The 72,089-nt window shown below is 44.3% G+C and overlaps 1 protein-coding gene across 1 annotated transcript; it reads left to right on the forward strand.

The window, feature by feature from the left end:
- Positions 1-17,303: 17,303 nt before the first annotated feature.
- On the forward strand, positions 17,304-59,060 carry LOC129693462 (uncharacterized). Its single transcript, XM_055630275.1, has 3 exons — positions 17,304-17,361; positions 20,260-20,384; positions 55,692-59,060. Exons 1-3 carry the CDS (start codon positions 17,340-17,342, stop codon positions 58,389-58,391), a joined length of 2,847 nt encoding a protein of 948 aa, XP_055486250.1. The 5' UTR covers positions 17,304-17,339; the 3' UTR covers positions 58,392-59,060.
- Positions 59,061-72,089: the final 13,029 nt, after the last annotated feature.

Consider the following 72,089-nt stretch of genomic DNA (forward strand, 5'->3'; position numbering starts at 1 on the left):
CAGTTACCTTAGATCAAGTGATCCAGTTTTCATTCTGATCTAATGTTGCCTATCTAGAGCCACATCCACCCTGTGATTTCTCGGAGCTCCAACTTCTTCCTACATAGACCATAAGACATAGGAGCAGAATTAGGCCATTCAACCCATCAAGTCTGCTCCACCATTTGATCATAGCTGATCTATTTTATAAAGCCTCAGCAAAACATTCTTGCTTTTATAATCTTGGCCTCCCCAAATGAATGTCTTGGACAAAAAATACTTTAATTCCCCTTCCCCTTCCCACACTGACCCATCTGGTTTTGGCCTCCCCCACTGTCAGAGTGAGGCCCAACGCAAATTGGAGGAACAGCACCTGATATTTCGCTTGGGCAGCTGACACCCCAGGGGTATGAACATTGATTTCTCTAACTTCAAGTAACCCTTGCATCCCCTCTCTCTCCGTCTCTCCTCCAGCCTGGTCATTATACTAGATTCAAAGCTGTCTAGTGGAGTCTTATCCACTGATACTGCTTTGTCTATTCTGTTTGGTACTTCCTCAAGGAATTACTACAGATCTGTCAGGCACGATCTCCCCTTAACAAAACCATGTTGACTTTGGCCTATTTTATCATGTGCTTCCTTGTACCCCAAAACCTCATGCTTAATAATGGAGTCTAAAATGTTACAAACCATTGAAGTCAGACTTACTGGCCTATAATTTCCTTTAATATCATTCAAAAGACATAGAGATTATTAGACTAATAATCTACTGTAAACAATAGACAATAGACAATAGGTGCAGGAGTAGGCCATTCGGCCCTTCGGGCCACCACCACCATTCAATGTGATCATGGCTGATCATCCCCAATCAGTACCTTGTTCCTGCCTTTTCCCCATATCCCCTGACTCCACTATTTTTAAGAGCCCTATCTAGCTCTCTCTTGACAGCATCCAGAGAACCTGCATTCACCGCCCTCTGAGGCAGAGAATTCCACAGACTCACCACTCTCTGTGAGAAAAAGTGTTTGCTCGTCTCCGTTCTAAATGGCTTACCCCTTATTGTTAAACTGTGACCCCTGGTTCTGGACTCCTCCAACATCGGGAACATGTTTCCTGCCTCTAGCGTGTCCAAACCCTTAACAATCTTATATGTTTCAATGAGATCTCCTCTCATCCTTCTAAACTCCAGAGTGTACAAGCCCAGCTGCTCCATTTTCTCAGCATATGACAGTCCCGCCATCCCGGGAATTAACCTTGTAAACCTACGCTGCACTCCCTCAATAGCAAGAATGTCCTTCCTCAAATTAGGGGATCAAAACTGCACACAATACTCCAGGTGTGGTCTCACTAGGGCCCTGTACAACTGCAGAAGGACCTCTTTGCTCCTATATTCGATCCCTCTTGTTATAAAGGCCAACATGCCATTCGCTTTCTTCGCTGCCTGCTGTACCTGCATGCTTACTTTCATAGACTGATGTACAAGGACCCCCAGATCCCATTGTACGTCCCCTTTTTCCAACTTGACACCATTTAGATAGTAATCTGCCTTCCTGTTTTTGCTACCAAAGTGGATTACCTCACATTTATCCACATTAAACTTCATCTGCCATGCATCTGCCCACTCCCCCAACCTGTCCAAGTCGCCCTGCATTCTCATAGCATCCTCCTCACAGTTCACACTGCCACCCAACTTTGTGTCATTTGCTAATGTTACTTTGAATCCCTTCATCCAAATCATTGATGTATATTGTAAATAGCTGCAGTCCCAGCACCAAGCCTTGCGGTACCCCACTAGTCACTGCCTGCCATTCTGAAAGGGACCCGTTAATCCCCACTCTTTGTTTCCTGTCTGCCAACCACTTCTCTATCCATGTCAGCACTCTACCCCAAATACCATGTGCCCTAATTTTGCCCACTAATCTCCTATGTGGGACCTTATCAAATGCTTTCTGAAAGTCCAGGTACACTACAGCCACTGGCTCTCCCTTGTCCATTTTCCTAGATACATCTTCAAAAAATTCCAGAAGATTAGTCAAGCATGATTTCCCCTTCGTAAATCCATGCTGACTCGGACCGATCCTGTTACTGCTATCCAAATGTTCGGCAATCTCATCTTTGCAGAGGGAATTGCACAGGGAATTGTAGGACGTGAAGGAGAGTTGATGGGAATGTGGGGAGAATAAAATAGGATTACTGTAGAATTAGTGTAAATGATTGATTGATCATCAGTACCTACTTGATTGGCCCAAGGGCCTGTTTCCATTTGGTATGATTCTATGACGTTATGATATTAAGAATTCTCAAGCAGATGGAAATGACAGATATACTTCCCTGGAGGACCTTAATGGACCACAGAGGTTTATATGTCAATCTGATTGTTTAATGAATATTATCACCATACAGTCGTACAGCACGGAAACTTAACCCAATTCATCCCTGGCTACCAAGATGTCCCAGCTAAGATAGTCCCATTTTTCAGCATTTGGCCCATATCCCTCTGTACTTGTCCTGTCCGTGTACCCGTCAAAAAGTTTCTTAAATGGTGTTATTGCACGCATCACCAAATTCATCTGGTAACTCGTTCCATATACCCACGACACTCTGGATGAAAAAAAAAAATGCCTTTTAAATATTTTCAGTTTGACCTTGAACCTCAGCCATCTAGTGCTTCTAACGGAGACAAGGCTCTGGCCATTCATTTTATCCATTCCCCTCCTTTTGCAAATGTTACTGACGTTACTGTTACTATCCATGATAAAAAAACAGAAAAGGTTGAAGTACTCAAGCCTCATTGGTGGGATACGAAACTGAGTTATTGTTTCATAAGATCCTTCATCAAAACTATAAAGGAAATAAAATAAGGTCATTTTGGAGTATTGCATGCAGTTCTTGTCACTTCATTAATGGTAAGATGAAGAAGCATTGCAGAGGGTGCAGAGGAAGTTTACGAGAATGCTGCCTGGATTTGAGGGCTTCAGCTACACAGAGCGTATGGAGAGGCTTGTATTGGTTTCTCTGGAATTTCAGGGGAGACGATAGAAGTATATAAAATTATGAGAGGCATAGATATGGTAGACAGTCTGAACCTTTTTGGAAATGTCCATCACTAGTGGGCATAGCTATAAGTGAGAGGGGGAAAGTTTAATGGACATGTGCGGGCCAAATGTTTTTACACAGAGGGTGATGGGGGCCTGGAATGCATTGCCAAGGGTGGTGGTGGAGAAGATACTATAAAGACATTTATAATACCATGAACGTTCAGGAAATAGAGGCTCATGGAAGTGTAGGGAATAGATGGATATGGATCTTGTGCAGGTAGATGAGATTAGTTCAGCCAGGCATCATGTGGGCCAAAGGGCCTGTTCCTGTGCTGTACTCTACTATGTTCTATTTTCTAATTAGCTGTAGCGGAGGGTGGGGAATGTGGAAGTAGTCAAATAGCATAAAACTAGTGTGAGGATGCAGAGGACACTAAAGCGGGTGGCGTAGTGTAGAGTGAAGATGATGATAAAATATTACAGCGGTCTGTTGATCAGTTGGGCAAGTGGACTATATCCCCTGTTGTGCAGGACGCTGAGGATTTGCTCTTACATAGAGTAGTTTAAAATCATGAGGGGATAGATAGCAGGGTAGGGAAATCAAAAACTACAGAATACAGTGCATTCAGAAAGTATTCAGACCTCTTCACTTTTTCCACATTTTGTTACTTTACCGCCTTATTTTAAACTGGATTAAATTTTTTTTTTTAAATTATCAATCTACACACAAAACCCCAGAATGAAGAAGCGAAAACAGGTGTTTAGAAATGTTTGCAAAGTAATTAAAAATAAATAAATGAAATATCACATTTACGTAAATTACGGAGACACTCAAAATTGAGCTTCGGTGCATCCTGTTTCCATTGATTATCCTTGAGACGTTTCTAGAACTTGATTGGAGTCCACCAGTGGTAAATTCAATTGATTTGGACATGATTTGGAAAGGCACACACCTGTCTATATAAGGTCCCACAGTTGACAGTGCATGTCAGGGCAAAAACCAAGCCATGAAGACGAAGGAATTGTCCGTAGACCTCCGAGACAGGATTGTGTCGAGACACAGATCTGTGGAAGAGTATAAAACAATTTCTGCAGCATTGCCGGTCCCGAAGAGCACAGTGGCCTCCGTCATTCATAAACGGAAGAACTTTGAAACCACCAGGACTCTTCATAGAGCTGGCTGCCCGGCCAAACTGAGCAATCGGGGGAGAAGGGCCTTGGTCAGGGAGGTGAACAAGAACCCGATGGTCACTTTCACAGAGCTCTAGAGTTTCTCTGTGGAGATGGGAGAATCTTCCAGAACGACAACTATGTCGGCTGCACTCCACCAATCAGGCCTTCATGGTAGAGGGGCCAGGCGGAAGCCACTACTCAGTAAAAGGCACATGAAAGCCCGCTTGCAGTTTGTCAAATCTTGCCTAAGCAAGATTCTTTGGTCTGATGAAACTAAGATTGATCTCTTTGGCCTGAATGCCAAGTGTCACGTCTGGAAGAAACCAGGCACCGCTTATCACCTGGCCAATACCATACCTACGGTGAAGCAGGGTGGTGGCAGCATCATGCTGTGGGGATGTTTTTCAGTGGCAAGAGTTGGGAGACAAGTCAGGACCGAGGGAAAGATGAATGGAGCAAAGTACAGAGAGATCCTTGATGAAAACCTGCTCCACAGCGTTCTGGACTTCAGACTGGGGCAGAGGTTCACCTCCCAACAGGACAATGACAATAAGCACACAGCCAAGACAATGCAGGAGTGGCTTTGTGACAAGACAAGTCTGTGAATGTCTTTGAGTGGCCCAGACAGAGCCTGGACTTGAACCCGATCGAATATCTCTGGAGGGACCTGAAAATAGCTGTGCATTGAGGCTCCCCATCCAACCTGACAGAGCTTGAGAGGATCTGCAGAGATGAATGGGAGAAATTCCCCAAATACAGGTGTGCCAAGCTTGTAGTGTTATACCCAAGATGACTTGAGGCTGTAATCGTTGCCAAAGGTGCCTCAACAAAGTACTGAGTTAAAGGGTCTGAATACTTATGCAAATGTGATATTTCAGTTTTTTCTTTCTCATTACTTTGCAAAAGTTTCTAAACACGTTTTTGCTTCTTCATTCTGGGGTATTGTGTGTAGATTGATGATTAAAAACATGAATTTAATCCATTCTAGAATAAGGTTGTAACGTAACAAAATGTGGAAAAAGTGAAGGGGTCTGAATACTTTCTGAATGCACTCTATGCACACAGAGCAAGATTTAATACAAACCAAGTGGGAACATTTGCCGTCAGAAGGTGGTGGGTGTATGGAATGAGCTGCCAGAAGAGGTAGTTGAGGGAGGTACCAGAACAGCATTTAAAAGACACTTGGACAAGTGCATGGATAGGAAAGGTTTAGAGGGATACAGGCCAAACATAGAAGGGACATTGTGGTCTGCATGGACCAAGAAAAAAAGGGGGGGAGGGGGCGAGAGTGTGGACGAAAAGGGGGGATTTGTAGGGAGGTGTAGTAGGAGGTTACCTAAATTAGAAAATTCAATGGTCATTCCATTGGTTCTAAGCTACCCAAGCAGAACATCAGGTGCTGTTACTCCAGTTTGCCTGTGACCTCACTCTGGCAGTGTCCCACAATGTGATTTATCTACCTTCATCGGTCTTAGGACATTCAGCACCTCCTCGAATATAACACAGACATTGCCATTTACTAGTTCCCTAGTCTTCATGCCTTTCTCCATGATAAACACATAGGAGAAATGTTAATTGGGGACCTTGGCCATCCCTTGCTGCACCGCACATGCCAGCCTTTTGTTCCTGCCTTTTAAAAGTTAAACTCATGTCCCTGCTTCCATAGTTCAGGCTTCTGAGTGCATGTTCAGTAACTTAAATACCACGCTGCTGTGGATATTAGATCTTGCAAAGGCTTGTTGCTTAGAAGCTCCAAGTTACCAATGATGACGTTGCAAGTATATATCATATTTACAAGCTCCAGTTCACAAGTCTAGATCTGAAAATTCTTCGGTGGATTTCATATCAATTATGTTAGAAAGTTGAATATATGAAATCACAAAAGTTACACGGCAATCTTTAAAAATGATAACATGATCGAAAGCCTGGGTTTCAGGAATGAAAACATAAATCTATTTTGAGACACAGCACAAGCGCTGACTTGGAATTCAATGACTTTTCTAAATTCAAGCTGCTGGTAGATGAATATAGGATACGTATATGAGTGTAAGATTAATTTCACACAGAATGCTAGCTGGTTTACAAGGACATTTGGGAATTGGGAAGGGTAAACCTTAGCAGCTGGAATTGTGAAATTATATTTCCTTGTTCTATTTTAACAGGCGGTGGGATTTGGTGTGGGGAGGGAAATCATATCCGAGCCACTCCACCCCAGATGTTGTTTCCATGACATCTAAGTGGCCGTGACTCCCAGACCCATATGCATGCTGTCTGTTAATCACCTACCAATGTGGAGCCGAAATGGGACCTGTCAGACAGGCAAGAGCAGCAGGTCAGATAGTAGAAGGCCACACCGAGGAAAATGACAGCTCGGAGCAAGTTTATATGAGTGGTTTAAGAAACATGATAGATAGAGTCATACAGCGTGGAAACAGGCCCTGTACCCCCAGCTGCCAACACCGGCCAACATGTCACATCTACACTATTCCCACCTGCCTGCGTTTGGCCCATATCCCTCTAAACCCGTCCCATCCATGTACCTGTCTAAATGTTTCTTAAACGTTGCGATAGTACCTTGTTCAACTACCTTCTCCGGCACCTCTTTCCAATACACCCGCCACGCATTGTGTGATAAATTTAAGGGCCTGTCCCACGACGATTTTTTTTGGCAACTGCCGGCATCATTTCCTGACCTATCAGGGTCGTTGTAAGATTTTGAACATTTCAAAATCCATCGGTAACAAAAAAATGTTGCGATACTTGAGGAAACGCCGGGTGTCAATATGTCATCACGCCGCTACTTTTTCAGTGACCTGGTACGTCAGTCAATGATGCCGGCTGTCACTGAAAAATCACCAAGTGGGACAGGCCCTTTACCGCTCAGGTTCCTATCAAATTTACCCCTTCCCCCTCACCTTACACCTATGTCCTCTGGGCAAGAGAATCTGTGAGTCTACCCGATCTATTCCTCTCATGATTTTATACACCTCTAAAGGAACCCCCTCATCCTCCTGCAATCCAAGGAACAGAGCCCTAGGCTGCTCAACCTCTCTCTGTAGCTCAGGCCCTAGAGTCCTGGCAACATTCTCATAAATCTTTGCCCAAAACTGAACACAATACTCTAAAAGCGGTCTCACCAACATCTTCTTACTGCAATGTGACCTCCCAACTTCTATATTCAATCCTCTAAATGATGGCCAATGTGTCAAAATACTTTTTCATCACCCTATCTACCCGTGATTGGCTCTTTCAATAAACTATGTACTTGCACTCACAGATCCCTTTGCTCTACAACACTCCACTGAGCCCTAACTTTCACTGCGTAGATTCTGCCCACATTAGTGCTCCCAAAATACAACACCTCACATCTTTCGGTATTAAATTTCATCAACCATTCCTCAGCTCACCTGCACAACTGATCAAGATCCTGCTGCAATTGTTGATAAACATCTTCACTATCTACAATACCACCCACTTTTCTGTCATCTGCCAACTGGTTAACCATGCCTTGTACATTCTCATTCAAATCATTGATATAGATGACAAACAACAGTGGTCCCCCTGCACCGAACCCTGAGGCCTCCAGTCCGATAAAAAACCTTCATCCTCTGCTTCCTTCCATGAAGCCAATTTTCCTTCTATTCAGCTATCTTACCTTGAATCCCATGGGATTTAACCTTCCACATCAACCTTTTGGTCGCATCCTTAAAAAACTCAATCAGATTCATGAGACATGATCTCCCATGGACAAATCTATGTTGACTATCCCCAATCAGCCCTTGTCCATCGAAATGCCGCAGAATACTCTCGAGTAACTGCAGTTCCCAGGCTTTTCCTTGCAGCCCTTCTAGAATAGAGGGCACAGCATTTGCCTCCCTCCAGTCTTCCCACACCTCACCTGTATTTAATGACAACTCATAAATCTCAGCCAGGGCTTCTACAAATTTCTCTCAAGCTTTCCATAGTGGCCTCACATATATCTGATCTGGCTAGGGAGCTTCATCTACCTTCATAAGATAAGTGAAGGGGGTTTGTGGCGGAAGGTCCTAACCTCCCCGTGTGGGATCCGATGGACACTTCTCCCCCTGTTCTAACAGAAGGGGAATGTGGGAAATTGGAACCGGAAATGCCAACTTCTTCTCACTCATATGGAATTCTAGGTAACAGGGAAGTCATGAAGGCTTCCATGTTCAGGCCCTATTGAAATGGCAGTCAGAAGCCCCTAAAGTTCATGGAAAAATGGTGCTAGAGTAACTCAGTGATGTCAGTGTTCCTGGAGAACATGGATGGGTGACATTTTGGGTCGGGACCATCCTTTAGACTGATTGTAGGAGCGGGGAATAAAGCTGTAAGATAGCAGAGGCTGGACAAAACTAACAGGTAATATGAAAACACAGGCAAAGGCTGGTTTTGATAGACTGATGGTCAGATAAAAGCCAGAGATGAATAAACTAAAAGGATTGAAGTGACATCCCCAAAGATCACCACCTCTCCTCCCTTCACTGCTTCCCCAGTCACTCTGAGGCTGGGACAACTGAAGCTGCTGCTGCTACACCTCTTCTACACATGGTCCCAGGCCCTGCCACTGCCACTGGATCCATTAACTTCACCGATCGCTGTCTCTCCCCACTGCCAGCGGGCTGCTCCATCGGCTCTTGTCTCTCCCGCTGACAGAGCAGGCTGGAAGCATTAGCTCACCTGGGTTCCAAGCCCAGTTCAGGATAAGAGCCTCCATGCTGCAGGTTCCAACAAAATCACGTGGACTGGCTTTCCTGCTGACGTTCCTGGTTCCACCGCTCCCCCTTCCAACAGGGAACCTCTGTAATGGCACCAGTGGGTCCTGCTGCTCTTCCCCCTATTCTAACCATGCTGCTTCTCCCACCCATTGCCCTTACACCCCCTCACCCACCCTCCCCTCTCAGCCCCCATCGTTCCCCCGCAATACCTCACCCAAGCCCCCCCTTCACCCCTCTCCCCACCGCTGACCCTAACCCCCACCCATGTCATGTTTTACTGACCTCCCTGACCTCCTTGACCTCTCTGCTTCAGATGCTCAACAGATAATAATAATAATAGACTTTATTGTCATTGTAAATACATACAACAACATTCCAGGCACACTGCCAGAGCAGAGCTCCAATGTATCAGATAAATAAATAATAACGACAATGGAAACAAGACAAATGGCAATAAACCGGCCTTGCCCACACCTCAACTAGTTCTGGGCTGGATTTTGTTGGTTACGTTGACCAATCCAATTGTACACTGGCACCACCACCCAACTGTTTCTCTGCTACAATGATGACCACATCAGGGCTGCATTCTGCACCCATGCAGAACTCACTTATTTCATTAACTTCACCACAAATTTCCACCCAGCCCACAAATTCACCTGGACTATCTCTGAAACCTCTCGCCTCTTCTTGATATCGCTGTCTCCCTCAGAGGGAACAGACTATTGATTGATGACAAACCTAGCCAACTATCCGTTCTCCAGGGATGCTGCCGGATCTGCTGAATTAATCCAGAGAAAGGAATGTAGGTGGATGGGGAGAGGATAAATAGGTATAAATCCAGGAGGGACACAGGGGAGAGTGGGGGGTGGGGGGAGAGAACTGGGAGGGGGAGGGGGGGGAGTTGTTAAAAGCTAACTACCTTCATACCGTTGGGTTGTTAGCTACCTCCAGTTTACGCGTGGTCTCACTCTGGCAATGGATGAGACACAGGACAGAAAGGTCAATATGGAAATGGGAACGGGAGTTAAAATGGTTATCAACCGGGAAATCCAGTGGGCTTTGCGGAACAGAGTGCAAGTGTTGGGTGAAATGGTAGCCGAGTCTACGCTAGTTCTCACCAATGTATAGATCACACCAGGAACACCAAATGCTGTCGATGAGGTTAGAGGATGTTTATGTGAATCGCTGTCTCACCTGCAAGGATTGCTGGGGTCCCTGGATGAAGGTGTGCAAAGATGGACACGTGTTACAGCTCCTGTGGTTGCAGGGGAAAGTACCCGGGGATGACATGGTTTGGGTGGGAAGAGATGATTGAAACAATGAGTTGCGGAGGGAGTGGTCTCTGCAGAAGGCAGAAAGGGGTGTAGATGCTAAGATGTGACTGGTGGTGGAGCTGGTGAGGTGAAAGATGAGGGGAATTCTATCCTTGTTTCATCTGGGGGTGGGGAGGAGGGCGAGAGCAGAATTCTATGTCACAGAGGAGTCACGGGTGAGGGATCCATCTGGGACACAAGGGGGAGCCATGTTTAGAGAGTTGTCAGAGATAGTCATGGTGAACATGAGGGCAGGGTGAAGTTAGTGGTGAAGTTAATGAAATCAACAGGTTCTGCACTGGTATAGGAGGAAGTCCTGAGGCAGTCTTCGATGAAGCAGAGAAAGAGTTGGAGGATGGTGCCAGTGTACAAAGACTGTTTAACGTAACCAGCAGGGTTAGCTGGTCCCATGTGAGAGCCCATGGCTACAACTTTAACTTGGAGATAGTGAGAGGAGTCAAAAGAGAAGATGAGGCCAAGTTCCGCCAGGCATAGGAAAGTGTTAGTAGAGAAAGCGTGATTGGGCAGTGTGTAATGAAGAACCAGAGAATCTGGAGACCTTTGAGGTGGGGGATAGAGGTGTAATGGGACTGGATGCTCATACTAAAGATGAGGTAATGGGGTCTAGAAATTGAAAGTTATTGAAGAGTTGAACGGCATGTAAAGAGCACATGTCGTGGGAAGGTGCTGGATAAGGGTGGAATCAGGTTATTTGTAGATGAGTAGGAGACGAGTTTAGTGGGGGCAGGAGCAGGCTGAAACAATGCATCTGCCAGGGCAGTCCTGGATGTGAATTTTGGGGAGGAGTTAAAAGCAGCCATTTTGCATTGGGGAAGAGTATAGTTGGAGAACAGAATAGGGAGATCGCCGGAGATGATGAGATCAGAACCAGTCAGGGAGATGATGGCCTAGTCTTTGTAGATGTTGGCCCAGGTAAAGGATTTTCACTGGTTTTAATTAGGCATCGTTGTCATTTGCTGAAAGCAGATTAAGCATAAAGTAGGTGAAGAATATCAGCACTTAAGGCAACCAAGTCATTTTACTGACTGCCCGAAGCAAAAACTATTGGTGCTGGAAATCTGAAACTATAGAAGAAAATACTGGAAACACACAGCAGGTCAAGCAGTATCAGATATGAGAGAAAGCAATAACGTTTCAGATCAATGCTGTGTTCCGATGATCAAATAAAAATGTTAACTCTTCTCTCTGCAATTATTCTGCCTGTCCTGTATTTTTGCATTTTTATACTGTTTGATTTCATCTTGACACAGTATTGAGATGTGCGCTTGGGTTGCAGGGGCATTAATATTGCAGAATTTTATATTTGTTTCCCTTTGGAGTTTGTATCCTTTCTGGGTGTTTTCTTGTTTCATTCAATTTTCAGGTGAGCCGAAGGATATCGTGCGTGAACTCAAACTTTAATCCAAAAATCAGGAATAAAAATCGTAGAATATAATTTTATAAAGTAAAATCTGACGTTATTCATGTATAAGGTGTGATTATCATTCAAGTTCATTCCTCAGTTTAATTTATTGAAGTTATGAGTAAAGAAAATGAGGGATCAAAATGAATTCAAAATCAGTTCATAGTTTTAGCGTGAGATGTTTACTGACTGATCTTGGTATCATGTTTGCCACATACACTTCGGGCTGAAGACTTGTTTAGAGATACAGTGTGGAACCCACGCAGATCACGGGGAGAACGTATAAACTCCGTACAGACAGCACCCGTAGTCAGGATCGAACCCGGGTCTCCGGTGCTGCATTCGCTGAAAGACAGCAACACTACCACTGCGCCACCGTGCTGCCCTGTTCTTGTACTGTACTGTTCTGTGTTCCATGTTCCATGATTAAAGAAAATCACCAAGCTTTTTAGACAAACGTTTAAAACAAGAAGATTGCAAGGGGGAAGGTTGGACTGCTCAAGGATAAAGGAGAGAGCTAAAGGACTAAGGGTAAGGTACTAAGCGAGTACTTAGCATCTGTGTTTATCGTGGAGAAGGATCTGGAAGACAGAGAGACAGTGTGGAGAATACAAATATGCTAGGGCAGTTCAAAATTGTGCTGCAGGTGGTGATGAGGCTCTTGAGTCGGCTTTCTCATGATAGCCAGCATAGCTTTGTACTCAGCAGGTTGTGTCTTTCTAACTTGAATTAGTTTTTGAGGTGACAAAGGAAATGAAAGTAGAGTGGAGAATGTGGCATAGATGGGTCTTAATAAGGCTTTTGATAAGGTCCCTCGTGTTAGGCTGATCCAGAAGATTAAGATGTAGGGGGTTCATGATGATTTTGAATTGTGGATTCAGTACTGGCTTATTCATAGCTGAAAGTCTATGACCAGTGGAGTTCCGCAGGGGTCTGTGCTGGGGTGTCTGTTGTTTGTGATATATATATAAATGACACTGGATGTAAATGTAGATGTTTGGTGAGTAAGTGTGGGGACGATGCCAGAATTGGAGAAGTTGCAGACTGTGAGGAATGCTGTAATGATGATACAGCGGGATGTAGACCACTAGCAGAAATAGCCAGAGAAATGGCAGATGGAGGTTAACCTGAACAAGTGTGATGTGTTGCCCTTTGGGAGGTTGAATATTAGGGGAAAGTATACTGTTAATGGCATTTTGATGTGCAGAGGGATGTTGGAGTCCAAGATCACAGCTTACTGAAGGTGGCAGCACACGTGGTAAAGAAGGTGTATAGTATACTTGTCTTCATTGCTAGGAGTATTGAATATAAGAGTCATGACACAATTCTTTTAGGACTTTGGTTAGTCGACATTTGGAGTATTGCATGCAGTTCTGGTTGTCCCGTTACAGGAATGATATGGAGGCTTTGGAGAGGGTGCAGAGGAAGTTTGCCAGAATGTTGCCCGGATGAAAGTGTTTCAGCTACAGGGAGATGAGATTGTTTTCTGGAACATCAGAGGTTGAGGGAAGACTTGACAGAAGTATATAAAATGATGAGAGGTATAGATAGGGAAACAATCGGAATCTTTTTCCCAGGATGGAAATGTCCAACACTAGAGGGCATATCTATTAGATAAGAGGGGAAAGGTTTAATGGAGATATGCAGGGCAAGTTTTTTACAAAGAGAATGGTGGGTGCCTGGAAGACACTGTCAGGGATGTTGGTGAAGGCTGTTAGGATAATGACGTAAAGGAGACTTTTAGATAGACACATGGAAGTGCAGGGAATGGAGGGATATGGATCATTTACCTGGCAGAAGAGATCATTAACTTGGCATCATGTTCGGCCCAAACATTGTGGGCCAAAGGGCCTGGTCCTGTGCTGTACTGTTCTACCATAAGGTGCAGTGAAATGAATTCACCATACAGCGTTACAATTAAAAAAGGACATAATATACATCATAATTCAACGCAACCATCCACCTCAGCATTCTTCATCGTGGTGGAAGGCAATACAGTTCAGACAGTCCTCCTCCTCCTCCCTTGTTCACCCCTGGTCGGGGTTCTGACCCTCCATAGTCGCCGCTACGGACGGCCCGAGGTTCAGGCCCTCTGGTCGGGATGATCGCAACGGTGACGTCGGGACAGGTCGAACACACCCCATGGCCCGGAGCTCCCAAATCGGCCACCTCCTTACCGGAGACCGCGGCTTCCAGATGCTGTAGGCCGGCGGTCGGAACTCTTCTCCGGTGACCCACGGCGAGGGATCGCCCGCTCCACAATGGAAGGTCCACTCCACGCTTGCCGCCAGAAATGCCACAGATCGAGACTCCAGGATATGGTAGGCCGCAGGTCAGAGCGCCACTCCAGCCACCCCATCAAGGGGGTCCGCGATATTAAAGTCCTCCCTGCACCACTGTCTGAGAAGCTTATCATGATGTTTGACTGCAATTAATTACTCCCAAGTAAAATATTCATCATGATTTAAAAGCACCATAATTGAACACCACTAATGCATTTTATTGTTCACATATGCAAAAATTACTACATCGGTTTCTATGCTGTGTCTCTAAACTAAGCCAAACATCTTATCATTCAAATGATCAGGCTATCCTTCGATCGCAAGATTATTCACATGTATATTCATTATTAACTTACGCATTTATTTTAATGATAATTCTAAAGGGAAAATATAAATCCATTCACTTGGCATTGTACTGGGTATATACTACAGTATATCACTGCTAAATAGAAGCAGCCTCTCAAAGATTCTAGCTAATATTGTGTCTCCCACATGATTTGGCTAATTGAAATTCTATTGTATTTTGACAAGCTGACTTTCAGCAAGCATTAAAGTTGTCTCATCTGGCAATTGGTTATGTAAATTTGAAGAGACAATTGAGATTTGAGCACAGGAAATAGTTTAACAGAAATTGAGAAAGTATGTGTAAGACAGTTCATTCACATGCTGTATATATTTCATATTTGTATCATCCACAACTGTTGCAAAGTCCTGCTTGGTATTCGTGAGAGATGCAAATAATTTGATATACAGTAATCACATTCGCCTCAAAGCTAATTTACCCTCTCTACCGTTACATTTGCATTGAGACTTACAAATAGGGTGTGTATTTATGGACCATTGTGAGCTGCATCTTTCCTTGATCATCGCTGCTGGCTTTGATTTGTCCTTTTGCATATCTTTCCATCATTTTCCCCATGTATCTTTTCATATTTCTCATTTTCCTCTCCCCGACACATTGAGAAGAAGGGTCTCAACCCAAAACATCAACTTCTTTTCTCCGGAGATGCTGCCTGACCCGCTGAGTTACGTCAGCTAGACATCATGTTTGACACAAACATTGTGAGCCTGTTCCTGTGCTGTACTCTGCTCTGTTCTATGTAAATGTTATTCTAGTTTCTGCTTCACCTACCTCCTCTGGCAGCTTATTCCATATACGCACCACCATTTGTGTGAAAAGTTGCCCCTCAGATTTCCATTAAATCTTTCCCCTCTCACCTTAACCCTATGTTAGGGTCTTGATTCCTCTACTCTGGACAAGAGACAGTGCATCTGCCCAATTATGCCCTCATGACCTCTATCGGATCACCCCTCATCCTCCTACATTTCAAAGAATACACCCCTAGCCTGCCCAGTCTCCCCCTACAGCTCAGGGGCACAAGTCCTGGCAACATCCTCGTAAATCTTCTCTGCACTCTTATAAGTTTAACAACATCAATGTATATTAATATGTTAATTAACAGTGTGAACGATGGTTGCCTCGCCAACGGTCTGTCTCATCATTTTCCTTCTTTGTTGTTTTTAGTCTGTTGTTAAATGTTTGTTTTAGTGTATCTTTACTTTTGCATTATGTGGGGGGGGGGGGGGGGGGGTGGGGGGGAACTTTCTTTTTTTTTTTTTTCCCGACGGAGATGTGACTTTTTTCCACATCGTATCTCCGTCTGCGCTGCAGCCTAACATCATGGAACTAGCGGCCGCTTGCTGGGGATCGACTTTGACAGCTCTAACCGCTGGAAACTGCAGACTTAACATTGCAGAGCTGGCGCTCCCTTTGCCAGGAATTAACATTGGGACCTGCAATCGCGGGAGCCTACGGACTTAACATCGTGGAGCTCGCGGTCCCTGGTTAGAAACCGACTTCAGGAGCTTCGACTGCCCCGATCGCGGGAGAAAAGGAGGAAAGAAGATAAGACTTGATTGCCTTCCATCACAGTGGGGAATGTGGTGGAGTCACTGTGGTGGATGTTTATGTTAATTTTTATGTAGTTGATGTCTTTTTGATTTTCTTGCTATGACTGTATGGTAAATCAAATTCTTTGTATGTTGCAAAACATACTTGGCTAATAAATCACACGAGTTACGACTTTATAGTGTATTAAATTTTAAAAGTTCTAAAAATATGTTTAAAGGTTTTTAAACTATGGATGCGATTTAGTTTTTTACTAGGGCTGTATCCAATTTTCTCCTTTTTACCATCATAACCCCAACTCTTTTTATTTGGCGAGAGATAATTTCACGTCAGACATTTGCAGGTGTTCTGAACCAAAACATACTTGGGTTCACCATTACTGTGGCAATTGAGGAGGAGCAGGGGTTGGAGAGGAAAGCTGCAAAATCAAAGCAAATCTTGAAGAAGAGCCCTGTGATACAAACTGCAGCCACTTTATAAATATTGCCAGAGAAAGAGTTTTACATTGGTACTGTAAGTACATGTTGATCCATTCAGAGAGAGTGGAGGCTTCTGCAAGTCTACCATTCTCCATCAACAGAATGTGGGGTTCTACTGCTGCGAATGTCAGCAAGAGGGCAGAATGGTGGAAAATGTATTGTGACCCTTGAGCATTTCCTTTGCTGACATTTCGCACGGATGGTCAGCCCACGTGCCATGAGTCGACTGGGGCCTGGGTCAGCACTACGGAGGCGTCTGGAGAGGACCCAGCAGTGTTAGTGTAGATGTCGGTCTGACAGACGAGGATGGACCATGTGGAAATGAGGACGCCGCTGCCGGGTGAAGGAACAAAGGAGGACCCAGGGGGGGGGGGACCACAGTGGGGGGGGGGGGGGGGGGGGGGGTGGGGTTTGAGGGGGGGATAACAAATAGGACGGCACGGATACTATGTATAATTTGTAATTTTGACTCCCCTTATCATTATCATAATCATAATCCTACTTTACTAGCCAAGTATGTTTTGCAACATACGAGGAATTTGCCACACAGTCATACCAATACCTTATGTTGTGACTCTTGCATTCCTTGGGTAAATAAGCAAAGAATTTCACTGTGACTTGTCACATGTGCCAATTAAGTATTCATTCAATCATACATACATTCATTCATTCATTCATACATTCATTTGTGTGCAGTGAGCAATGTTCCCAGAGGAGGACAGTTGAAAGGAAGTGGAAGACAGAGAGTGATGATGGGTGAGGTGGTTTGAGGGAGGAGAGGGCGTCATTCTCTGTGCAAATGAATGTTTGTCATGATATCAGGTCAATTTGCAAATCGAAATCGAGACCTCTGCACTTTATTTTAGGTACTATGATTAATATGAATCAGAAATTAAAGAATGATCTGGTTAAACTGTATTCAAGACACTTTATCTTATGTTAACCGTAACATCTTGCATTTCATTTAAAGCAAACGGGTCTTGGAAACCTCCTGTGATGATGGCCACATGAACCGACCAAGCAGTGAAGGTACAAATCGCTCCATTTATGCTGGAAAGGACACAAAGTGCTGGAGTAACTCAACAGGTCAGGCAGCATTTCTGGAGAACATGGATAGATGACGTATCAGGTCGAAACCCATAACATTATCTATACATGTTCCCAAGAACATGCGGGGACGCTGCATGATGGCTGTCTCTGCCTACAGTCTGTTTGTTTTTTAATCTTTTTTAAACTTTTTAGTTTGTTTGGAGTATGTTATGAAGGATTGTTTTGGTGTTTTATGTGGGGGAGGGGGGTAGAGTAAGGGGGAAACCGTTTTTCAGTCATTTCCTGGTGTGGATGCAACTATTCTCCGAGTCGTGCCCTCGCCCCCCTCCTCGCGGCCCTAACAACTGGATTGGCGCGGCCTTTCCTGCCGGGGACCGGACCAGAGCTTCAGGAGCGGGCGATGCCTCGCCTGGGATCGCCGTTTGATGTTGAGCCTGCCGGAGTGTTGAGCCAGCTGCATCAACATCACAGAGCTGTTGTTTGTAGAGTTCCCAGCGCGGGCGGCGCTGACCAACATCGTGGAGTACTGGGACCCTTTGCCGAGGGCCGCCATCATTGAATCTCAGCCCAGCTCGACTTGTGGACTTCGGGAGCAGCGGACTCCGGTAGGAAGTGGCCGATTCGGAGGGCCAAGCCGCTGAGGATAACGTCAACGAGGAGGTTGACTGAACTTTGGTGCCTTCCCTCACAGTGGGAAGCTTTGATACCGCTGTGGGGATGTTTATGTTATTGACTATCGTGTTCTGTGCTTTTATTTATTTTTTGTTCGTATGGCTGTATGTGAAAAAGCATGTTGTTGTCTCAGTACTTGTCCTAAGGACAATGACAATAAAGTTCAATGAAATTTGTTGTTCGGCACGGACTTGTAGGGCCGAGATGGCCTGTTTCTGTGCTGTAAATTGTTATATGGTTAAATGGTTAAATCCAATCAAATCAAATCAAGAGTTGCTGCCTGAGCTGCTGAGCTACTCCTGCACGTTGTATCCTTTTGTGTGTCAACCAGTATCTGCACTTCTTTGTTTCTGCATTCATGCTGTACATGCCAATCATAGTCATGAAGAGTCATCCAGTGTGGAAACACGCCCTTTGGCCCAACATGCCCACACCAGCATGTCCCAGCTATACCAGTCCCAGCAGCCTGCATTTGGTCCATATCCCTCCAAACCTGTCCTATCCATGTACCTGTCTCACTGTTTCTTAAATTTTGGGATAGCCACTTACTCATCTACCTCCTCTGACAGTTTATTCCATACACCCACCACCCTTTGTGTGAAAAAGTTACCCCTCAGATTCCTATTAAATCTTTTCCCCTTCACCTTAAACCTATGTCCTCTGGTCCTCGATTCACCTAGTCCAGGCAAGAGACTCTGTGCATCTACCCGATCTATTCCTCTCATGATTTTATACAGCTCTATACGATCACCCCTCATTCTCTTGCTCTCCAAGGAATAGAGTTCCAGCCTACTCAACCTCTTCCTATAGCTCACACCCTCTAGTCCTGGCAACATCCTCGCAAATAGTATCTGTACCCTTTCCAGCTCAACAACATATTTCTTATAACATGATGCCTGGAACAACTGACAATATTCTAAATGCTGCCTAACTAACATCTTATACAACTGCAACATGACCTCCCAACTTCAATACTCAATACTTTTGACCACTCAATCTACTGTACCTGTGACTCCACCTTCAAGGAACCATGCACCTGCACTCCTAGATCCCTCTGCTCTACAACACTTCCCAGAGGCCTACCATTCACTGTGTAGGCCCTGCCCATGTTAGACTTTCCAAAATGCAACACCCCACATTTCTCTGTATTAAATTCCATCAACCATTCCTTAGCCCACCTGGCCAATCAATCCAGATCCTGCTGTAATCTTTCACAACTATCTTCACCATCTGAAAAACCACCCACTTTTGTGTCATTGGCAAACTTGCTAATCTTGCCCTGTATGTCCTCCACCAAATGATTGATACTGATAACAAACAGTAAAGGGCCCAGAACTGAACCCTGAGGCACACCACTAGTACATGCCTCCAGATGAGAGCCTTCCACCATCACATTCGGTTTCCTTCCATGAAACCAATTTTCTATCCATTTAGCTGTTTCCTTGGATCCCATGCGATCTATCCTTCCAGAGCAGCCTACCACGCGGAACCTTGTTGAATGCTTTGCTGAAGTCCGTATTTACCAAATCGACAGCTCTGCCCTCCTCAACCTTTTTGGTCACGTCTCCAAAAAGTTCAGATCTGTGAGATACGGCATTACACATACAAAACCATGCTGACTATCCCTAATTAGCCCTTGCCCGTCCAAATGCCTGTATAACCGATCCCTCAGCATATTCTCTAATGACTTTCCAACTACAGATGTTAAGCTCACTGGCCTATAGTTCCCAGCATTTTCCCTGCAGCCCTTCTTGAATAGAGGCACAACATTTGCCACCCTCCAGTCTTCCAGCACCTCTCCCATATTTAATGACGTCTTGTAAATCTCAACCAGGGCTCCTGCAATTTCCTCTCTGGGTTCCCGCAATGTCCTCGGATATATCTGATCTGGCCCTGGTGATTTGTCTACATTCATACACAATAGTACCTTCAGCATCTCTTCGACGGTAACACTGACTGCTCTCAAGACACTTCAATTGACTGCCCCAAGTTCCTCTGTCCTACTGTCTTTCTCCACGGTAAATATAGATGAGAACCTTGCCCACCTCCTGTGGCTCCACAGAGTTAACCACTTTCATTCCTGAGGGGTGCCACGCTCTCTCTAGTTATCCTTTTCGCCCTTATGTATTTATAATATCTCTTGGGCGTGTCCTTGTGTCCTTCACTAACTTTTCTTCAAGTAATGTCCTGTACATTTAATTACAGCACAACAGGAAAGCAGAGAGATTATTTTGGAAATTAAGACAATACCACGGTGGAACACTGAAAGCCTTTTAAATCAAAGCATAGAACAAAAAGAAATAATGAGTAAGCAACAACGGGACACTCAGGTAACGATTTTTTATTTGTTGTTCTTAAGAATTTCTATAATTACATTTTGATGCTATTTCCCTCTTTTTCTCGTCTATCCCTTATTTTAGCTTAGTTTAGAGGCCCTATGAGAGGGGGGTGCAAGGGGTACATGCCCGATGTGCAAGGCGTACATCGTACCCGGGCACGGGATCCAAAAGTGGGTCCGAGAGCGAAAGGAGAGGGGCCGGGAAATTCCTGAAATCTCAGAAAATGTTTGCATATATTTTGTGAAGACTAGCGTTCACATTTTGTGTGAGTCTACATAGTTTTATATATCATAATTCGCAGAAATTATGATGCAGCGGCGACCAGAAAGATGCTACGATTCTTTGGGCAACTAAGGAGATTACACACGACCATACAGGCGACACTATGGTGACATGTCGCGGGGTGAAGTTTGTATGGTCGTGAGTAGTCGCCTAAAGAGTCGTACCTAATTCTGGTCGCTGCTGGATTTTCAACATGTTGAAATTTTTCTGCGACCTGCAACGAGCTATGACAGATGCCACAAGTTGCTGAAAAAGTTGTGTAAGTGGGACAGGCCCTTGAGTGTGTGTCTGCGTGTGTGTTTTAGTGGAAGGGTGAATTTTGTAAATGCGCAGTTGAAGCCATTCAATCTGTTGAACTTGTTAACAGAAGTACAGACTTGGTGACCTGTTCCCAAGTGTGTGTTAGCTCAAGAATACTATGAACAATTCCAGCCACAGTAGCTTCTGCAGAGAGGTCATTTAACAAACTCAAGCTGATTAAAAAATATTTAAGGTCTGCAATGTCTAAGGAACGTCTTGTGGATTTGGCCAAAAAGTATTGAATCAAACATTGCCAGAACAATACATTTTCATGCTGTGATTCCAAATTTTTCACAAAAAAGGCCAAGAAACCTCTTTATTTAAGTAAATACTAAGCCTAGCAACCTTCTTTTACTATTTTACTAATAATGATGTCTTCTAATGATATAAAATGATGTTTCAATGTGAATTCTTTCTCCTTATCTGTATTGTAGCATAAACAAAGATGTTCAAAACCAATGTGCTATCTTCCTTCTGATCCTTTTATTTTATTTATGTTTATCATGGACGGAGAATAGGAGCATAAGGCCTCAAATGCAGAAAATCAACAGAGCTCTCCATTCCACCCCTCTCTCATCTTCCAAGCCCCTCTTTTGGCCTTACAAGCTTCAGCTCATGGCATAAAACCATAGTGGTTAAAACAGGATGACTAATGGAGAAGGGAAGGAGGCCCGAAATAAACTTTGTACCCCTGATAAAATTCCTCTCAGAGGCCCTGCTTTGGCCCACTGAGTCCACACTGACCAGCGACCCCACACACTAACACTATCCTACACATACTAGGGATCATTTACATTTATACCAAGCCAATTAATCTACAAACCTGTACATCTTTGGGAGGAAACGGAAGATCTTGGAGAAAACCCACGCAGTTCATGGGGAGAACGTACAAACTCCATACAGACAAGCAGCCGTAGGAAGGATCAAACCCAGGTCTCTGGCGCTGTAAAGCAGTAGCTGTACCGCTACTCCACTGTGCCGCCCTAAATAGACAAAGGCCAAACAAAGGAATTATGACATATATTGCCACATACACCAATTGGTGCAGTGAAATCTGAGTTGCCATTGCAGCACACCAATAAAATAAACACAGCATTATGGAATTTAACAGTAAACATAAAAAACATCCTCCCACAGCGGGATCAACGTTTCCCACTGTGAGGAAAGGCAGCAAAGTTCAGTCCACTTGCTCCATGTTCACCCATGGTTGGGGCCTATTTGAGGCCTCCACAGTCGCTGCTACGGCAGCCCGATGTTTCAGGCCTTCCCGCCGATGATGGAACTCCGGCGTTGCAAGAACACTATCAGCGGCTTGGAGTTTCGAAACTGCCGCTTTCTACCAGAGACTGCGGCTCCTGAAGTCCCCAGGCCATGCTGGTCAGAGCTCCAACTCTGCCGATCTCGGCGAAAGATCCCAGGCTCCGCGGTGTTTAAAGTCAGCGCCGCCTGCAGCTGGACGCTCTGCAACCACAGCTCCGCGATGTTCGAGTCGGCGGTCTTAGCACTCCAGAGCTTACCACACGGCGATTCTCGGTAAGGCATCGCCCGCTCCGCTATGGTACTTCAGCGCTCCACCGCCGCCGAAGCTGAAGCTCTGGCCAGTCACCGGCAGGAAACTGTGAAACTCATATAGATAAATGTGACGTTATCCACTTTGGTGGCAAAAACAAGGGGGCAGATTATTATCTCAATGGGGTTAGGTTAGGTAAGGGGAGGTGCAGTGAGACCTAGGCATCCTTGTCCTTGAAAGTTGGCTTACAGGTACAGCAGGCAGTGAAGACAGCTAATGGAATGTTGGCCTTCATAACAAGAGGATAGAAACATAGAAACATAGAAATTAGGTGCAGGAGTAGGCCATTCGGCCCTTCGAGCCTGCACCGCCATTCAATATGATCATGGCTGATCATCCAACTCAGTAACCTGTACCTGCCTTCTCTCCATACCCTCTGATCCCCTTAGCCACAAGGGCCACAACTAACTCCCTCTTAAATATAGCCAATGAACTGGCCTCGACTACCCTCTGTGGCAGAGAGTTCCAGAGATTCACCGCTCTCTGTGTGAAAAAAGTTCTTCTCATCTCGGTTTTAAAGGATTTCCCCCTTATCCTTAAGCTGTGACCCCTTGTCCTGGACTTCCCAAACATCGGGAACAATCTTCCTGCATCTAGCTTGTCCAACCCCTTAAGAATTTTGTATGTTTCTACAAGATCCCTCTCAATCTCCTAAATTCTAGAGAGTATAAACCAAGTCTATCCAGTCTTTCTTCATAAGACAGTCCTGACATCCCAGGAATCAGTCTGGTGAACCTTCTCTGCACTCCCTCTATGGCAATATTGTCCTTCCTCAGATTTGGAGACCAAAACTGTACGGAAGGATATCAGTATAGGAGTAAAGAGGTTCTTCTGCAGTTGTACAGGGCTCTGGTGAGACCACATCTGGAGTATTGTGTACAGTTTTGGTCTCCTAATTTGAGGAAGGACATCCTTGTGATTGAGGCAGTGCAGTGTAGGTTCACGAGATTGATCCCTGGGTTGGCAGGACTGTCATATGAGGAAAGATTGAAAAGTCTAGGCTTGTATTCACTGGAATTTAGAAGGATGAGGGGGTATCTTATAGAAACATATAATATTATAAAAGGACTGGACAAGCTAGATGCAGGAAAAATGTCCCCAATGTTAAGCGAGTCCAGAACCAGGGGCCACAGTCTTAGAATAAAGGGGAAATCATTTAAGACTGAGGTGAGAAAAAACGTTTTCACCCAGAGAGTTGTGAATTTATGGAATTCCTTGCCAAAGAGGGCAGTGGAGGCCAAGTACTGGATGGATTTAAGAGAGAGTTCGATAAAGCTCTAGGGGCTAGTGGAGTCAAGGGATATGGGGATAAAGCAGGCACGGGTTATTGATAGGGGACGATCAGCCATGATCACAATGATTGGCGGTGCTGACTCAAAGGGCTGAATGGCCTCCTCCTGCACCTATTTTCTATGTTTCTACGAAACACCGCTCCAGTCCAGTTGATAGGCCGCGAGGAGGGGGCGAAGATGCGGCTTGGAGGAAAGATGCATCCCCCACAAACAGTTTCCTCCTTCCCCCTTCCCCCCACACCATAAAAAGACTAGAAGACCTCCAAAACAAAACTTTTGAACACAATAAAAATTAAAAAAATAAGGTGAAAGGACGAACAGCTGCAGGCGGGGCAGCCATACTCAATGGCGCTATCAACACATTCTTGCTACTTCAGCTGTGATTTAGTTTAGTTTAGTATAGTTTAGTATAGTTTAGTTTAGTTTAGTTTGAGATACAGTGTGGAAATAGGCCCTTTGGCTCACCGACCAGCGACACAAGCACTATCCTATACACTAAGGACAATTTACCATTTTTTACCAAAGCCAATTGACCTACAAACCTGTATGTCTGGAATGTGGGAGGAAACTGGAGCGCCTGGAGAAAACTCACACAGTCACAGAGAGAACATATAAACTCCAAACAGACAGCAGCCATAGTCAGGACTGAGCTCGTGTCTCTGACACTGTATGGCAGCAACTCTACCGTGTGCCGCCTTGTGTGCTTGTTGGGAAAGTATTGCAAATTCTAAATTATTCTAAAATTATTTTAGACCTGGGCTTTTGACAAACTGGTATGTTTCTCTGGCTATTTTGCTTGAATTCTGCATTTTTTTAAACTCTCTCTAAGCAAACGTCAATTGTGAAATGCAATTAAAATTTTTGAATTTTATGAATGACTTATGAAGCAAATATCTTAACTGCAGTTATTATTAGTTCTAGTCTCCTGTTTGCAGTTTGCCATTAAATTGTATGTGATATTCTTTGGAGCAGCCCAGTTAGATGAAGCAAAATCATCAATCTCCGTCAACTGTGCTGCTTCTAAGTAAAATGACTTCTCTCAGTTGTAGCCCAATTTCAAACACATATGAGTCCATTGTGGAAAATAGTCATGCATTAAGCAGACACTCAGACCAATTGTCTGAATGTATACTCCTACTGGGAGCACACATTTGGAAAATTGACCTTTTTTGATTCGAAATGAATTGGTTAATGTTAGAAATGAAAATGTCAGGCAGGCACAGCAGGCATATGCTTTTCACGCTGGTTTAGGATTTAATGCTGAAACAGAGCAGAGGGAATTATGCCTCATAGATAAACCCTGTCAAGGGAGTGCTTGGTGCTTACATTGTATGCAGCAAATTGAAAAAATCATATTCCTTAGCAACAGCCTCATTATTGTCAGCAGAGCAACTCACCAAAATATATAATAGTAATACAGTACGTCTAAGAGATTTGCATCTCTGCATATAGTCACTTTCATCATTTATAGCGATAACACTCTTACAAGTGTATGAAGACTATAAAATAATTATGATATCAATACACTGGAGTTTCTTTCACAGATTTGACTGGTAAAATTACAATTTCATGAACAATTTTATTAAAGATTCACAACAATAAATAATATAATAAAAAGTCTCTACTGTACATACTTCTGTATATGAAAATTGTCAAGCCTGTTTGTCCTGGTTACCGATATTAACTTGCAGCTTTAAGAAACTGTTTAGTCGTACAATATACATGGATTCAAACTCTTGAGAATCATAAGGAAGTAGCCCCATAAATAGTGGATATGAAAATTGTCAAGCCTGTTTGTCCTGGTTACCGATATTAACTTGCAGCTTTAAGAAACTGTTTAGTCGTACAATATACATGGATTCAAACTCTTGAGAATCATAAGGAAGTAGCCCCATAAATAGTGGATGCATTAGTGATAATTTTTCAAAACTCTTTAGATTCTGGAGTAGTTCCTGAGGATTGGAGGGTAGCTAATGTAACCCCACTTTTTAAAAAGGGATGGAGAGAGAAAACAGGGAATTACAGACGAGTTAGTCTAAGATCGGCAATGGGGAAAATGCTGGAGTCAGTTATTAAAGATGGGATAGCAGCACATTTGGAAAGTGGTTCAAAGTCGGCAGTCCCAGCATTCCGGAGCTCCAACACGGCGACCTCGGTAAGGCATTACTCGCTCCGCAGTGGAATCCAATGCTTCGCCGCCGCTGTTAAAACTGAGGTTCTGGCCAGTCTCCGACCAATCCAGGTGGTAGGCTGCGTGGAGAGGAGCGAAGGTACGGCTCAGAGAATAATCACATCCTCGACCAGGAAGTGACTAAGAAAACAGTTTCCCCCACCCGCACATAAAAGATCGCCAAAAACAAACTTTAAAACAGACTAAAAATAACAAAAAGAATGAAAGGACAGGACAGCTGCAGGCTAGGCAGCCACACCCAATGGCACCACCACTCCACACCCACCTTGCTGTGTGAAAAAGTTACCTCTCTGATCCCTATTAATTCTTTTCACCTTCACCTTGAACCTATGTCCTCTGGTCCTTGATTCCCCTACTCTGGGCAAAAGATTCTGTGCATCTACCCGATCTATTCCTCTCATGATTTTGTATACCTCTATAAGATCTTCTCTCATCCTACGCTCCATTGAATAGAGACCAAGTTTACTCAACCTCTCCCTATAGCTCACACCCTGTAGTCCTGGCAACATCCTCATAAATCTTTTCTGAACCCTTTCAAGCTTGACAATATCTTTCCTATCCATGGTGCTCAGAACTGAATACAATATTCTAAATGCGATCTCACCAATGTCTTATACAAGTGCAACATGACCTCCCAACTTCTATACTCAATACTCTGATTGATGAAGGCCAATGAGCCAAAAGCCTTTTTGACCACCTTATCTACCTGTGACTCGACTTTTGCTCTGCTCTACAACACTACACACAGGCTTACCATGTACTGTGTAGGTCCTGTCCTTGTTCGACTTCCCAAAATGCAACACCTCACACTTCTCTGTATTAAATTTGATCAACCATTCCTCTGCCCACCTGGCCAATCGATCAAGATCCTGCTGCAATCGTTCACAACCATCTTCACTATCTGCAAAACCACGAAGTTTTGTATCATCAGTGTTGTAGAGCAGAAGGATCTTGGAGTGAAGGTACATTGCTCATTGAAGGTGGCATCACAGGTAGATAGGGTGGTCAAAAAGCCTTTTGGCACATTGGTCTTCATCAGTCAGAGTATTGAATGTAGATGTAGGGAGGTCATGTTATAGTTATTCAAGATGTTGGTGAGGTCGCATTTAGAATGTTATGTTCAGTTCTGGGCACCATTTTATAGGGAAAATGTTGTTAAGTTGGAAAGGGTGCAGAGAAGATTTACAAAGATGTTGCCGAGACTCGAGGGTCTGAGTTATAGGGAGAGGTTGAGCAAGCTGGGACTTTATTCCTTGTAGCGCAGGAGGATGTGGGATGATCTTATAGAGGTTTATAAAATCATGAGAGGAATAGATTGGGTGAATGCACACTCAAGAATTTGAGGGGTAACTTGTTCATGCAAAAATAATGGATTGAACATACCAGAGAACCAGCGGGCATTGGTTTAAGTTGAAGGGGGAAAGATTTTATAGGAATCTGGGGGGTAACTTTTTCGTGCAAAGAGAATGCCAGAGAAGGTAGAAGGTACACAAAAATGCTGGAGAAACTCAGCAGGTGCAGCAGCATCCATGGAGCGAAGGAAATAGGCGACGTTTCGGGCCGAAACCCTTCTTCAGACTGATGGGGGGTGGGGGGGAGAAGGAAGGAAAAAGGGAGGAGGAGGAGCCTGAGGGTGGGGGATGGGAGGAGACAGCTCGAGGGTTAAGGAAGGGGAGGAGACAGCAAGGGCTAGCAAAACTGGGAGAATTCAACGTTCATGCCAACCGAACGCAAGCAACCCAGGCGGAATATGAGGTGTTGTTCCTCCAATTTCCGGTGTTGCTCACTCTGGCAATGGAGGAGACCCAGGACAGAGAGGTTGGATTGGGAATGGGAGGGGGAGTTGAAGTGCTGAGCCACCGGGAGTTCAGGTAGGTTATTGCGGACTGAGCGGAGATGTTCGGCGAAACGATCGCCCAACCTCCGCTTAGTCTCCCCGATGTAAATCAGCTGACATCTAGAGCAGCGGATGCAGTAGATGAGGTTGGAGGAGATACAGGTGAACCTTTGTCGCACCTGGAACGACTGCTTGGGTCCTTGAATGGAGTCGAGGGGGGAGGTGAAGGGGCAGGTGTTGCATTTCTTGCGGTTGCAACGGAAAGTGCCCTGGGAGGGGCTGGTACAGGAGGGAAGGGGAGAATTGACAAGGGAGTTGCGGAGGGAGCGGTCTTTGCGGAAGGTAGAAATGGGGGGGAGATGGGAAGATGTGGCGAGTGGTGGGGTCACGTTGGAGATGGCGGAAATGGAGGAGGATTATGTGTTGTGTTTGCCGGCTGGTGGGGTGAAAGGTGAGGACTAGGGGGACTCTGCCCTTGTTGCGAGTGTGGGGATGGGGAGAGAGAGCAGTGTTGCGGGGTATGGATGAGACCCTGGTGCGAGCCTCATCTATGGTGGCGGAGGGGAATCCCCGTTCCCTGAAGAACGAGGACATTTCCGATGCCCTGGTGGGGAACGTCTCATCCTGGGAACAGATGCGGCGTAGGCGGAGGAATTGGGAGTAGGGGATGGAGTCTTTACAGGGGGCGGGTGGGAAGACGTGTAGTTCAGATAGCCATGTGAGTCAGTTGGTTTGTAGTGTATGTCGGTCAGAAGTCTGTCCCCTGCGATGGAGATGGTGAGGTCAAAGAATGGTAGGGAAGTGTCAGAAATGGTCCAGGTTTATTGGAGTGCTGGATGGAAGTTGGTGGTGAAGTGGATGAAGTCAGTCAGTTGTGTGTGGGTGCAGGAGGTGGCCCCAAAGCAGTCATCAATGTAACGGAGGCAGAGGTCAGGGATGGGGCCCTGGTACGTATTGAACAAGGATTGTTTGACGTACCCGACAAAGAGGCAGGCATAGCTGGAGCCCATGCGTGTGCCCATAGCTATGCCTTGTGTTTGGAGGAAATGGGAGGAGTCAAACGTAAAGTTGTTGAGGGTGAGGACCAACTCCGCTAGGCGAAGGAGAGTGGCAGTGGCTGGGTATTGGTTGCTCCTCTGGTCAAGGAAGAACCGGAGGGCTTTGAGGCCATCTTAGTGGGGGATGGAGGTGTAGAGTGACTGGACATCCATGGTGAAGATGAGGGGGTGAGGGCCTAGAGAGTGGAATGCATGGAGGCGGCGGAGAGTGTCTGAGGTGTCTAGAACATAGGTGGGAAGGGATTTGACCAAGGGGGATAGTATTGAGTCAAGGTATGTGGAGATGAGTTTGGTGGGGCACGGACAGGCAGAGACAATGGGTCTGCCGGGAGAGCCGGGTTTGTGGATTTTGGGGAGAAGGTAAAAACGGGCCGTGTGGGGCTGGGGAACGATGAGGTTGGAAGCTTGGTCGGGCGGGGCGTGGGAATTGATGAAGTCGGTGATGGTGCTAGATATGGTTGCCTGGTGCTCGTCAGTGGGGTCATGGTCCAGGGGTAAGTAGGAGGAGGTGTCCGATAGTTGGCGCGTGGCCTCAGCTTTGTAGAGATCGACGTGCCAGACTACCACGGCACCTCCCTTGTCGGCTGGTTTGATAATCCAATCTGGGTTGATGCGGAGTGATTCAATGGCTGTACGTTCAGGGGGGAGAGATTGGAGTGAGACAGGGGAGTGGAGAAGTTGAGGCGGTTGACGTCACGGCGGCAGTTCTGGATAAAGAGTTCCAAAGCCGGGACGTTACGAGGGGGGTTCCACGAGGAGGGGGTGCATTGGAGACGGGAAAAAGGGTCATCATTGGGGGGCGAGGACTCCTTCCCATGGAAGTGCGCTGTGAGGCGGAGGCGACGGTAGAAGCGCTCCAAGTCGTGGTGGGCGCGGAACTCATTGAGATGGGGACGGAGGGGGACAAAGGTATAGCCTCTGCTGAGGACAGACCGTTCGGTGTGGGAGAGGGGGGAGGTCGGGGGGGATGGTGAACACTCGACAGGGATGGGGGTTGGGGCCAGAGGAAGGCAGGTGGGTGGACTGGGGACAGGGTGATGTGTAGGGGGGGGGGGGTTGTGGGTGTTGGAGGGGTGGTGGGTGGTCAAGTGGTGGGGGGGTGAGAGGGCTGTAATGTGGGTGGGGAAGAGCGGGGGTGACATGGTTGGAGGGGGATGGGGGAGAGTCAGTGGAACAGCCACTGAGGTTAGCAAGGCTGAGCGACGGGCACTAGGACCCAGTGGAGTTGAGCCCAGGAGAGTGGGAGTGAGCAGCATGGAGGCTCCAGTCCCAGTGCAGAGTCCAGGCTCCCGGTAAGGCGACGGCTGTGGGTTGCTGGAGGGGGGTGGAGTGGCGCAGTTGAGTCGGGGTCCGCGGGTGTTGGGTAGGTAGTTGAGGCAGGTGCTAGCTCAATGTTAAAGAAGCAAAGACTGGTGCATGGTTAGGGCAGGTTTAGAGGGATAAGGGCCAAACGCAGGCAAGTGTGACTAGTGTAGATGGGACAAGTGTGGCCAAAGAGCCTGTTTTCACACTGTATGACTATGATTCTACAACAGTGATTGACCCATTTAAAGCAGAGCAGCTAATCAGAGGCTGTGGGCAAGAAAGAGCAAAGGTGCTGCTGAAACAAATCAACTTATATAAGAAGGAAGCAAGTGCAAAAAAAAGCTGAGAAGTTTCTTACCAAAAACAAATGATATTTGTTTCAAAAAGGAGGCTAGCTTGTGTCAGTGCTGCTAAAAGTGTTGAGAATTGCAATGTTGTTAAGGTCTTGTCCCACTTACGCGATTTTTTCGGCGACTTGCCACCACCCGTCATAGTCGCAGCAGGTCACCCAGAAAAAGCTACGACTGTTTGGGCGATTACTCACGACCATACAGGCGTCACCTCGCAACATGTGAAAGCATGTGACAGAATTGTAATTAAATGCTTAGAAGTGCATCCTCCATTGGCACAATCAATGTGTTATTTATGATCAAGAAGGAACTGCAGATGCTGGAAAATAGAAGGTAGACAAAAATGCTTGAGAAACTGAGCGGGTGAGGCAGCATCTATGGAGCGAAGGAAATAGGCAACGTTTCAGGTTGAAACCCTTCTTCAGACTGCCATGTGCTATTTAATTCTCTGATATTTCATTTTATTGAAGTTAATAAAGATGAATAAATACCAAACTCTCCTTGTCCAATACTCCCTTAAAAATGACCACTGATTTAATTGTGCTTCAAATGATCAAACCCAAAGATGTAAAGTTCTCTTGTAAATTGATAGTTATGGAGCCATTTTTATATCTTGTACATCCCAGAGTCTTAAAAGAGTAGTTGTCGAGATCACAAATGCCTTAATAACCCTTTTACAAAGTGCTATACATCCTTGTTCCTGTGGATTGGAAGGTAGCAAATGTGACCCCTGCTATTTAATAAGAAAGATAACTGGGAACTACTGGCCGTTTAGCCCCATGTCAGTTGTATGGAAATTGCTGAAATCTGTTGCGAAGGATATGCTAAGTAGTCGGCCATTTAGGACAGGGATGAAGAGAAATGTCTTCATTGTGATAGAAGATATTATCTTGACGGATGGCAGAATAGGTTCAAAAGGTTGGACTTCAGCTCCTGTTCAGATCTCCTCATGACAGAAGTGATGTTATATTTAAACCCCAGTTCATTTCACAAAGTCTGATTAATAATTGCTCAGTGGAGCAGTGGTAGTGTTGGTGCCTTATAGCGGGTTCGATCCTGACTAAAGGTGCTTTCTGTACGGAGTTTGTACGTTCTCCCTGTGACTGCATGGGTTTTCTCCGGGTGCTCTGGTTTCCTCCCACATTCCATAGACATGCAGATTTGTAGGTTAATTGGCTTCCGTAAATGTATTCTGGTATGTGGAATGAAAAACTGGGATAACAGGTGATTGGTGGACTATATAGACTTGGTGGGCCGAAAGATGTGTTTCCACGCTGCAGAGTTAAACTAAACTAAACAGCAAAACCTTTCTATGATATTGTCAGGTGTTCTTGATAAATATCCATCAAGAAATGTCGATTACGGATGATCCAAGCTTCATCTTGCCATTGAGTTTGTACCCTTCTCAATGAATTCATTTCAAAATCATGTTTTATCATATTTATTTAATAATTTAATTTTTTCATCACAACCAAAAAATTAAACTGTGTATTTGCAAATTCATCTGTTTCATTTCCCTAGATTATGTTTTCCCACACTGTTTCCTCAGTTGCTCTACTTTAAGAACGATTGTATGTTCCAATGACAATTTATATTCATCGATCTTTTCAAATTGACTGCTGTAGCTTGATTGCAATTCACATGAACCATCCAAGTGTCCAACCTGTATTTTAGTTTATTGTCACATGTACCGAGGTACAGTGAAAATCTTTTGTTGCGTGCTAACCAGTCAGCGGAAATACTATACATGTTTACAATTGAGCCATTCACAGTGTACAGATACATGATAAAAGGAGTAACATTTCTTTCTTTTAAAATCTTTTTATTAGCTTTCTTTCCAAAAACAAAAACAAAACAAAAAGAATAATGATAAACATACCAATTATATTGATACATAGGGATCAGGATTACATTAATAACAGGTATAACCTAAACATGAGTCCAGTATCAAAATACACATTGAATATAGACCTCCTGGTCTCTATGTAAATGTTGTTAAATGTTTAAAAGAAATTTTATATATGTAAAAAAAAGAGAAAAAGAAAAAAAAGAAAAAAAGAGAAAAAAATGAGGAAAGAAAACCCCCTGTTTGTCGTCAAGTCCGTTCCACCTTATAAAGGTAAAATAATTTTTATACCGGTTGGAGAGGGAGCAATTTATGTTATATGAAAATGTTAAATAAATCTTCCCCAAGTCTTATCAAATTTAACCAAGGGTTCAACAATGTCACTCCTGTTTTTTTCTAAATTTAAACATGATATCGTTTCAGAGTACCAATGAAGTGTGGTCGGAGGATTAGAAACATAGAAACATAGAAAATAGGTGCAGGAGTAGGCCATTCGGCCCTTCGAGCCTGCACCGCCATTCAATCTGATCTTGGCTGATCATCCAACTCAGTACCCTGTACCTGCCTTGAAGGCTACTCTACCCTTTTAGAGTCTTTCCACTTAAATAAAATAGATCTTCTGGCAATTAATGTGGTAAAAGCAATCAGCCGATGGGCGGAGCGGGACAAATGAATAGAATCTAACATTGGTAGCCCAAAAATTGCAGTAATAGGATGAGGTTGTAAATCAATACCTAAAACTACGGAAATAGTATCATAGATTTCTTTCCATTATTTTCCAAAAGTGGGCTGGACCAAAACATATGGGTCAGTCAGGCCACTTCAGAGTTACATCTGGCATAGGTAGGATTTATATGACCATAAAATTGAGCTAACTTATCTTTTGACATATGAACTCTGTGAACCACCTTGAATTGTATCAGAGCGCGTCTTGCACACATTGAAGAGGTATTGACTAATTGAAGAATCCTCTCCTATTTCTCTATAGATAAAGACATTTGGAGTTCTCTTTCCCATTCTTAATTTTATCAAATATATCTATTTGTAATTTCAAAATCAACTCATAAATAGTCATTATTGATCCTTTCTGATAAGGGTTCAAATGTGACATTTTTTCCCAAGATTTCAGTTTGATGTGGCAACGGAAAAAAGGGTCGGGTAGCCTTCAAAAAATGCCTAATTTGTAAATATCTAAAAAAGTGTGAATAAGGTAAATTATATTTATTGGAGAGTTGTTCGAAAGACATAAAACAACCATCCAAAATCAAATCACAAAAAGTTACTAATCCTTTCCTCTTCCATAACAGAAAGGCTTGATCAGTACTAGAAGGTTGGAAGAGAAAATTAGATATAATAAGACTCGATAAGATAAAATCATTCAGTCCAAAAAACTTACGAAATTGAAACCATATTCAAAATGTATGTCTTATTATTGGGTTGGTCGAATATTTATTCAATCTCGTAATTGTAAAAGGTAACGAGGCCCCTAGAATAGAAGCTAATGATAACCCTTGTATAGAATCATGTTCAAGATTTATCCAACCTGGGCATTGGGTATCTTCTAAATCGTTTGTCCAAAACGTTAAATAACGAACATTAACTGCCCAATAGTAGAATCTAAGGTTCGGCAGTGCCAAACCACCGTCTTTTTTTGATTTATGGAAGTATTTTTTACTTAGTCTGGAATTTTTATTCTGCCATATATATGAAGAAATTTTGGTATCAATAATATCAAAGAAAGATTTGACAATAAAAATTGGTTTCATCTGAAATAAATACAAAACTTTGGGTAAGATAAACATTTTAATAGTATTGATTCGGACGATTAGAGATAAGGACATTGGTGACCATTTAGTAAACTGTTGTTTGATATGGTCAATTAAAGGTGTAAAATTCACTTTAAATAAATCCTTGTGTTTCTTAGTAATCTTAATTAGATCCTTTATTTGTCGTTACCTGCAGCCATACATACAATAATAAACAACAGAACAGACAGTAAACACAAATTAACATCCACCACAGTGAGTCCACCAAACACCTCCTCCTCACTGTGATGGAGGCAAAAATCTTAGGGCTGCTGTCTCTTCCCTCCTCTTCTCCCTCTGCGCTGAAGCGATACCCCACCGGGCGATGGTAAGTCAGTCCCGCGGCTCACCGAGCTCCGCGAACGGGCCGGTTCAAACTCCGCGGCCCGGGGGTGGTCGAAGCTGCCGCCCTCCAGTCCAGCGGACGTAGCTGTTGGCGATGTCGTCCACTGGCCCGCGGCCGAACCCCGGACTCAGGCCGCCGCCGCCAGAACGCCGTCTCAGCCACCGGAGCACCGTTCCAGCCCCGAGCCGGGTCGCCCTCACGTGAGCCCCGTTCCACCCTCGAGCCAGGCCGCCCTCACGGGAGCGTCTCAGCCCCGCGCCAGGCAGCCCTCACGGGAGCTCTGTTACCCTCGAGCTGGGCCACCCTCATGGGGGCGCCGTTACCCTCGAGCCGGGCCGCCCTCACGGGAGCGTCTCAGCCCCTCATGGGAGCGCCGTTCCAGCCCCGAGCCGGGCCGCCCTCATGGGAGCGAGCCCAGGGCAAGTCCTGACAGGCTCTGCCTCCGGAGCCTCGAGGTCGCCAGCTCCGCCATTAGGCCTCAGCGCAGACGGAGGCAGAGAAGGGGGATATGACAAGAAAGTCACATTCCCCCGAAGGGAGAGACAGAAAGCCCTGTTTCAACCCCCCCCCCCCCCCCCCCCCCCCCCACACATAACACAAACCTAAAAACCAAAAACTTAACTAAACAAGATGAAAAAAACAACACAAAAAAGTAAAAACAAACACAGCCGTTCACCAGCGCCGCCACTTCCGGAATAAGTAAATACCTAAATAAGTAAAACTCGGTAGTCAATCTAAGTGGAAACTGTCCATAAATCGAAACTAATTTGTTTAATGGAAAATGCTCACTCTTACTAAGATTTAGTTTATAACCAGAGAAACTACTAAATTGATTAAGTAATGCTACTATTGCTGGAATAGATTTCTCAAGGTTAGAAATGAATAATAACAGATCATCTGCATAAAGAGATAGCTGATGTGTCTTATTCCTGCGGACAATACCAACAATATAAGGGGATTCCCTAATAGCAGTGGTTAAAGGTTCCAAAGCAATATCAAGCAGTAAAGGACTTAAAGGACAGCCCTGTCTAGTATCTCGAAATAGCCTGAAAAAAGGGGATCTCTGATTATTGGTAAGTACAGAAGCCTGAGGTATACGATATATCAGCTTGATCCAAGAAATAAATTTTGGACCAATCTTACATTTTTGAAGTGTATTAAATAAGTATTCCAATCCTACTCTATCAAACGCCTTCTCGGCATCGTGAAATGACACATTCTGGGGTTTTATTTGGCGCTGTATATACGATATTCATTGATCTCCTAACGTTAAAGTATGAGTAACGATTTTTAATAAAACCTGTCTGATCTTCAGAAATAATTTGCGGTAAAATACTTTCCGATCTCATAGCTAATATTTTGGAAATAATTTTGGAATCTACATTTAACAGTGATATAGGTCTATATGATGTCACTTCAGTATGGTCTTTATCTTTTTTAAGAATTAAAGAAATAGATGCTTCATAAAAGGATTGTGGTAATCCATTCATTAAAAAGGCTTCTATAAAAACCTTACATAGCCAGGGAGACAATAAACTTGAAAAATACTTTTAAAATTCTACTGTAAACCCATATAAACCAGGAGCTTTACCAGAATTCATTGAAAGGATTGCTTTCTGTATTTCTTCTTCCGTGATGGGTTCATCTAACAACAGAGACTCATTTTGTGGTAAATTTGGCAAGTTCAGTTTCTTTAAAAACTCATGCATTATATTGGAATCAGGAGGAAATTCTGATTGGTTATAAGGAGGTATAAAATTCCTGAAAGGATTTATTAATTTTGTCATGGTCTACAGTTAGTGTACCATCCCGTTTACTCACTTTAGTAATCTGACGTTTGGCCGACACCGCTTTCAACTGATTAGCGAGTAATTTACCAGATTTTTCGCCATGTATATAAAATTGACTTTTGGTTTTAAGTAGTTGTTTCTCAATCGGTGAAGCTCAGTGCTGGGACCGCAGCTATTTACAATATGAATTAATGATTTAGATGAAGGAATTAAAATTAACATAAGCAAATTTGCTGATGACATAAAGATGGGTGGCAGTGTGAACTATGAAGAGGATGCTATGAGGAAGCAGGGTGACTTGGGCAGGTTGGGCAGATGCATGGGTAATGTGTAATGTGGGTAAATGTGAGGTTATCCACTTTAATGGCAAAAACAGAAAGGCAGATTATTATCTGAATGGTGTCAGGTTAAGAAAAGTGGAAGTACAATGGGACCTGAGTGTCCTTGTACATCAGTCACTTAAAGTAAGCATGCATGTACAGCAAGCAGTAAAGAAAGCTAATTGGTCTTCATAATCAGAGGAGTTGAGTATAGGAGCAAAGAGGTTCTGCAGTTGTACAGGGCCCTGGTGAGATCACACATGGGGTATTGTGTGCAGTTTTGGTCTCCTAATTTGAGGAAGGACATCCCTGCTATTGAGGGAGTACAGCATAGGTTCACAAGGTTAATTCCTGGGATGGCAGGACTGTCATATGATTAAAGAATGGAGCGACTGGGCTTGTATTCACTGGAATGTAGAAGGATGAGAGGGATTCTTATAGAAACATATAAAATTATTAATGCATTTGACACACTAAATGCAGGAAACATGTTCCCGATGTTGGGGGAGTCCAGAACCAGGGGCACAATTCAAGAATAAGGGGTAGGCCATTTAGAACTGAGATGAGAAAAAACCTTTTTACAGAGAGTTGTGAATTTGTGGAATTCTCTGCCTCAGAAGGCAGTGGAGGCCGATTCACTGGATGCATTCAAAAGAGAGTTATAGGAACATAGAAAATAGGTGCAGGAGTAGGCCATTCGGCCCTTTGAGACTGCACCACCATTCAATATGATCATGGCTGATGGTTAGATAGAGCTCTTAGTGATAGCGGAATCAAGGGATATAGGGAGAAGGCAGGTGTGGGGTAATGATAGTGGATGATTATCCATGATCACATTAAATGGCAGTGCTGGCTCGAAGAGCCAAATGGCCTACTCCTGCACCTATTGTCTATTTATCTATGTATCTATGTAGACTTCATGGAAATTTGATTCCAAATGAAAATTAATAAACTTGATTAAAGGTTTTCACTCTTATGTTATTAGTCTGTCAAATAAATGGTGCATCTGATGTGAAATGGCATGTTAAATCTTCTTTTTGTATTGAAATTATAAATAATATATTAGATATGCAAATTTCTCTCTTTATTAAATGTGACTTTCAGCTAATACTAAATAATGCAACAATTTCATTCTTTGTTTAGTGCACGATTTTAAATGTTTGCTGCAAAACAATCAGTGAACTTCAACCATTGAAAATGCTAATTCATTATGGAATGCAAAATCAGAAGTCTTTTAATGTTTATTCTTCATTAATTTAATTGCCGCAAATGAATAGCTTCGCCTTTATGCAATGGCAGAAATCACACTCCTGAGTAAGAGAGTTTTTTGACTTAAGTCCCTTTCCTGAGCTTGACCACTTAATTATGAGTGTTCTTACATAGTGCTCCTTGAGTGGCTTTTTATCAGAGATATCTTTATTCAGAAATCTATTAGACTGAATTTTAATTCTATCTATATTTAGTTTTAGTTTAGTTTAGTTTTAGTTTAGAGATACAGCACGGAAGCAGGCCCTTCGGCCCATCGGGTCCGGGCCGACCGGCAATCCCTGCACATTAACATTATCCTACACCCACTAGGGACAGTGTTTACATTTTTACCAAGCCAATTAACCTACAAACCTGTACCTTTTTGGATTGTGGGAGGAAACAGAGAACATAGAAACATAGAAATTAGGTGCAGGAGTAGGCCATTCGGCCCTTCGAGCCTGCACCGCCATTCAATATGATCATGGCTGATCATCCAACTCAGTATCCCATACCTGCCTTCTCTCCATACCCCCTGATCCCCTTAGCCACAAGGGCCACATCTAACTCCCTCTTAAATATAGCCAATGAACTGGCCTCAACTACCTTCTGTGGCAGAGAGTTCCCAGAGATTCACCACTCTCTGCGTGAAAAAAAGTTCTTCTCATCTCGGTTTTAAAGGATTTCCCCTTTATCCTTAAGCTGTGACCCCTTGTCCTGGACTTCCCTAACATCGGGAACAATCTTCCTGCATCTAGCCTGTCCAACCCCTTAAGAATTTTGTAAGTTTCTATAAGATCCCCTCTCAATCTTCTAAATTCTAGAGAGTATAAACCAAGTCTATCCAGTCTTTCTTCATAAGACAGTCCTGACATCCCAGGAATCAGTCTGGTGAACCGTCTCTGCACTCCCTCTATGGCAATAATGTCCTTCCTCAGATTTGGTATTAACCAAAGATCTCGGAGTAAACCCACGCAGGTCACGGGGAGAAGGTACAAACTCCGTATGGACAGCACCCGTAATCGGGATCAAACCCGGGTCTCTGGCGCTGCATTCACAGTAGGGCAGCAACTCTTCTGCTGTTCCACCGTGACTGGGTTGGTGTAAAATATTCCATGGCATTAAGGAAGCCTTTGTTTTGCTTGGAGTCAGCAAGCCCAGCTCTCCCTATCACATGGATGTTCACCACCCTTCCCTCATCTCAGCTACATCCTTAGAGCTTCCTGTATGGTTCATTCTCTTGGGACTTGAACAAACCATTTTGATTTGACTTACTGGAATCCAGCTTCAAATGCCACCCCTATAGCACTCTGCCCAATTCAGGTGGGCTACTGATTGGTGGCATGTGGATGAGGTGAGGGAGTTAAAGTAGCCAGTGCCACTTGGAATTTTTACCCCCACTGATCCCTACCTAAAACCCACGAGATTAATTTTCAACTTTAAAGCTAATGCTTCAAACTTCTTGCCAATTCTCAACTTCTGTACAATACAAAGGAACTAATGGAAAATTATATCATTTATATTGGTTTTACAAAGAGTCATAGAGTCTATATATCGTTGAAACAGGCCATTTGGCCCAACTTGGCCATGTGATTTAGATGCATCATCTACATTCTGTAAGTCTCAACTGCATGTGTTTGGCCCATATTTCTCTAAACCTTTCTTAACCATGTATTTGTCCATATGTGTTATAAATGTGGTTGTAGTACCTATCTCAACTACCCGCTCTGGCAGCACAATGCATATATCTACCATCCTCTGAGTAAAAAAGTTGCCTTTCAGGTTCCTATTAAATCATTTCCCTCTCACCTTAACCTATATCCTCTGGTTCTTCATTCCCCTATTTAGGGTAAAGGACTGTTCATTCACCCTATTTATTCCCCATGTGTTTTTATACACCTCTATAAGATCAGCCTCCTGCCCAAACTCTCCCTGCAGTTCAGGCCCTCAAGTCCTGTCAACATCCCTGGAAATATTTTCTCTTTTCTTCCCAGGTTAATAATAATAATAATAATAATAATAATAATTTTATTTATTGAGCACTTTAAAAACAAACATAGCTGCAACAAAGTGCTGTACATCACTAATCATTGACAAAAAAGTTAATACACACCAAAAATAACAATCAAAAGAAATAGTAGGAAAAGACATGCAAAATAAAGAAACATCAAAAACACCACAAACAGAAGCAAAGCCTCAGGCATGGTCAAAAGCCAGGGAGTACAAATGTGTTTTAACACTGGATTTGAAGATGGACAGTGAGGGGGTCTGTCTGATGTGCAACGGCAGGGTGTTCCAGAGTGCCGGAGCAGCAACAGAGAAGGCTCTATCCCCTCTGAGCCTCCGACTAGACCTCGGTACCTCCAGGAGCAGCTGCCCAGCTGACCCGAGGGACCAGGCAGGAGCATATGGGTGGAGCAGCTCAGAGAGGTAAGGCGGGGCGAGCCCATTCAGAGATTTAAAAACAAATAACAGTATCTTAAAATGAACTCGAAAGTGCACCGGGAGCCAGTGGAGGGAGGCCAGAATTGGCGATATGCGCTCCCTCTTTCGAGTCCCTGTTAAAAGGTGAGCAGCAGCATTCTGAACCAACTGGAGACGAGCCAGTGAAGAACGAGCAACACCAAAATAGAGCGCGTTACAGTAATCCAGCCTAGATGTAATAAAGGCATGGATTACTGTCTCAAAATGCTGCCGCTCGAGAATGGGCTTCACCTTCGCCAGCTTCCTTAGGTGAAAGAAGCTGGACTTAACCACCGCGCATATTTGGCGATCTAATTTAAAGTCACTGTCCATCCTAAAACCCAGGTTCACAACTGTTGGCTTCACGTACCTTGACAATGGACCTAAATCAACAAATGGAGGTTCACGGCAGCCATTGGGATCAAATAAAATCACCTCTGTCTTATTTTCATTAAATCCAAGAAAGTTTAGGGCCAACCAGGACTTAATGTCATCAAGACAAGACAGAAGCGATTTTACAGAAAAGGCGTCTTCCCCCCTCAGCGGCAAATAAAGCTGGAATAAATAAACCTTTTAATGACCACCTTCCTATAGCTGGGTGACCAAAACTGAGTGCAATGCACTAAATGTGGAGGAAGGAACTGCAGATGATGGTTTACACCGAAGATAGACACAAAATGCTGGAATAACTCAGCGGGAAAGCAGCATCTCTGGTAGAAGGAATAGGTGACGATTTGAGTCGAGGCTTGAAACGTCACCCATTCCTTCTAAGCAGAAATGCTGCCTGTCCCGCTGAGTTACTCCAGCATTTTGTATCTATCTTCACTCTAAATGCAGCCTCAACAACATGTTGAGCAAGTCTGATTTTGCCACGCATCTCTCTAAAACCATTACCCAAGTTTGATTTTCTCATGGAGCCACAGTTTCTCACATGTAAGTTAGATAAGATGATGAAGAGCCACTACCAATTTATGGATCAAAGAATATTTTGGTTGAGTGTTTGATTAGTAGCTTAACCTTGGCCAATTAATTGATGTAGTTATCTGGGCCATTATCTTGTTTGTGACGAGTCCAATTTTCCAATTGACTCAGATTTTACCATCAACAGCAAAGCAACAGTGTCCACCACTGACTTTTTAAAAAGCAGCAATTGAATTAATAGTCTTAAAACAGAGAACAAAATGAAGATCAGATCCTCTATGAAATTAAGTTTGATGCTTAAACAAATGAACCAAACTGAAGTATAAAATACTAACATAAAATGACAGACACTAGAAATGTATCTAATTTTACTTTGGAGTCACGTGAGTGATTCCGTGAAGAACCCGTTCAGCACGCATGTGCGGCATTACGTCCAGCAGAGCAACAGCAGCACAGCGGGAGTCAGGCGCTCCCACTATGGAGATGAAAGAACGGACCATCAGCTAAGCTGACGTCGAGTTTTTCTTTCACAGGGAGCCTTCTGCTGTCCGGCAGAGAAGAAAGGCTCTGCAACAAACCTATCCCCCGCTCGACACCACGGAGGAGCGTTCCATCTGGGGGGGGGCAGCATCAAGGCGGCAAGATCGCTTACCCGGCGCTGCGCTATCCCGACACCGTGCCAGCCTAAGCAGCTGGCTGGACGTACCGCCACGGAGGCGTCCGGCCGGTGGCTCCAACATATCGGACAGGACGTCTTTCCACCCGCCCGGGGGGAAAGACAGCCGCCTGAACAGACCTGCCCCCGCTCGACTCCATGGAGGAGCGTTCCATCTCGCGGGGGCAGCTACAAGGCGATAGGACCGCTTAGCGGGCGGTCCGCTATTCCCCGACACCGCGCCGAGCCCAGCCCGCAAGCGCCTGAGCAGCGGGCTGGATGTAAAGCCAAGGAAGAGGCGTCCGGCCGGTGGCTCCGACTTATAGGACGGGAACGTCTTTCCACCCGCCCGGGGGGAGAGACAACCGCCTGAGCCGCATGGAGCTCCAGCGAGGTGCACCCCAGGAGGGGCGCTCTCGCAGAGGGGGGTCAGGCACTCCCTCCACAATGCCTTATCCAGAGGATAGCTTTGGTGACCAGGACTGGGCTGGTCAAGAACAGGGGCAATGGCTGCAGATCTTGGGAGTATGCAAGGGGTGCAGGAACAGGAAGAGCTGCTAGGTGTGGTGGACAGCTACGTGGAAACCCCACGTGCAGGAGGCCGTTAAAACCTGACGACAGCCATCACATCATTTTTTACTCGTTCCATGGACAAATACGGAGGTGACCACAACCTTCATAAACAAGTCATAAGACCTGCCATAAAATCCTACATTGCGGGGTTGTGCATACCCCAGCCACTGAGCCAGACCCACTGCTCTTTGGCAAAAACCTCACAAAGCATATGAAGGACATGAAAGAGGTTTTACAAAACTTTCGGCTCATGAGGGCAGGGCCGGGACGAGTAACCAAAAACAGTCATTCCTAGGCAGCAGCACCCCATCGCATCCATCAGTCAACGTCTACCATATCGGACTGATGAAAGCTCGGGGTCCGCATTCCAGACCAGGGCCCAGAGCGGACCCCATGGAAAATGTGCCACCCCCCAACGTCACCGCCACGTCAAACGGCGTGCAACACTCGTTGGACCGGCAGGAAACAGAAGAATACCCATAACCATGGAGGTAGGTGGGTCTGGTTCCTACCAGTATATAGAGTAATACTAACACATGGGAGTCTATCACGAGTGATCAGTATATACTCAATGGCATTAGTGAATACAAATACAATTCATACTAGAAGAATTGCCACCAGGTCAACATTCACCCCCGAGGGTATTTTTTCCCCTCTCCGTTAAAGAAACGAGAGGGACAAGCTGAACTGGTGAGACTAATTACAAAGAGTATCATGGGAAAACCTGAACCCTTGCAATTCGTATCAAATATATTCACTAAACCCAAAAATGGTGGATGTCGCATCATCATTGACTTAACTTCACTAAATATACACATTTAAAAATGGAACCGGTTGTTACTGCCAAACAACTAAATTCCAAAGGATACTTCATGGTAAGGATTCATCTTAAAGATGTTTACTATTTAGTACCATTCACAAGGATCATCGCAGATACCTGAAATTTACCTGGATGGGGCAGCTATGGCAGTTTAAAGTGTTACCCAATGGGTTCACATCAGCCCAAGAGTGTCACCAAGACACTAAAACCAGCTCTGGCAATATTCAGAAGACAAAAACATATTGTCATGGCATATCTTGATGATATCCTAAATGGTAGGCAAGACCATGAATTTGACTATGTTAGCTGTTCAGCTACCAAACAGTTATTCGAAACCCTGGGGTTGTCTTACATCCAGATAAATCTAAGTTGAAGCCATCCTCTATCATGGACTACTTGGGCTTCACAATTAATTCAGTCTACGTGACTGTAACATTGCCAAAAGACAACATAGTTGAATTGGCACCATCATGCAACAATTTAATGGTCAACAAACTACCAACTAGTACGGTAGGCAGCGCGACTCTCGTCAGCAGCGGCCTCTGCAGCCAGTCTGCGTTTTTATTATTTTTTGTCTATGTTTTTATGTAGTTTTTGTTATTTTCTGTTGGGGTATGTGTGTGGTGGGGTGGGAGGGAGGGGGTAACTTTTAATCTCTCCCTGCACGGGAGACCCGACCTTTTCTTTGTCGGGTCTCCAATGTCGTTGGGGCTGCAACAAGGAGCGGCCTCCAACAGGAAGACCAGGGGCTCTGGTGCCGACGACTCACCTCACCGTCGCGGAGCTGGCCGAGTCCAGAGCGGGTGGAGCGGTGGTGGAGCGCTGCTGCGGCCCGGCCTCCGGAGATTCGGAGGCTGCAACTGCGGGTCTGGCGGACGGTGGCACCGGGAGACCGCGGGTCCCTGGAGGGAGACCGCTTTTCAGGGCTCCCGCAACGGCGACTTCTCTCGCCCGAGTTGCGGGGTCGAAGAGCTCCTGGAGCGGGGCCTTACAGCACCGCCCCGCGCGGCTTGGAATGGCCGCGGGACTCTGCGAGCGCACGCCGGGGGCTCTAACACCAAGACCCGGTGTGCGACCTTGCATCACCCGGCGTGGCTTTAATGGCCGCGGGACAATCGCCATCGCCAGCCGGGGGCTTTGACTTTGACTCTGACATCGCAGGGGCGGGGGAGTGCAGTGGGAGATAAGTTTTTTTGGCCTTCCATCACAGCAATGTGATGGATGTTTATGTAAATTATGTTGTGTCTTGGGTCTATTTGTTTGTAATGTATGTCTGCAGAAACGTCATTTCGTTTGGACCTCAAGGGGTCCAAATGATAAATAAATTGTATCTTGTATCTTGTAACTACTCGACAAGTAAGAGTAATTGGGAAAATGGTAGCAGCATTTCCGGCTACATAATTCGGACCTTTGTACCAAAAACAAAGCGTCTCTTCTTCCTGAGGAGACTGAAGAAGGTCCATCTGTCTCCTCAGATCCTGGTGAACTTCTACCGCTGCACCATCGAGAGCATCCTTACCAACTGCATCACAGTATGGTATGGCAACTGCTCTGTCTCCGACCGGAAGGCATTGCAGAGGGTGGTGAAAATTGTCCAAGGCATCATCGGTTCCTCGCTCCCCTCCATTGAGTCTGTCCAAAGCAAGCGTTGTCTGCGGAGGGCGCTCAGCATCGCCAAGGACTGCTCTCACTCCAACCATGGACTGTTTACCCTCCTACCATCCGGGAGGCGCTACAGGTCTCTCCGTTGCCGAACCAGCAGGTCGAGGAACAGCTTCTTCCCGGCGGCTGTCACTCTACTCAACAATGTACCTCGGTGACTGCCAATCACCACCCCCCCCGGACACTTATTATTATTTATTCAAATCATTTGCTATGTCGCTCTTCCAGGGAGATGCTAAATACATTTTGTTGTCTCTGTACTGTACACTGACAATGACAATTAAAATCTGAATCTGAATCTGAATCTGAATCTGAAAACGACATACAGGTCATTATGATCATTTCATGAAGTTACCCACTGAAGTAATATCAGAGCTACAGTGGTGGGCAAAAAACGTTTGACATAGTTTCAGCCTATTATCATCACTAACCCTACGTCAGTTATCCAAACAGATGCCAGTGCTCAAGACTGGGGAGCAACTAACTCTATATCCAGCACAAGTAGTAGATGGACTAACCCAGAATCATCATTACCACTTACACTGGCCATTAATTATCTAGAGATGTTGGGTGACTTTTATGGTTTAAAAGCATATGCATAAATATGCATCACTTGCATGTACAGATATAAATAGATAATACTACGGTGGTGGCCTACATTACCCATATGGGCGGCATAAAATCGGTATCATGCGACAAGTTGGTCAACACAATTTGGCAATGGTGTGTCCAAAGACATATTTGGCTATCAGTCACTTACCTGCCAGGTAAGCTAAAAACAGTGGCAGACACCAGGTCACATAAATTTAATGACAACATCGAATGGAAGTTAAAACCCCACAAAAACTTTTTCACAAAAGTTATCAAGCAATATGGCACGCCAGATATCGATTTATTTGCATCGAGGCTAAATCACCAGGTACCTATGTATGTCGCTTGGGAGCCAGACCCTGAGGCAGCAGCGGTAGATGCGTTCGTGCTGGATTGGGGAAATTCTTCTTCTATGCATTTCCTCCCTTCTGCCTCATCAGTCGGGGACTACGCACAATACAAATGGACTCTGCTTCAGGTATTTTGATAGTACCCGAATGGCCTACACAGCCATGGTTCCCAATACTCCATGACATGGTTGTTGAAACTGCGATGTTATTCCACAGTGACCCAGAGTTGTTAACACCCAGTGTCGGGCACAAGCCACCCGTGCTATGAAAAAATCAAACTCCTGGGTTGCAGATTCTGCACAAACCACTTCTGGGACTGGGATTATCATAACAAACCGTCAACACCATGTCAGCATCCCTCCGAACATCCACTAAAAAACAGCACTTGTCCAGCATCAAAAAATGGGAGAAGTACTGCTTGGATACAGGGACCACCTACTCAACCGCTACAGTTACCAACGTACTGGAATTCCTGGCGAACCTTCACCACGATGAAGGACTCAGCTACAGAGCCATCAACACAGCTAGAATTGCCCTGCCTGTCTATTTAAAGCCAGCTCCAGGACAACAGGCCATGGGGTCCCACCAGCTGGTGGTCAAACTAATGAAGGGTATTTACAACTCTAACCCCCTAGACCAAGGTACACCCATATATGGGATGTCAGTGTGGTCCTGACATACCTCAGGGGATGGCCACCAGCCAGATCCCTCAACCTGGAACCATCTATGCTCAAAACACTCATGTTGATGGCACTTGTAGCTGCACAGAGGGTCCAGTCACTACACCTATTGTGATTGGACAGCATGCTCACAGCTCCAGACCAGATCTCTGTCATTATCCAGGGAATGATCAAACAGAGCAGACCAGGAACACCTATTCCAGTCGTGGAATTCCGGGCTTACCCGCCAGAAACATGGTTATGTGCCATGACCCTATTATCCTACATAGACACAACCAAAATATTCGAGGGAGATGAAAAGCCTTGTGGGTCAGTCATAAAAAACCTTATGGACGGGTGACGAGCCATTTCGAGATGGCTCAAGCAGGTGCTAAAAGCTGCTGGGATAAAAAATAACATGTACAAATTTAATTCCACCAGGGCAGCATCCACGTCGACGGCTAAAAGAATTGACGTGCCTATAAACCACATCCTGGCTACAGCAGGATGGTGGGGGGAAAGACCGTTCAGAAATTTTATAATAAGCCGTTGGCAAAACCTGTTTTATTTGCAGGAAAGATTTTATAGACTGCAAATATTTAATTTAAGCCCAGGGGAGCAATTTAATTTCTTTGTTGTTATTGTTAAAAAATACCATTGTGTGTTTCTACAAATGAATATTGGTTGGTTACGATAACACACTTCCTCCCTCAAAGACTTCGGCAGTGATGTAGTAATAACCGTTACACGGTTTGAAATCACAGAGCTTTGAAATCTTCACGGAATCACTCACGTGACTCCGAAGTAAAATAGTAAGATTAAACGAGAACTTACCAGTTTGAAGTTTGATCTGTATTTTATGAGGAGTTACGATGAGGGATTACGTGCCCTCCGCTCCCACCCTCAATAATATGGGTCAAATTCATAAACTGATGTCTCCTTACCTTTACTATGTTTACTTCAATAACTGTCTATCTGTGATTCCACACCGCTGCTTTGAAGTATGCCGCGCATGCGTGCTGAACGGGTTCTTAACGTAATACCTCATCGTAACTCCTCATAAAATACAGATCAAACTTCAAACTGGTAAGTTCTCATTTAATCTTACTATTTTATTCCCTTGGCTGACTGATAGTAATTAATAACACACAAGAACATTATATGTTTAGGACCTTTTGATGTGCAAGTAGCTTGCAAATCATTAAAATCCTCATCAGATCAATAAGTTCTGAAGCCATCGCTGGAGAAAGTAGGCCTACACCACATCTTCTAGACTTTTACTTTTCACTGTGGATGGCAGGCTCCAGCCATTATCCATTTCCTGGTGGAATATTGGTGAACACCCATCATCTTCCTTATTTCCATAGGTTTATAAGGTTCTGGTGTATTCCATCGTGTCTATGCCAGCTCATAAAGCAATCTCTTCAATCCCACTCCCCAACTTACTTTCATGTAGATATTCTCTGTCACACATACGCAGTAACAAGCCCCAATGCACGCACCAGCTATCTACACTCGGGTCAGTTTACAGCGGTCAAAGATCTACCAGCATGCTTTTAAAACATGGGAGGCATTCCATGCAGTCATAGAGGGAATGTGCAAATTTGGCATGAATGGAATGAGAGGTCAGAAATGAACACAGGTTACCTGCACTATTGTTACATCATTTCAATAGCAAAATCTGGGCCTTCATCCTTTTGGGCTGGGAATGTGATTCAATAAATGTATTAGACTCATACAGCATGAAAACAAGCCCGTTGGCCCAACTTGGCCATGCCTAACCAGATGCCCACTGTACACTAGTGCAACCTGCCAGCGTTGCCCCATATACCTCTAAACTGTTCCTGTCCAAATGTTGTTTAAATACTACTATAGTACCTGCCTCAACTACCACCTCTGGCAGCTTGTTTCATATACCCACCATCCTCTGTGTGAAGAAGATGTCTTGGGTGCCTATTCAAATCTTTCCCCTCTCACCTTACACCTACAGTATGCCCCTGGTTCCCAATTCCACTTCTCAGGTTAAAAGACTGTGCATTCACAGTGCATTCAGAAAGTATTCAGAACCCTTTTTCCACATTTTGTTATGTCACAGCCTTATTCTGACATGTATTAAATTCATTTTTTATCATCAATCTACACACAATACCCCATAATAAAAAAGCAAAACCTTTGCAAAGTAATTAAAAATAAATAACTGAAATATTCCATTTACATAAGTATTCAGACCCTTTGCTATGACACTCAAAATTGAGCTTCAGCGCATTCTGTTTCCATTGATTATCCTTGAGATGTTTCTACAACTTGATTGGAGTCCACCAGTGGTAAATTAAATTGATTGTACATGATTTGGAAAGGCACACACCTGTCTATATAACACACACCTGTCTATATAACACACACCTGTATATATAACACACACCTGTCTATATAACACACACCTGTCTATATAACACAAACCTGTCCATATAACACACACCTGTCTATATAAGGCTCCACAGTTGACAGTGCATGTCAGGGCAAAAACCAAGTCATGAAGACGAAGGAATTGTCCGTAGACCTTCGAGACAGAATTATGTCGAGACACAAATCTGGGAGAGGGTATAAAACAATTTCTGCAGCATTACAGGTCCCGAAGAGCACAGTGGCCTCCGTCATTCTTAAATGGAAGAACTTTGGAACCACCAGGACTCTTCATAGAGCTGGCCGATGTAAACCACAAACAGTAATGGGCACAGCACTGATCTATGAGGCACACCACTTGCATCTTGGACAACTTCAGACACTTAAGATACTGCTCTTCTCATTATATAAAGCCTCTGCAGTCCATCTGTCTTTTTTTAATTTATTTTGTCCCGTTGAGTGTATAGTTTATAGTGTTTTTTTAATTATTTTTAACTGTGTATGTGTGGGGGTGGGGGAACTTTTAAATCTCTTCCCTGTATGGGGGACCCGACCTTTTCCATGTCAGGTCTCCATTGTTGTTGGGGCCTAGCACCGTGGAGCGGCCTCCAGCCGGAACGACCTGGGGCTCCAGTCGCGGAGCCTGCAGACTCCCCATCGTGGAGCTGGCCGGCTTCGGAGCGTGGAGAGCTGTGGTGGTGCGCGGCTGCGACCTGACTCTGGAGCTCAGAGGCTCCAACCGCAGCCCCTGAGGATGGTAACATCGGGAGCTCGCGGGTCCCATGTGGGAGACCGCTTTTCGGAGCTCTCGCAATGGCAACTTCTCCCGCCCGAATTTTGCGGGTTTGAAAATGACCTGGAGCAGGGCCTTACATTGCCCGGCGCAGCTTTAACAGCCATGGGGCTTGCTAGCGTCTGCAGTGGGCTCCCAACGTCAAGACCTGGAGCGCGGCCTCGCATCACCCGGCGCGGCCTTATTGGCCGCAGGACTTACTATCGCCCGCCGGGGGCTTTGACTTTGACATCGGAAGAAGAATGGAGAGCAGGGGAGAGACAAGACATTGCCTTCCAACACAGTGAGGAGGAGATTCACTGTGATGGATGTTTGTGTAAATTGTGTTGGTGTGTGGCTTGGTTCTTTCTTGTATGACTGCAGAAACCAAATTTCGTTTGAACTTCATTTGAAGTTCAAATGACAATAAACGGTATTGTATTGTATTGTATTGTAACCTGTCCTATCCAGGTACCTGTCTAAATGTTAGGATAGTCCCTGCATCAACTACCTCCTCTGGCAGCTTGTTCCATACATCCGCCACCCTTTGTTTGAAAATGTTACCCCTCAGATTCCTGTTAAATCGTTTCACCTAAAGCCTGTGTCCTCTGGTCCTCGATTCCCCTACTCCGGGCAAGAGACTCTGAGCATCTACCTAATCTATTCCTCGCATGATTTTATATACCTCTCTAGAAGATCACCCCTCATCCTCCCGCGCTCCAACTATAAAGTCCCGGCCTACTTGACCCGAAACATCACCCATTCCTTCGCTCCCGAGATGTTTCCTGTCCCGCTGAGTTACTCCAGCTTTTTGTGTCTACCTTCGGTTTAAACAAGCATCTGCAGTTCCTTCCTAAACCTTTCTCTATAGCTCACATCCTCTAGATCTGGCTACATTCTTGCAAATCTTCTCTGTACCTTTTCCAGCTTGACAACATCTTTCCTATAACATGGTGCCCAGAACTGAACACAATACTCCAAATGCAACCTCACCAATGTCTTATTGAACTGCAACATGATCTCCAAACTTCTATAATCGATACTGGCTGATGTAGGCCAATGTGCCAAAAGCATTTTTGACTACCCTACCTACCTGCGACTCCACCTGCACCTGCACTCCTTGATCCCTCTGCTCTACAACATTACCCAGAGCCTGACCATTCAATGTGTAGGTCCTGCCTATGTTGCAACACCTCACATTTCGCTGTTTTACATTCCATCAACCATTCCTCGGCCCCCTTCCTAGTCAATCAAGATCTCGCTGCAATTTTTCACAACAATCTTCACTATCTGCAAAACCACCCACTTGTGTATCCTCGGCAAACTTGCTAATCTTGCCCTGTATGTTCTGGTCCAAATGATTGTTATAGATGACAAACAATAACGAGCTCAGCACCGGACCCTGAGGCACATCACTAGTCACAGGCCTCCAGTCCGAGAAGCAAACATCCACCATCACCCTCTGCTTCCTTCCACAAAGCCAATTTTCTATCGATTCAGCTATCTCTCCTTGGATACCATGCGATCTAACCTCCAGAACAGCCTACCATGCGGAACTTTGTCGAATGCTTTGCTGAAGTCCATAAGTACATTTACAGCTCGGCCCTCATCGACCTTTTTGGTCACATCTTCAAAAAACCCAATCATATTTGTGAGACACAACCTCTCATGTACAAACCCATGCTGACTATCCCTTGTCCGCCTAAATGCCTGTATATCCTATCCTTCAGAATACTCTCTAGTAACTTTCCAACTGCAGATGTTAAGCTCACCGGCCTATAGTTCTCAGCATTTTCCCTGCAGCCCTTCTTGAAAAAAGACACAACATTTGCCACCCTCCAGTCTTCCAGCACCTCTCCTGTATTTAAGGACGACTCGTAAATTTCAACCAGGGCTCCCACAAATTCCTCTCTGGGTTCCCGCAATGTCCTCGGATATATCTGATCGGGCTCTAAAGAATTGTCTACCTTCAAACACAATAGTACCTTCAGCACCTCTTCAACTGTAGCACTGACTGCTCCTGTCTTTCTCCTCGGTGAATACAAAGGAGAAATATTCACTAAGGACCTTGTCCATCTCCTGTGGCTCCACACAGAGATTACCGCATTGATTCCCAATCTCTACAGAGTCAGAGTGATACTGTGTGGAAACAGGCCATTCGGCCCAACTTGCCCACACCGGCTAACATGTCGCAGCTCCATTAGTCCCACCTGCCCGCATTTGGTCCATATCCCTAATATCCCTCAAATGTCATTAGAAACGGGAATAGTCCCCGAGGATTGGCGTACTGTGCATGTTGTTCCATTGTTTAAAAAGGGTTCTAAGAGTAAACCTAGCAATTATAGACCTGTTAGTTTGACTTCAGTGGTGGGCAAATTAATGGAAAAGATACTTAGAGATAATATATATAAGCATCTGGATAAACAAGGTCTGATTAGGAACTGTCAACATGGATTTGTGCCTGGAAGGTCATGTTTGACTAATCTTCTTGACTTTTTTGAAGACGTTACTAGAGAAATTGACGAGGGTAAAGCAGTGGATGTTGTCTATATGCACTTTAGTAAGGCCTTTGACAAGGTTCCTCATGGAAGGTTGGTTAAGAAGGTTCAACTGTTGGGTATAAATGCAGGAGTAGCAAGATGGATTCAGCAGTGGCTGAATGGGAGACGCCAGAGGGTAATGGTGGATGGCTGTTTATCGGGTTGGAGGCAGGTGACTAGTGGGGTGCCTCAGGGATCTGTGTTGGGTCCTTTGTTGTTTGTCATGTACATCAATGATCTGGATGAAGGTGTGGCAAATTGGATTAGTAAGTATGCAGATGATACCAAGATAGGGGGTGTTGTGGATAATGAAGAGGATTTCCAAAGTCTACAGAGTGATTTAGGCCATTTGGAAGAATGGGCTGAAGATGGCAGATGGAGTTTAATGCTGATAAATGTGAGGTGCTACACCTTGGCAGGACAAATCAAAATAGGACGTACATGGTAAATGGTAGGGAATTGAAGAATGCAGTTGAATAGAGGGATCTGGGAAAAACCGTGCATAGTTCCTTGAAGGTGGAATCTCATATAGACAGGGTGGTAAAGAAAGCTTTTGGTATGCTAGCCTTTATAAATCAGAGCATTGAGTATAGAAGCTGGGATGTAATGTTAAAATTGTACAAGGCATAGGTGAGACCAAATCTGGAGTATGGTGTACAATTTTGCTTGCCCAATTATAGGAAGGATGTCAACAAAATAGAGAGAGTACAGAGGAGATTTACTAGAATGTTGCCTGGGTTTCAACAACCAAGTTACAGAGAAAGGTTGAATAAGTTAGGTCTTTATTCTCTGGAGCACAGAAGGTTAAGGGGGGACTTGATAGAGGTCTTTAAAATGATGAGAGGGATAGACAGAGTTGATGTGGACAAGCTTTTCCCTTTGAGAATAGGGAAGATTCAAACAAGAGGATATGACTTGAGAATTAAGGGACAGAAGTTTAGGGGTAACATGAGTGGTAACATCTTTACTCAGAGAGTGGTAGCTGTGTGGAATGAGCTTCCAGTGGAAGTGGTGGAGGCAGGTTTGTTGGTATCATTTAAAAATAAATTGGATAGGCATATAGATGAGAAGGGAATGGAGGGTTATGGTATGAGTGCAGGCAGGTGGGGCTAAGGGAAAATAATTGTTCGGCATGGACTAGTAGTGCCGAGATGGCCTGTTTCCGTGCTGTAATTGTTATATGGTTATATGGTTATATCCTGTCCTATCCAGAGTAGGTGAATCGAGGACCAGAGGACATACGTTTAAGGTGAAGGGGAAAAGATTTAATAGGACTCTGAGGGGTAATGTTTATAGCTGCCAGAGGATGTAGTTGAGACTGGGACTATCACATTGTTTAAGAAACAGTTGGATAGGTACATGATTAGGACAGTTTTGGAGGGACATGGACCAAGCGCAGGCAAATGGGACTAATATAGCTGGGACATCGTTGGCCGTTGTGGGCGAGTTGGCCAGTGTGGGCAGAAGGGCCTGTTTCCACACTGTATCGCTCCATAACTCTATATGACACAATTTCTTAATTGCAAAACCATGCTGACTATCCCTGATATGCCCCTGTCTATTGAAATGTATATGTATCTTATTCCTTGGAATACTCTCCAGTGACTTGCCTACTAGTGATATTCGGGTCACTGGTCTATAGTTCCTCTGCTTTTCCTGGCAGCTTTTCTTAAATAGAGACACAACATTAGCCACTCTCCAGTCCCCTGGCACCTCACCGGTGTCGAATGATCATTCATACATCTCAGCCAGGGTGCCTTAATTTTCTTCTCCAGCTTTCCACAGTGTCCTCGGTTATATCTGAACAGGGTCGGGAGATTTATCTACCTTCCTCAAGACTGTACCAAGTAACCCCATCCTCATGTCTTTCTCTATGGTAAAAACAGAAGAGAAATACTAATTGAAGACTTTACCCATCTCCTGTGGTTCCTCACAGAGATGACCGCTTTGGTTTCTGAGAGGCCTATTTGGTCTCTTTTTACCCTCTTTCCCTAAATGTACTTATAGCATCTCTTTAGATTTTCCTTAGTATTATCTGCCAGAACTATCTCCCTTTTGCCTTGCTGTGTTCCTCTTTATGAATGCTCCTCTTGTAAACCTCATAGAACAGTTGTCGCTGGTCCCAAATGCTTGCACAGACACCTTGGTCACTTGCTCTTCCCAATATACAGAAAGTTGATCAAGCTTTGCCCTCTCCCTTGGAGGGCCTTCTCCATTTTGCATGAGAACATTTTGCTGAACACATATGACAAATTCCCCAATTGCCTGATTACCCACTTTTTACTTCCCAGCTCCAAACATCTAGCATCCCAACATGAACCAACAGTATGTCCTATCTTCCTGTTCCTACCCTCACTAGCATCTGGCACTGGGAGTAATCCGGAGACCGCTACCCTGGAGATCCTGCTTTTTAATCTTTTGCCTAACTACCTGTAATTATTTTTTGCAGGACCACTTTTCATACCTATGTCTTTTTCCCAACATGCACGACTCCTGACTGCGGTCTTTCCACCTTGAGAATGCCATGCAGTCACTCCAACACATCCTGAATGCTGCCACGAGGGAGGCAGTACTTCATCCTGGAGTCTCCATTGCTGCCACAGAATCTCATATTTCCCCCCTAACTAATGAGTCTCCTACAACCGTGGTCCACCTGGCATTACCTTCTCCACTGTGCCTCAATCAGGCTCAGTGTCTCAGCCCTGACTGCTGCTGTGGCCGACTCCTCACAACAATGAACCTTTCTAGAAGTGGAATGACCGCAGGTATCATCTGCACGTTCTGTCTACTCCCTTTTCTCATGGTCATCCACCTGCTCGCTTCATGTACATGACCTCCACACCACTCTATGAAGCTTTCATTTTCCCAGATTATCCTAGCTGCAGCTGCAGCTCCAAATCCCTAATAAGGAGCTGTGCCTGGACAATTCCCACTGGCGTAGCTATCAGGAACAGCAGCCATGTCCATGACTTCCCACATCCTGCGGGAAGAATATTGCACCATTCTACCTGCCATCACTAGTGTACTAAAAACCAAGAGAAAAAAAAGCACAACTATCACACAAAAGAAACAGCAGAATGGACCTTTACCTTCTTCCCCCTTCTTCTCAGCCTCCTTGTATCCGCCTCCTCGCTAAAGCCTCTTGAGCCAAAACCTCAAACTTACCCTCCACAGAACATCTCTCTCAACACGGCCTCTCTCCCACAATGGTCCATTGATCAGTACATTGATTCCACCGCTGATGAATATGATTAGTTGGTTTGTTACTGAGGTGTTTATTTTCAAGGCAGTGTTTGTGAATATTTATTAAGTGAGAGTGATTATATAATTTTACCATTAATTATTTTTACAGATGGATCCTCCATTGCATATCTCACTGACCAACCCAAGAGGCCAAGAAACTAATTTATCACAATTGGAAGGATTACATTATTACGTGAAGGAAGAGAATGAGAAGAATGCTGCTACAGTCAGTGAATCACCAAACAATGAACGGGAGGACTTGGAAGTTAAACATACTATGTTTGCAAGCACAGAAAACACGATAAAACAAGAAGAATCGGAATGCCTTGGAATCCCTTCAGCAAGTAACAGAAGCACTCCCAATCTCAAAATCCAGAGCCATGAGAGAGATATAGATGCAAAAGAAATAACAGATAGTGGTAATGTTGCACCAAGCAATAACAAAATAATAACCCAATCTTCTGAATTGTTTGCCATTAATGGATCACATTTGCAGCATGTAGACAGCGTTCCTTTCGCACTAAATATAGATGAAGCTGTTACATCACATGCAACTGATACATCAACTAATTCCACACTAGAAATTAATAGACCCTTGGGAAACAACCTGCACAAAATCCCTGCTAATGATATGCAAAACAACTTGGTAATAATTCCAGATGTTATGGGTGTATGTGGTAAGCTCACTAGTAACAAGTCACATCCTACAAAGTTAGTCAAAGATTTTGCAAACTCTGAAGATAAAAGTGTCGAAGATGTTAATTTGATTGGTGATGCATCATCAATTGGAGAATCTGAATCCTTCCATGATTCTGCAATATGCACCGACACTGATAATGTATTTGAGCCAGGGAGAATAAGTTCCTTGTTCCATGACTCAGTCTCATCAGAGGACATGCAGATATTCAGTGCAAGAATAAGTGATGTGCAAATGTCATCCCAGTATTCCACTGAAGCGGACAATTTGGAAGCGAAAAAGCTGGAAGATTTATTCACAAAACCTCATTCACTGAAGAAGGGGACAGAAAGTGCACACGTTCAAAATCCAACAAACAGAACTGACAAAGTGATTCCATCCCTGACACAAGTTCCAGAAACAAATGTTGCTGATGAACAAAAAAAAGATAAAGTAGGCGCCCCGCAAATTGCAGAGCGGTGTATTAGCAACCCGCCGTGTATGTTAGCTGATGCAATGGTAAAGGATGCAACTGAAGCTGCATTGCTTGCAATTACTGGAGATGAAGGGATGACTGAAGCAGCTGCATCACCAAGTGCAAAGGCATTAACAAATGATGAACAACATTTAAACCAGGAAGTGACCACAGTTTTGAATTTGCCATCATTGCATGGAGAGCCTTCAAACATTCATGTTGCTAATGAAGGAAATACAAAAAGTGTTCCAGAGTTTAGTGAACATGCAACAGAAACGAGCACGAGACATGTGCAAGTGGAAAAGATCACATCTCAAGCTGCGCAGAAAAACACAAAGGAAAAAAACAATTCAAGAGTAAGTCTGCACACAATGGCATCTCTGCTCCCTTTAGAAGATGCACTTCATAATGGCAAACAATCTTTACAACTGATACAGAATTTGACCGCAGCTTTTCAGATGATTGAGGAAGATTCTAGAGGAGGCACAACTGCCACAAACATTGGTAAAGGTGCAGCCAATTATGTGCAAATGGCTCCTGATCTTCAGGAAGATGCACAGAAAAGGTTTTCTCATGAAATTACTGAGACAACTGAAAATATTTATGAATTTCAAAATTGTGATGTGAAGAAAAAGCAGATGATTGTTGGTGCTACAGAGCCCACAGGAGCGGAGGGGCATGACAAGGAGAAAGGCAATGAAAATGGAAAGTATGTAAAGGTTAAACAGAATTGCAGTGTTTCAGAAAGTGACTACTCACATCATTACAGTGTATCAGATGTGAACGAGTCTTTAGAGGGGGGCAGAGTCAATCTTGAGGAAGAAGGAAGATCTAACGTGGAGCACGCTTTGTATGCCAAAGCGGATGAATCCATGAAATATACCCAGATGTATGGTGTATCTCAGGTGGCAACAGAAATTGTGCTTAGTTGTGAACTGACAGCAGGAGAAGTAGATCATCATACGAGTGCAGAATGTGATAATGTTAAAAAGTATAGGAGTGGGGTAGATAATGAAACTGGTATGCAGAGCGAGGGTGCAACAAATACTTTTTCTGAATCACCAGATGACAATTATTCTTTTAAAAAGGGTGAAATGTTTCATAACACTCAACATATACCAACAAATAGGAGCACAAGCCAAGAAGCACCACAACCTAAAGTTAATATAAGTCTAGACTCAACCATGTGCACTGTAAATTATACTAAGGGGGAAACAAATATAGTATTCTCATCGCAACAGAATTCAGAGCTGAATAACCACCACAAATGCTTAGATCCTATCATGTTGATTAATACACCAGTTAAAAAGGATGATGGAAAGGAAACAGACACTGATGTTACGGGAGATATCCACCCAAATTCAGAACAGTTAAAATCCAGAGAATGTAATGAGGGAACACAAAAGGAGGAGCAGGTGGGTGAAGCTTTTGGCAGTAATGTTGACAGCATTGATTCAGAATTGGATAGTGAGTTATTCACAAATGAGGATACTTTGAAAAGCACACTATGGAAAGTTTGCTATTCTGTTTTGTTTGTTGTGTTTCTTGTTACAATTTATCATTATGATTTTATTGGGTGTTTTATACTTTACCTTTTTTCGTTGTATTGGTTGTATTGTGAAGGTGAAGAAAGCAGTGATTCTGTCAGAAAAGACTGATAAAAGTACTTGGATTTGTATTCAGTTGAGACAGTGAAAAGCTGAAATTGGTTTTCAGGATTGTTAACCATTTGAACACTGAAGTAACCAATGCTTTTTTTAATGCATTTTATTTCACACATCAACATAATGATTAGCAACATTTCTAACATTATTATAAAACTGAAGCAATAACATTTTTAAAATATCATGCATTGTGTCCTTGGAATAAACAAAAATAGTCTTATTTTCCATTGTGATGCAAAACACTTTCATAGGCCTAAAACATTTAATCAGTGATTCTAATAAAATGATATTGAATTGTCTTATTTACAGTTGTCAAGGAACACGACCGAGGAGAAACAATCTTACCCAACTTGGTTAAAGAACTGGTTGAATGACATTTACATTTTATAGAAACTGCTTAAAGGTTTCTTAATAAAATTAAATGACCATTTTATTTTCTCTGATAAATGCAAACTAACACTTCCGATAATAATTTTAGACCAATTTTTTTGTTTTGCTGTTATAAGTTTCTGTTATTAGCTAGTCAAACACTAATGGATACTTCTAGTCAGTAGTTGTTTTTTTTCTCCATTCAAAGTCAATGGGTAGCAATCAGCTTTTTTTTTTCTAAAATGTCAAACATTAAAGTTATTACAAACTTTAAACAAAATCTTTTATTTTGTGTGCGCATTTTACATTTCATGGCTTTCAATCAACAACCAGGACTGGTTTTATTTATTGGCTTTATATCCACTAGCCTGATGTCTCTCACTTAACTCTCATTCTCACACATAGAAACATAGAAAATATGTGCAGGAGTAGGCCATTCGGCCCTTCAAGACGGCATCACCATTCAATATGATCATGGCTGATCATCCAACTCAGTATCCCATACCTGCCTTTTCTCCATAGCCCCTGATCACTTTAGCCACAAATGCCACATCTAACTCCCTCTTAAATATAGCCAATGAACTGGCCTCAACTACCTTCTGTGGCAGAGAGTTCCAGAGATTTACTACTCTCTGTGTGAAAAATGTTTTTCTCATCTCGGTCCTAAAGGATTTCCCCTTGATCCTTAAACTGTGACCCCTTGTCCTGGACTTCCCGAACATCGGGAACAATCTTCCAGCATCTAGCCTGTCCAATCCCTTAAGAATTTTGTAAGTTTCTATACAATCCCCCCTCAATCTTCTAAATTCTAGCGAGTACAAGCCGAGTCTATCCAGTCTTTCTTCATATGAAAGTCCAGACAACCCAGGAATCAGTCTGGTGAACCTTCTCTGTACTCCCTTTTATGGCAAGAATGTCTTTCCTCAGAATTGGAGATCAAAACTGTACACAATACTCCAGGTGTGGTCTCACCAAGACCCTGTACAACTGCAGTAGAACCTCCCTGCTCCTATACTCAAATCATTTTGCTATGAATGCTAACATACCATTCGCTTTCTTCACTGCCTGCTGCACCTGCATGCCCACTTTCAATGACTGGTGTACCATGGCACTCAGGTCTAGTTGCATCTCCCCTTGTCCTAATCGGCCACCATTTAGATATAAAGTCTACTTTCCTGTTTTTGCCACCAAAGTGGATAACCTCACATTTATCCACATTATACTGCATCTGCCATGCATTTTCCCACTCACCCAGCCTATCCAAGTCACCTTGCAGCCTCCTAGCATCCTCCTCACTGCTAACACTGCCCACCAGCTTCGTGTCATCCGCAAACTTGGAGATGTTGCATTCAATTCCCTCGTCCAAATCATTAATATATATTGTAAATAGCTGGGGTCCCAGCACTGAGCCTTGTGGTACCCCACTAATCACTGCCTGCCCTTCTGAAAAGGACCCGTTTACACCTACTCTTTGCTTCCTGGTTGCTAGCCAGTTCTTTATCCACATCAATATTGAGCCCCCAATGCCGTGTGCTTTAAGTTTGTATACTAATCTCTTATGTGGGACCTTGTCGAAAGCCTTCTGAAAGTCCAGATATAACACATCCACTGGTTCTCCCTTATCCACTCTACTAGTTACATCCTCGAAAAATTCTATAAGATTCGTCGGACATGATTTACCTTTCGTAAATCCATGCTGACTTTGTCCAATGAATTCACCACTTTCCAAATATGCTGCTATCCCATCTTTAATAACTGACTCTAGCAGTTTCCCCACTACCGATGTTAGACTAACTGGTCTGTAATTTCCCGTTTTCTTTCTCCCTCCCTTTTTAAAAAGTGGGGTTACATTAGCTACCCTCCAATCCTCAGGAACTACTGCAGAATCTAAAGAGTTTAAAAAAATTATCCCTAATGCATCCACTATTTTTGGGGCTACTTCCTTAAGTACTCTGGGATGCAGCCTATCCTGCCCTGGGGATTTATCGGCCTTTAATCCATTCAATTTTCCTAACACCACTTCCCGGCTAATCTGGATTTCACTCAGTTCCTCCCTCTCATTTGACCCGCGGTCCCCTGCTATTTCTGCCAGATTATTTTTGTCTTTCTTAGTGAAGACGGAACCAAAGTAGTTATTCAATTGGTCAGCCATGTCCTTGTTCCCCATGATCAATTCAACTGTTTCTGACTGCAAGATCACATAGTAATTTTCTCCTCTGTGAAACTTTGCCTTCCGTTTCAAATACACAGAAACATAGAAAATAGGTACAGTAGTAGGCCATTCGGCCCTTCCAGCCTGCACCGCCATTCAATATGATCATGGCTGATCATCCAAAATCAGTACCCCATTCCTGCTTTTTCCCCATATCCCTTGATTACTTTACCCCAAGAGCTAATTCTGACTCTCTCTTGAAAACATCCAGTGAATTGGCCTCCACTGCCTTCTGTGGCAGAGAATTCCACACTCACTACTCTCTGGGTAAAAACATTTTTCTTCATCTCAGTCCTAAATCCCTTATTCTTAAACTGTGACCCCTGGTCCTGGACTCACACAACATCGGGAACAGTTTTCCTGCACCTAGCCTGTCCAATCACTTAATAATTGTATATGTTTCTGTAAGAACCCCTCTCATCCTCTAAATTCCAGTGGATACAAGCCCAGTCGACATATTCTTTCAGTGTCAGTCCCGCCACTCTGGTGAACCTACACTGCACTTCCCCAATAGCAAGAATGTCCTTCCTCAAATCAGGAAACCAAAACTACACACAATACTCCAGGTGTGGTCTCACGGGGGCCCTGCACAACTGCGGCAGAACCTCCTTACCCCAAAACTCAAATCCTCTCGCAATGAAGGCCAACTATGTGGATAAATGTGTGGTGGCAAGAACAAGAAGGCAGATTATTATCTGAATGGTGTCAGATTAGCTTTCTTCACTGCCTGCTGTGCCTGCATGCTTACATTCAGTGACTGATGAACAATGACACCCAGGTCTCGTTGCACCTCCGCTTTTCCTACCATTCAGATAATAATCTGCCTTCTTGTTCTTGCCACTTCACATTTATCCACATAGTGGATAACCTCACATTTATTCACATAAACCTCTACCACTAAGTTAGGTTGCATCAACCTCAATATCATGCAAGGACAACAAACCATTGTCATGCTCTACCTGAGGAAAACCAAATGATTCTGATGAGAACATACACGGCAAGACTATCAAGTTTGGTGGTACAAAGAAATGTGAGTCTCTGGGGATTATTGTAGAGCAGAATGATCTAGAATTGTGGATGCAGCGTTCCTTGAAGATGAATCGGGTGGTCAAAAAGGCTTTTGGCACATTGGCCTTTATCGGTCAGAGTATTGAGTATAGAAGTTGGGTCATGTTGCAGTTGTATAAGACAACCCTTACACTACACACGGGGAAATTGAACTTGCATAGATTGGGCATTTTAGTCGACATGGATGAGTTAGGCCGAAGGGCCTGTTTCTCCAGGACACTGTTGTCAAGGATACTGCTGGTGCCTCTGGCTGCTACAAATGTAAGAAGTGCATCCAGGTACAGCTCCTGAAGGACCGTGTTGAGGAACTGGAGAAGCAAGTGGATGACCTCAGGTTCGTTTGAGAAACGGAGTCGTTCCTCAACAAGTCCTACAGGAAGATTGTTCCACCTAAGGTACTGGAAGCTGGAAGGTGGGTGACGGTGAGAAAGGGAGGGAAACATGGAATGCAAACGTTCCCGGGTGTGGTACCTCTTGTGATCTGGTTCACCCACTTAGAAGCTGTAGGGACAGAAGACGTTATTACACTGAGCGGCGGACTGACTTGCGAAGAAAATAGGGCTGTTGAGCCAAAACACATTAGGCCAACGTCAGACAATGCCATTGTAGTGGGAGACTCCATTGTGAGAGGTACGGACAGGGGTTTCTGCGGCAACAGACGGGATGCGAGGATGGTGTGCTGCCTTCCTGGTGCCAGGATCCAGGATGTCATGGACAGAGTGCAGAAAATCCTCAAGGGCGAAGGTGAACATCCGGATGTGGTAGTGCATGTCGCCACAAACTATGTCGGAAAGAAGGGGATGAATATTCTACAGCGTGACTAGAGAGCTCGTAAAAATGCTGAAAAGCAGGACCTCCAGGGTTGTTATCTCCGGTTTGCTTCCAGTTCCCCGTGCTGGCGAGAGCAGGAACAGGGAGATACGGGACCTGAATGTGTGGCTGAGGAACTGGTGCACGGGGCAGGGATTTACTTTCTTAGATCACTGGGATCTGTTTTGGAGTAAGGGGGAACTGTAGAAAAGGGACAGATTGCACCTTGACAGGTGGGGGACCAGCATTCTCTCAGGTAGGTTTGCCACTGCTACACGGGTGGTTTTAAACTGAATAAGGGGGGTGGGGTGTCAAATGGGATAGTCGAGGATGGAGTTAAATGGAAGGGGTTTCTTAAATGTGTGAGCGGAGAGACAGAGGGGGTGTAAAATGAGGGTAGAAGCAATAGGTAGCAAGGTGAAAAATAAAAGTGGCAGGCAGACAAATGCAGGGCAAAAATCAAAAAGGGCCACTTTTCAACATAATTGTATAAGGGGTAAGAGTGATGTAAAAACAAGCCTGAAGGCTTTGTGTCTCAATGCAAGGAGCCTTCATAATAAGATGGATGAGTTGAATGTGCAGATAGCTATTAATAACTATGATATAGTTGGGATCACGGAGACATGGCTCCGGGGTGACCAAGGCTGGGAGCTGAACATCCAGGGATATTCAATATTCAGGAGGGATAGACTGAAATGAAAAGGAGGTGGGGTAACTTTGCTGGTTAGAGAGGAGATTAACGCAATAGAAAGTAAGGACATTAGCTTGGAGGATGTGGAATCGATATGGGTAGAGCTGCGAAACACTAAGGGGCAGAAAACGCTAGTGGGAGTTGTGTACAGGCCACCTAACAGTAGTAGTGGAGTTGGGGATGGCATCAAACAGGAAATTAGAAATGCATGCAACAAAGGTAAAACAGTTATAATGGGTGACTTCAATCTACATATAGATTAGGTGAATCAAATTGGCAGGGGTGCTGAGGAAGAGGATTTCTTGGAATGTATGCGGGATAGTTTTCTAAACCAACATGTAGAGGAACCAACGAGAGAGCAGGCTATTCTAGACTGGGTATTGAGTAATGAGGAAGGGTTAGTTAGTAGTTTTGTCGTGCATGGCCCCTTGGGCAAGAGTGATGGTTGAGTTCTTCATTAGCATGGAGAGTGACATAATTAATTCAGAAACAAGGGTTCTGAACTTAAAGAAAGGTAACTTTGAGGGTATGAGATGTAAATTGGCCAAGATAGACTGGCAATTGATTCTTAAAGGGTTGACGGTGGATATGCCATGGAAGGCATTTAAAGACTGCATGGATGAACTACAACAATTCTTCATCCCAGTTTGGCAAAATAATAAATCAGGGAAGGTAGTGCATCCATGGATAACTAGGGAAATCAGGGATAGTATCAAAACAAAAGATGAAGCATACAAATTAGCCAGAAAATGCAGCCTACCAGAGGACTGGGAGAAATTCATAGTCCAGCAGAGGAGGACAAAGGGCTTAATTAGGAATGGGAAAATAGATTATGAAAGAAAACTGGCAGGGAACATAAAAACTGACTGCAAAAGTTTTTAAAGATATGTGAAGAGTACTTAAGGAAGTAGCGCCAGAAATAGTGATTGCATTAATGATAATTTATCAAAACTCTTTAGATTCTGAAGCAGTTCCTGAGGATTGGAGGGTAGCTAATGTAACTCCACTTTTTAAAAAGGAGGAGAGAAAACGGGGAATTACAGACCAGTTAGTCTAACATCGGTAGTGGGGAAACTGCTAGAGTCAGTTATTAAAGATGGGATACCAGCACATTTGGAAAGTGGTGAAATCATTGGCCAAAGTCAGAATGGATTTATGAAAGGTAAATCATGTTTGATGAATCTTATAGAATTTTTCAAGGATGTAACTAGTAGAGTGGATAAGGGAGAACCAGTGGATTTGTTATATCTGGACTTTCAGAAGGCTTTCGACAAGGTCCCACATAAGAGATTAGTATACAAACTTAAAGCACATGGTATTGGGGGTTCAGTATTGATGTGGATAGAGAACTGGCTGGCAGACAGGAAGCAAAGAGTAGGAGTAAACGGGACCTTTTTCAGAATGGCAGGCAGTGACTAGTGGGGTACCGCAAGACTCAGTGCTGGGACCCCAGCTATTTACAATATATATTAATGATTTGGACGAGGGAATTGAATGCAACATCTCCAAGTTTGTGAATGACACAAAGCTGGGGGAGCAGTGTTAGCTGTGAGGAGGATGCTAGGAGGCTGCAAGGTGACTTGGATAGTCTGGGTGAGTGGGTAAATGCATGGCAGATGCAGTATAATGTGGATAAATGTGAGGTTATCCACTTTGGTGGTGAAAACAGGAAAGTAGACAATTATTTGAATGGTGGCCGATTAGGAAAAGGGAAGATGCAACGAGACCTGGGTGCCATGGTACACCAGTCATTGAAAGGAGGCAAAGGTACACAAAAATGCTGGAGAAATTTAGCGGGTGCAGCAGCATCTATGGAGCAAAGGAAATAGGTGGCATTTCGGGCCGAAACCCTTCTTCAGACATGGGAGGTGGGGGGGGGGGGGGGGGGGGGGGGGGGGAGAAGGAAGGAAAAAGGGAGGAGGAGGAGCCCGAGGGTGGGGGGATGGGATGAGACAGCTCGAGGGTTAAGGAAGGGGCAGAGACAGCAAGGGCTAGAAAAATTTGGAGAATTCAATGTTCATGCCAACCGGACGCAAGCAACCAGGGCGGAATATGAGGTGCTGTTCCTCCAATTTCCGGTGTTGCTCACTCTGGCAATGGAGGAGACCCAGGACAGAGAGGTCGGATTGGGAATGGGAGGGGGAGTTGAAGTGCTGAGCCACCGGGAGTTCAGGTAGGTTATTGCGGACTGAGCGGAGGTGTTCGGCGAAACGATCACCCAACCTTCGCTTAGTCTCACCGATGTAAATCAGCTGACATCTAGAGCAGCGGATGCAGTAGATGAGGTTGGAGGAGATACAGGTGAACCTTTGTCGCACCTGGAACGACTGCTTGGGTCCTTGAATGGAGTCGAGGGGGGAGGTGAAGGGACAGGTGTTGCATTTCTTGCGGTTGCAACGGAAAGTGCCCGGGGAGGGGGTGGTACGGGAGGGAAGGGAAGGATTGACAAGGGAGTTGCAGAGGGAGCAGTCTTTGTGGAAGGCAGACATGGGGGGAGATGGGAAGATGTGGCAAGTGGTGGGGTCACGTTGCAGGTGGCGGAAATGGCGGAGGATTATTTGTTGTATTTGCCGGCTGGTGGGGTGAAAGGTGAGGACTAGGGGGACTCTGCCCTTGTTGCGAGTGCGGGGATGGGGAGAGAGAGCAGTGTTGCGGGGTATGGATGAGACCGTGGTGCGAGCCTCATCTATGGTGGAGGAGGGGAATCCCCGTTCCCTGAAGAGCGAGGACATTTCCAATGCCCTGGTGTGGAAAGGCAGGATACAGGTGCAGCAGGCAGTGAAGAAAGAGAATGGTATGTTAGCATTCATAGCAAAAGGTTTTGAGTATAGGTGCAGGGAGGGTCTACTGCAGTTGTACATGGTCTTGGTGAGACCACACCTGGAGTATTGCATACAGTTTTGGTCTCCTTATCTGAGGAAAGACATTCTTGCCATAGAGGGAGTACAGAGAAGGTTCACCAGACTGATTCCTGGAATGTCAGGACTTTCATATGAAGAAAGATTGGATAGACTTGGCTTGTACTTGCTAGAATTTAGTAGATTGAGGGGGGATCTTATAGAAACTTACAAAATTCTTCAAGGGTTGGACAGGCTAGATGCAGGAAGATTGTTCCCGATGTTGGGGAAGTCCAGAACAAAGGGTCACACCTGCACCTATTTTTTATGTTTCTATGCTTCTATGCTGTATAACTACCCTTGTACTCCTTCCTTCAAGCCAACTTTGAATCCAATTGGCTACCTTGTTTCGGGTTCCAACTGATCCCACCTTCTAGACAGCACCGTCATTGAATGTCATCATGACCATCCCCAATCAGTACCACGTTCCTTCCTTCTCCCCATATTCCCTGACTCCGCTATTTTTAAGAGCCCTATCTAGCTCTCTCTTGAATGTATCCAGAGAACGGGCCTCCACCACCCTCTGAGGCAGAGAATTCCACAGACTCACAACACTCTGTGAGAAAAAGTGTTTCCTCATCTCCGTTCTAAATGGCTTACCCCTTATTCTTAAACTGTGGGTATAAGACTCAATTACCCTATCTATTTTTCCCTTGGTTCTGGACTCCCCCAACATCGGGAACATGTTTCCTGCCTCTAGTGTGTCCAAACCCTTAACAATCTTAAATGTTTCAATAAGATCCCATCTCATCCTTCTAAACTCCAGAGTGTACAATTTCAGCCATTCCATTTTCTCAGCATATGGCAGTCCCGCCATCCCGGGAATTAACCTTGTAAACCTACCTCAAATTAGGGGACCAAAACTGTGCACAATACTCCAGGTGTGGTCTCACTAGGGGCCTGTACAGCTGCAGAAGGACCTATTTGCTCCTATACTCGACTCCTCTTGTTATAAAGGCCAACATGCCATTTGCTTTCTTCATTGCCTGCTGTACCTGCATGCTTACTTTCATAGACTGATGAACTGGTGGTCAAGAAGGTTTTTAGTACATTGCCTCTGATAAGTCAGAGTATAGAAGTTGGGAGGTTATGTTACAATTGTACAAGACATTGGTGAGGCCGCATTTGGAGTATTGTGTTTAGATTTGGTCGCTTTGTTATTGGAAAAATGTTGTTAAGCTGGAAAGGGTGCAGAGAGGTTTTACAAGGATGTTGCTTAGACTCAATAGTCTGAGCTATAGGAAGAGGTTGAGCAGGCAATCACGTTGTTTCTTGGAGTGCAGAAGGATGAGGGTGATCTTACAGAGGTATATAACACCATGAGAACAATAGATAGGGTAATTGAGTCTTTTACCCAGAGTAAGAGAATCAAAATAAGAGGACATTGGTTTAAGGTGAGGGGGAAAGATTTATAGGAACCCTAGGGGAAACTCTTTTACACAAAGCGTGGTAGGTATATGGAATGAACTTCCAGAAGAAATAGTTTAGGCAGGTTAAAATCATTTTGACAGGTAAATGGATAGGATTGTTTTAGAAAGATATGGGCCATAAGTAGGCAGATGGGACAAATGTAGATGAGTCATGTTGATTGCAGAGGGCATGTTGGGCCAGAAGAACCCATCATGCTGTGTGACTGTATGAAGGTCCAGTTCATCACAGGTACTGACCTCCCCACCATTGAAGGGATCTACAGTATAGTAGTCGCTGTCTTAAAAAGGCAGCTAACATCAACAATTCCATGGAGCACTGGAGGATGAGGAGCGATCTTTTAGAGCTATATAAAATCATGATAGGAATAGATCGGGTAGATGCACAGAGTAGGGGAATCGAGGACCTGAGGATATACGTTCAATGTGTAGGGGAAAAGATTTAATAGGAATCTGAGGGGTAACTTTTTCACACAAAGGGTGATGGCTATATGGAACAAGCTGCCAGAGGAGGTAGTTGAGGCTGGGACTATCCCATTGTTTAAGAAACAATTAGACAGGTACATGGATAGGGCAGGTTTTGAGGGCTATTGGCCAAGTACAGACAGGTGGAACTAGTGTAGCTGGGACATTGTTAGCCGGTGTGGGCAAGTTGGGCCGAAGGGCCTGTTTCCACATTGTATCACTATGACTATGACCCACATCACACTGGCTACACTCGCAGTTCACTCCTGCCAAAGAGAAGAAGGTATAGGAATGGGAAAAGTGTAACTTGCACGTTCAGAAGCTGTTTCCCCAACTAAGCTCCAACATACTAGCTTGGTTGCACTAGTGATTTGGGGCTTTGATTTGGGGATTTTTTTGCATGATATATATTTTTTAAATTTATTGAACTTCCTTTTTTATATTTGTTTATAATATTATCTATTTGAGTACAAACCTGTTTTGCTGCAAGTAAGAATTATATTGTTCCAATTCAGGATATATAACAATTAAACACTCTTGATTCTTGACATTTCTCTGCAAGGGCTTTTGCAATTGTATCCCTAACTTCCCACAGTGCGACGATGTACTTGGTCAGGCCTGTGGTATTTAGTCACCTAATTTGCTTCAAATATGCCAATACCCGCATGATAGTAAATTGTACATGATCAAATATGTCACAACTCCGCTTTTCAATTGCTGAGCTTCCATAATTTTAGTTTATTGTATTTTAGGGATAGAGCATGGAAACAGGCCCTTTGCCCACCGACCAGTGATTCCCGCACATTAACACCAACCAAAGAACACTAGGAACAATTATTTACATTTTACATTTATACCAAGCCAATCAACCTACAAAGCTGCACGTCTTTGGGATGTGGAAGGAAAGTGGAGCAACTGGAGTAAACCCTCATAGTCACAGGGAGAATGTACAAACTCCACACAGTGAGCACCCGAGATCAGAATTGAGCCCAGGTCTCTAATGCTGCAAGGCAGCAACTCAACCATTGTGCCACTGTGCTGACCAAAGGTGAAAATTAAGAAAAAGGTCCTTCTGATTTACTATGGATGCAGCACACACGTAACAATGCTCTTCTCAGACTTCTTTTTTACTTCATGGTCATAATCATACAGTGTGGAAACAGGCCCTTTGGCCTAACTTGCCCACGTTGACCAACATGCCCAATCTACACTAGTCCGACTTCCCTGTGTTTGGCCTATATCCCTCTAAGCTTGTTCTATCCATGTACCTGTCCAATTGCTTCTTAAACATTGTGATAGTCCCTGCCTCAACTACCTCCTTTACTCATTCCTTACACCAACCACCATTTGTGTAAAAACGTTACCCCTCAGATTCCAAAAAATCTTTACCCCTTCACCTTAAAAAGGGTGTCAAAATGATTTTAACCTGCCTAAACTATTTCTTCTGGAAGTTCATTTCGTTGTCAATGCATTTCGTTGTCTCTGTACTGTACACTGACAATGACAATTAAAATTGAATCTGAATCCGAATCTGAATCTAAATTTATGTCCTCTGGTGCTTGATTCACCTACTCTGGGCAAGAGACTCTGTGCATCTACCCAATATATTCCTCTCATGAGTTTATACACCTCTATAATATCAACCCTCATTCGACTGCGCTCCATGGAGAGTCACAGCCACCTCAACCTCTCTCGGAAGCTGAGACCCTCTAGTCCTGGCAACATCATTGCATATCTTCACGGCACCCTTTACAATTAAAAACATTTCTAGGTTCATATTGCAAAATTTAACACAGGGAGGCAATGCACAGAGGAATTGCACACTAGACGCAAAAGGATATGACTTTTCTAAACCTATTTCTGACAGATGACCATATTCTACATTTAGTTTTACATCGTAGTGGGTGGGGGGTTTGTGTCTAGGGAGAGGAAGTGTGTATGTGGGCTGGAAAAGGTTTGCGAGGGGCGGGAGGAGGAGGGATGGGGGGGGGGGAGGGGGGGGTGGTGTGGGGGGGAGGGGGGCTTTGTGGGGGAGAAGAGGGGTTGTAGGTGAGAGGGGTGTGTGTGCAGGGAGGTTGGGGGAGTGGTGTGGGGCATTGTGTGGGGCACATTGTGGGGGGGTGTGGTTGTGGGGGGAAGGGGGGGCAGTGAGAGGTTGTGGGGATGGGTTTTGGAGGGGAGGGGTTGTGGGAGGAGGGGTATGTGTAGGCGGGGGGTTTGGTGGAGAGGGGTGTGTGGGCGGGGGGGTGTGTTGGAGAGGGGTTTGTGGTTGGGGGAGCATGTTGTGAGGGTGTGTGGAAGGGGGGGTGTGTGGGGTGGGAGGGGTGTGTGGGGGGGGGGGGGGAGGTTGGAGGTGTAGGGGGAGGGGGAGGGGTGGTGGTCATGGGGGAGAGAGCTCAGAGAAAAGACGGGGGCAGAGCCATGGGGAGAATGCGGTGTTACAGGGTGGGGGTCATGTGTCAGTGAGGGGGACCAGAGAGGAAGGGGTTGGAGGTGCGATGGGGACTCACAGCGGGCGCTGTTCACTGGCCGCTTCATTGTCGTTCTTCTCCGCACGGCTTGTGGACTCAGCCCCGCCTCCGGGGAAATTTTTCTCCTCGACCCACCCGGTGATTAACAGCAAAGATTAATAGCGGGTGCCGGAAGGGTGACTGACAGGGTGACTGACAGGGTGACTGACAGGCGTGAAGACCAATCTGCTGATCTCACGATTTTTTTAAACCTTCATAACTTTTGTAATCTTCCACCAATCGGAACAAAACTTGGTGGCTTGGAGCAGAGGAGAACGATGAGTGAGATGGCAGAAACAAATCCTAGCTATATAGAGCAGCGCTTTTGCGCAAATTTAATTACAACGCAGACCGGAAGTAGTCAAGTTGAGAGGATAGATAGATAGATAGATAGATAGATAGATAGATAGATAGATAGATAGATAGATAGATAGATAGATAGATAGATAGATAGATAGATAGATAGATAGATACATAGATAGATTCATAGATAGATAGGTGGATAGTTTCATAGAAAAAATATATATATAAATAAAAGAAAACTTAGGTTATTTAAATGAGTGTGGAAAATTCAACAGATGCATACACGGACTTATTTAATCCCAAAGTGTCCCGTTATATAGTTGCAAGTGCAGCATTTTTTTAAAAAGAAATGGACATATCCTAAGGAAGACTTTCAATAGCAGTTTATTGCAGTTACTTTGCTTACATAACTTAAAATTCTCAAAACAAATTTAACTCAAAATCAGCATTTAATTATTTTGCAAATTATGTCTGAAGGGTCTCGACCTGAAAAGTCACCCTTTCGTTCCCTCCAGAGATGCTGCCTGGTCTGTTGAGAGACTCCAGCATTTTGTATCAATAAGATGACTTGAGTTGTCTGTAATGCAGCTTTGAGCTAACAGGATTTGTAGGGTTAAGCCCTGAAAAAGGCCACACTGTTGGAGGTACCATCATGTGACTGAGTCATCTGTCTTTGGAGGTGACGGTAAAAAAGCCCATGCCACTATTTGAAAAGGAGCAGGGGAATAATTTCAGGTACATTATTTCAGTTAAATTTTGGGCTCGTGCTATGTGCAGATTCACTGCAACATTTATCATGGTGACTACACTTTATAAAGTATTTAATTGACTGTAAAGTGCTTTTGGATATCCTGACGTCAGTAAAGTGTTTTGAAAGTCTTTTTTTCAATATCATTCAATTTTTTGATTCATCCATAAAACATTGTTAACACAGCTAGAA

Source organism: Leucoraja erinacea, unplaced genomic scaffold (genome assembly GCF_028641065.1).
Source record: "Leucoraja erinacea ecotype New England unplaced genomic scaffold, Leri_hhj_1 Leri_304S, whole genome shotgun sequence".
In the NCBI taxonomy this organism is placed as follows: Eukaryota; Metazoa; Chordata; class Chondrichthyes; order Rajiformes; family Rajidae; genus Leucoraja; species Leucoraja erinaceus.

Coding starts and splice junctions, on each gene's coding strand:
- LOC129693462 (XM_055630275.1), top strand. CDS start 17,340: ATGAACCGACCAAGCAGTGAAG. Junction 17,362..20,259: donor GAACCGACCAAGCAGTGAAG/GTACAAATCGCT, acceptor ATTTAATTACAG/CACAACAGGAAAGCAGAGAG. Junction 20,385..55,691: donor AGCAACAACGGGACACTCAG/GTAACGATTTTT, acceptor TTATTTTTACAG/ATGGATCCTCCATTGCATAT.